We start from the raw sequence: 72,089 nt of genomic DNA, 5'->3' as shown, positions 1-72,089 counted from the left end.
GGGCGGCCCTGGGCGGAGGGCTTGGGCGGCCTGGGGATGGCCTTGGGCGGCCCTTGAGGGGAGGCTCTTGATGGGGCAGCCTTGGGTGGCCTTGGGTGGCCCTGCGTGGGCTGCCTGGGGTGGCCCTGAGCAGCCCTTGATGGGGTGGCTTCGGGCAGCCTTGGGCGGCCTTGTGTGGGCGGCTTGGGGCGGCCCTGGGCAGACCTTGATGGGGCGGCCTTGGGCAGCCTTGGGCGGCCCTGTGTGGGCGATCTGGGGTGGCCCTGGGCAGGCCTTGATGGGGCAGCCTTGGGCAGCCTTGGGCGGCCCTGTGTGGGCGGCCTGGGCGGACCTGGGCAGGCCTTGATGGGGCGACCTGAGGCGGCCTTGGGGAGCCCTGGAAGGGGCAGCCTGGGGCGTCCTTGGTGGCCCAAGGTGGGCGGTCTGGGTGGCGACCTAGGGTTGCCAAGGGTGAGGGATGAGAAGGGGGAGAGAAAGAGAGAGAAGAGGGAAAGGAGGGAAAGGGGGATGGAGAGGAGGAGAAAGACGACGACCGACGACGCGAGGCGGTGGCGGCGGCGGCGAAGGCGGCAGAGGCGGTGGAGGTAGGTTGAGGGAGGGATAGGGAGGCTTGGGCAGTCCTCCAAGAAGAGTTAAACAAAAACTCAATTCTTGAATTATGACTGCCTAACTGTTTCTTGAAACAATGGCCTATACATATAGGCCTTGGAGGAAAGAGAGAATACAACTTAAAGACGAGAAATTAAAGATGAGAAATTAAAGACGAGATGTGCTTCATGTCACGCCAAGGGGCAGTTGTTGATCTGCCGTTGGCGACATGTCATGATGTGCGAAGGAACGTGCGTGCATGGAGATGTGCGTAGCGGTGATGGTTGCGGCATGTCCGTAGTAGGAGTGATGACGTCGGTTGACTGTGGCGGCGTATCCGTGGCGGAGACGTTGACTTTGGTTGACCGTGGTGACGCATCCGATGGTGATGTGTTGGCATCCTCGCCATCAGGAAATGAGCGAGGCAACGGTCATGGCTCCAACCAGCCACCGGTCTTTGTGATGCACCCTGGAGAAATGCACTTTCGACAAAGGTGACAAATAAGACCAGCGGGAAGCAACAGGACATCCCACCCTCGGGATGGGAACTCCCATTCGTTGACATGACGGTTATCGGGCGTGTGCAGTCGAACGGTCTCAACCGGCACTGGGGAACCCTAACCGCGTGGGTAGTGGCTCCCTGCGCGGTTGTGAGCCGGCTGGACTGTACGTCGAGCTCTGGAACTGATGCCATTCACCTGGAAAAGGGGAGGCCCAAGAGGGGGGGAGGGGGGGTGGTCTCCTCTGTCAGGGTGCCGAATTAAGTCTCATCACAGGGAGGATGCATGTCGGTCCACGGGGAATCAAGCGGCAGGCCTTCGGTCAGCAATGTGATGGAGAGGCGCGATGATGCTCCACGGTCACCGACTGAGAATGGGTGGAGGCCACAGTCACCTGTATCCCACAAGATGGGGCGTGAATGGAGGCCAAACTGTGGTGAAGTAGGGGCGGGGCAAGGGAATGGCCGACAAGGTCAGAATTTCCCCTCCCGCCCCTTGTTAAGGCGATCAGCAATTCGCCCAATACCTCAGCATCAGCAGTCCACACCCTCCAATCGACCACCGTCGAGGACAATGCGCCTAAATTCATTGCAAATCGCTTCTAGCAGCGGTGAAAATAGTCGAATCGAGAAGTATTGGCCTATGTAGCGCGGCCAATTGCTCCTGATGCCGTACGCGGATGGCACCCTTTCAACTTCTCTAGCAAGAGGGTTCGACTTGGGAGATTTTCCCGTCCACAAAAGCGGGGTGGAGGGACTCTCACACAATCTTCAGTTCGTTGGCGTTGAGATCGATTAACGCTTGAACACGGTGGAGAATTCACCAATGGGATCCATGGGGCCATGCACGACGAACCAGAGAATGAGATCACTTGCCAGACAAAGGGATCCTCTTTCCCCTGTTTCCCCTCGCTCTCCTCTTCTCCCCTTCCACTCTGGGATCTTCTCAATGGAAGGGGGAGACAAGAAATTCAACATGAAACTGTTCTTCCTGGTCTAAGAGATTAGGGCACCCCCCCCGCTTCCCTTATAAAGGGGAAGAGGTAAATGGGTCCCCTTAAGTGGGTCAACAGGAAAAAGGGGTCCATTCGGGGGCCCTTATATAATGGGCCCCCTATTACAATTAGAGGGAAATTGGAATGTAAGAAGGAAGAAAAGAATAGCAAAACATGAAGCACAAGGGAGGGGTTTCCAAATTGGCTAAGGATCCCTCCCCATGATGACGAAGAAGGACGTAGGGACGTGTCGCGGATGCGATGAAAAACACAAAGACGAGATGAGAAAAACACAAAATGCAAAAAAGAACGACGAAAAAACAAAATGCGATATCCGAGCAATTTCACCCGATCTTCGACGACGGTGTCGGGCAGCGCGGATGACGTCATCGGTGATCCTTGATGGCATGCTCCATTAAAGTGTTTATTATAATAGTTTCAATTATTTTAAGCTTAATAACATACACAAATATATATATATATATATATGTATGTATGTATATATATTGATGTTATCAAAAACTTCATCCTATTGCGTGAGCATTGTCACATCATATTGATGAGGTCCTTAAAAAATCTCTGAATCATAGGAAAGCACATGGAGGAAATTCCATTTGGATGGTCATGTATGATAAATGGATGTGCGTGACACTATAAAAATGTATCATGAAGAGTACGAGACATTTATATGGAATAATGATGATGTACTAGCCGCAGAATTTCTGGATTCATTTCTCAAGGTGTTGATGTTTGACCAGCATTCATATGCAAAGGCAGTCACCTACATCTAGAATCTTCTATCAGTCAAACTTCCCAACATACAATAAACATTAATGAAAACATGGGCTCTCTCAACTAAATCCTTGAAGAACAAGATCAATTGTGCTTTTATTTAAATAATACACATCTATAGTGGCATAAAAAACCCATGAGTAAATTTTGAGACATTTTTATGTAGGACCCACACTTTGGAGAAGGATAAACCCCTCAAATGGTGGGGAAGCAAAGGAAATATTGTCTACCCTTCTTTGGAAAAAAATTCTACTGGATTTATTGTACTCAACCAATTCTCCTTTTGAGGTGTCCACTATCAAGGAGCACTTAGTCAATAAACTGGTGGTATCAACACAAGAATGCCAAGTGGTACGACAGCAGCCTCCATCCGGACATTGATGAAGTGCTAGAACTGACAAGTATACATTATTTTACTTAATTTTTTAGGTCCACCCATTTCATAAAGGAAACTGGAAGAGGAAGGAGCCATCCTCTTTGGCACAAGGAGACCTAAGCTGAAACTGCATTTTCCTTTCTTTGACACATAATGACAAGAGTTTGGGTTGGGGGTATTCTCAGAAAAATTATGTGCCAAAAACACTAGCTTTTCAGAAAAGTTTAATGCACACATAACACTAGCTTTGGATAATTTAATTTTTTTAATTTGAACCTTTGTTATCGGAAAACTGTTCCGATATCAATTGCATTATTTTATTGCTCTAGGCAGAATGATAACCAATATCAATATCTAGATTGATGTCCATTATTGATATCCAGGGTCCACTAACAAATTCATTCCTATTATTGCTTATCTAGACCTATATCAATGACACACAATATATTTTCACTCTAGACACTCTATGCACATCATCGACCTTGATCATGCCCATTCATGATGGCCAACTTTGCTTGCAAGAATCCAGCCTAAGTGGGCCGACCTCATAAAAAGAGAGGTGGTCCATTTGGGGAGATACATCACCCTTTCAAAGTATTTATAAGCCTAACAGTTGCTACCCCTGGTATGTGTCACCTTCCTAATCAAGCCACTTCTTTAATCAAAATATTTTCACGCACTCCCATGGAATGGAAGATGATGATGAATGTGTGAAAATTCCCTTAAATACTTTTTTGTCAAATTTTATAACTTATATGATTCAGATCTCCTGCTGCCTTTTGTCCCAGTATGAGACATAATCAGGATGCCATGGGAGGGCTGGTTGCCCAATGGAACCGTCAATGGAGGGGGCAGTTTCTGGATGGGATGGTTCTGGAAGGGCTGGTCCTAGGATGGGATACTTTTGGGTGACCCATAAAAAATGGGGCATGAGATGAGACAAAAACCATCGCTATCCATCCTGTGATTTTGTCCTAGATGATTGTGCGTCTAAATTATATAACTATCCCATGGTAGTCATTCTCTCTCCTTCTTTTGTTGATTATCAATGTTAACTTATATATCAATTATATTAAAATATATATCTCCCTTTACTCACAAAAAAATTACAGAAATGACCATATCTTCTATAAGTTCTTAAGGACATTAATAAAGGTTCAGTGATATAAAATATGAAATATCCCCAAATTGAGTCTCATTTTGAAAATTTTGTTGCAGTAGTAAGGAATATCAAATAAAATGGCATAAATAACTTTGTTATTCCATCTGCATTTTTTATTCTGAGATAAAAATGTTATTGTTCAAACATCTTCTCGTGTTTCCAGAGGCACTTCAATATTTTTCAATAATTTCAAAACAAAAATGAAAAAAAAACATCATAAGAGCAAGAAAGAGAGGAGAAAAATGAAGTGTTAAGTATTTTTCTTACTTTTTTTATTGAGACTTGACATAAGATGGGGGTGGTAAGTGAAACTAGTCACGACTCTAAGATAAAGATCAAGAGTGAAATTTGGTCAAATCTGATTATTGATTTGGAAATCTTTGCGAAGCTCTTATTGGTCTTAGATAGTAATGTTGACGATGATGATAGTAATGTTGTCGTTAATCTCCAACATGCCCCCGGGCAATATGATTCACTCCTCTGTTGGTGTCTCCACCATCACCACCCTGATACTTTTTGTGCCAACAAAATATCTTCCACTAAGCCCTCTCATTTGAGCCAAGCATGAACCAGTGAGTCCTCTTGATTCAAAACCCTGTAGTTTGGATCATCAGAATCAACAGCCCTAGTGAGGTGATCAAGTGCACCAGTCCATCAAGAATCATCTCGATGTACTGGCTCCAGTGAAGTAGGTTTAAGCCATCATACTTCACCGACTCAGGAACTTTGGGAAAATAAATATGTGGAGCTCTCTCACGGTCTTGAAGAGACACCACCCTTTCTGATGGAGCTTGGCCTACTCTAGACCTTGCCATCATCTCTGCATTAGCCATGACCAGGCTCTCCTTGCTCCAAGCAGAGCAAAATTAATACTGGTGAACACAGTAGAATACCCCGGATAAGGGCTCTAATACCATGTCAGAATCCCTCCTGGATCTTGTATGGGGGACAAACCAGCCTTAAAGACATATCTTCTATGTTTTTTCGCACGCACGGCGTGTATCTGTATTTTTCCCCTAATTTGGACCCTCCCTTTTAAACTTTTGGGCCTTCTTCCCTTTTTCTAAGGGGGAAGGCCCATATTTCCCCTATAAGAGGGGGGGTACCCATCGTGAGAAATGATACCAAAAAGTGAAGAAAAGAAAGAAACAATGTAACCCCTTTGTCTTTTCTGGTTTATTTTATGTTTTTTTAAGTTTAGTGTTTTTAGAGTTTGGTTTATTACTGAAATACCCCTGAGAGAGAGAGAGAGAGGTTAGGGCTTCATCGCAGCCCTCGCCGGAGCGCCATTGCCGTCTTCGCCGCCCGTGGGGTTGCCATGCCACTGCCAAACATGCCCGTTCAACTAGTCGTGGGCGCAGCCACCTCAGCCGAACCAGTCCGCAATTTCTGCCGCGCCACGAAGTCGCAGTCGCGAGCCACGATCGTCGCTGCGCTTTGCGGTCGCAACCACGAGCAATGGTTTCAGCCACCTGCAGCAAGTGCAGCCGGTCGTAGCGGCCATAATCGACACAACAGTTGAAGCCGAATGCAGCGGCCGCAGCCGCTCGCCGCGGCTGCACCCGCGGGAGCAGGCCGTAGGCCTCCGACATGGCCACAGCTGCCGTGTGTAGTGGCCACAGTCGGACATAGCAGCCATAGTCGTCACAGCAGCTAAAGCCGCACGTAGCGGCCGCAACTACCGGAGCAGGTTGCATCCCTCCGCCTTAGCCACAACAGCCGTCGTAGCCGCTCGTAGAGGCTGCAACTACCTGTAGTGGCCGTAGTGGCCGCAGTGGCCGTAGTGGCCGGAGCACCCGTAGCTGCCCGTAGCGGGCACAGCCGTTGTAGTGGCCTCAACCGTTGGAGCAGGCCACAACCTCCACAGCAGCCTCAACCGCCGGAGCGACTACAGCCGCCCGTAGCGGTTGTAGTCGTCAGCCATGACCACACAACTGCGCAGCCACAACAGGGTAACCGAGCAGTCGTGCAGCCGCGGGGACGCACGGTTTGAATTTTTAAATTATTCTGTGTGGATTCATTACTCTTTATTTTTTATATTAAGTCTTGGATTGAGCTGAATTTTGCAATTATTTTGTGAATTTTGATGAAATAGTGAAATTGAAAAAAAAAATTTCATCATTGCATAATTAATTTTTCTTGTTCATCAAAACTGATTATTTTTTATTGATGTGTTTAACATTGCATGTTCGGTAGGAGATCTTTAAAACCTCATCTCGTGAATCTTGAAACAGTTAGTAGAACTCCTAGTTTTGATTGTATTTTTGAAAGCTCCGAAGGTGAAAATCAGCATTTTGTGACTTAATGGAGAATAATCAAAATTTTGGGGTTGAACAGGGTGTTAGAAGAATGAGGTTGAGAGAATTTTCTGACCCTATAGAGAGTGAAACCTACACTAAAATATCTGCTCCTTTACCAGAAAATGTTAATTTTAGAATTGACCCGAATATGATTAATCAATTGCCTACATTTTATGGAAGATTTAATGAGGAGCCTTATGAGTTTTTGGAAGAGTATAACCAGATTTGTTCTGCTTATAGTTATGCAGGTGTTCCTCAGGAAATTATCAAACTAAGGTTATTTCAGTTTGCTTTGAAAGATAGGGCAAAAGATTGGTTTAAAGGGGTAGGTCAAGAATTTCAATCTTGGGGGGGAATGCAAGCTTGCTTTTAAAGAGATTCTTTTCTTATGGAAAGACATCTTCAATTAAGAAACATATAAGAGATTTTTGTCAAGGAACTGACACTCTAGGAGAAGCATGGGAGAGATTCATGTCACTCACTAGGAAGTGCCCACATCATGGCATACCATCTCATGAATTGGTTGAAATTTTTTATGGTGGATTGAATGATCAGGAAAGGCATCTAGTGGATATATCTAGTGGAGGAATGTTCCTTGATACCCATGCAGATGACTCCATGGAGGTGATGGAGAAATTAGTAGAAGATTGGACATACCGTCAAAGTTTTTCGTACACTAACCGAAGTGCAGGTCCCAAGCGTGGAGGAATCATTGACGTCAAGGCAGTTGAACCGGAGATCAGGATTGATAAGCTAGAAAGAGAAATGAGCAATATTGGTAAAACAGTTAAAGATACGAGCAATGATATTAAATCTTTTTTGCAGGAGTCTAAAGGAAAGGCGAATGCAAACGAGGGCAACAATTCCACTAACAACCCTTGTTGTTTTTGTTCTAGTGAAGAACATTCTGATGAGGCTTGTCCTATGGTTGAACAGGTTAATGTACTTGGGAGACAAGATGCAGGTCAAAACCAATGGAATGCATGACCTAATCAAAATTGGAGCAAAGGAGGAAACAACAATTTTGCCTCAAAGCAATTCGCCCCGCAACCATATCAGCAAAATTTTCAAAAATTTTCTAAGCCCTTTTACTCTCGTCCTAACAACAATGATGACAACACTAACTCTACTTTAATGGATTTTATCAGGGAAATGCAGGAAGAGAGAAAAAGCATGCATGAGGAAAGGAAGATGTTGATGCAAACTTTAGAAGAGCACAAGAAGGAAATTGAGATGCTCAAGCGAGGACAAGGGATTCAAGCACAACAACCTGCTCTCAGGATAAAAGGTAAATCAGAAGAAATCCTTCTAAGAGAAGGACATCCATGTCAACTCCCTACCCAACCTAATATAAATCCTAGAAATATCATGTTGTGTGTAGATAGAAATTTAGAATCATCATGTTGTGTGTCTTCCGAAATTTTAAATGAATCTTGCATTGGCGAAAATAATAATGTTGCATCATGTCATGATTTTACAACTAATATTTTACATGGCTTTGAAGAAGATATGATTAATGATGAACATGTGAGTGTGATTTCAAAATTACGAAGTGGGAAGGTTTTGTTAGATACTCATAAAAAAAATGTAGGATTGTCGGAGCATCAAGATAAAGAAAATGGAGAGATGGAAAATGATCAACAAGATAAGGGTGGCCAGGATGAGGAAAGGCATCCACGAATGGCAGACCCTAATCCAATTGATTATAGACCACCCATTCCATTTCCTAGTGCTTTAAATATATCCAAGCAAAAACCTGAAAATTCTCATTTGCTTGAAATATTTAAAAATGCAACCATCACTATTCCACTGACTGAGGCAATACAAAATATTCCTTCTTATGCAAAATATGTGAAGGAACTATGTACACCTTCTAGAAAGCAGAAAAGGGTACAACTTTCTGAAAATATCAGTTCAATTTTAATGAATGATATTCCTAGGAAAAGAAGAGATCTGGGTGCTCCTCTCATTAAATGTGAAATAGGAGGCATGGTTTTTAGTAAATCACTTCTTGATTCAGGAGCTAGTGTAAACATAATGCCTAAAGCTTTGTATGATAAATTTAAATTTGGTGAGCTTGAACCTATTTTTCTTGAATTACAATTAGCCGATGGTTCAATTAGGCAACCTTATGGAAAATTAGAAGATGTCATAGTAAAAGTGGAGAATTGTAAATTTCCTGTTGATTTCATAGTTGCAGATATGAAAATAACAGGAAATTTGAGCCATGCCCCTATCATTTTAGGTCGACCTTTCCTAGCTACGGCGAAAGCCACAACAGATTGGGATAAGGGTACAGTGGAACTTAAAGTAGGAGATGAAAAAATTAAACTATCTATCTCCAAATTAATGAAATACCCTAAAGACACAAGTGAAGATGTTTGCTTTCTAGGGTTGGTAGAAGAAGATGATATTGATTTTGATCCATGCTCTTATGATTTATTTTCTTGTGAATCTAATGAATGTTTGAATGAAAAATCTTCCATACCAACAAATATTTCTTTGCATTCTGAAATTGAACTTAAGCCTTTACCATCATCTCTGAAATATGCTTATTTAGGACCATGCAAGTCTTTTCCTGTAATCATATCATCATTGTTATCATCTGAACAAGAATTAGAGCTTTTGAATGTCTTATGTACTTATAAATCTGCTATAGGATGGACAATTGAAGACATTAAAGGCATCAGTCCAAATATTTGTGAGCACAGAATTTTTCTAGAAGAAAATTCTAGGGCAACAAGGCAACCCCAAAGGCGACTTAACCCGCACATGTTGGAGGTTGTTAAAAAGGAAATCATGAAATGGCTAAAAGCTGATTTTATTTATGCCATTTCAGATAGCCCATGGGTAAGTCCTATTCATGTAGTACCTAAGAAAACAGGAATAACAGTGACTAAAGATGAAAATGGTAATGAGGTACAAACTCGAGTAGCTTCTAGTTGGAGAGTATGCATTGATTATAGGAAGCTTAATTCTGTGACTAAGAAAGATCATTATCCATTACCATTTATTGATCAGATTCTTGAAAGACTTTCAGGTCAAAATTTTTATTGTTTTTTAGATGGATATTCAGGTTATAATCAAATTGAAATTAACAAAAGTGATCAAGAAAACAACATTTACATGTCCAGTAGGTACTTTTGCATTTAAAAGAATGCCTTTTGGGTTATGTAATGCTCCAGCTACTTTTCAAAGGTGTATGACTGCCATGTTTTCTGAATTAGTAGGGGATTGCTTGGAAATTTTTATGGATGATTTTTCAGTGTTTGGTTCCTCATTCGATATTTGTCTATCTAATTTAACTAAGGTTTTGCAGATATGTGTACAAAACAATCTGGTTCTAAGTTGGGAGAAATCCCACTTTATGGTGGAGGAGGGAATTGTCCTAGGCCACCATATCAGCAAGGATGGGCTAAGGGTGGACAGGGCCAAAGTCGAGGTTATCAAGAACCTCCCCCTGCCCACAACCCTAAAGCAACTTAGGGGATTTCTAGGGCATGCTGGCTTCTACAGAAGATTTATAAAAGATTTTGCTAAAATTTCTAAACCCTTAACTAATTTACTTTCTAAAGATACACTATTTGTTTTTGATGAAAATGCTAAAGCATCCTTTTTGCAGATTAAAGAAGCTCTAATTCAAGCACCTATTTTGCAAGCTCCAGATTGGGGTAAGCCTTTTGAAATTATGTGTGATGCTTCTGACAATGCAGTGGGAGCAATTTTAGGACAAAGAGTGGATAAGAAGCCAGTTGCCGTCTACTATGCAAGCAAGACTCTAGGAGGAGCACAAGTAAATTACTCAACTACTGAAAAAGAATTGCTTGCTATTATTTTTGCCCTAGAAAAATTTCGTTCTTATCTTTTAGGTAGTAAAATAATTGTGTTTTCAGATCATGCAGCTTTAAAGTTTTTACTGAATAAAAAAGAAACCAAACCTAGATTAATTCGGTGGATTTTACTTTTGCAAGAATTTGATAAACGAGGGATAGATAATACTGTTGTAGATCATCTTTCTAGATTATCTACAGAATTATCTATTCCTATTCATGATGGTTTTCCCGACGAATATATTTTAAAAATTCAAAGTAAAAGGCTTCCATGGTACGCTCATATTGTGAATTTTCTTGTCACAGGATTAATACCTAATGATTGGGATATGAATGATAGAAAGAAATTTTATAAAGATATTAATTACTATTATTATGATGAACCTGAGCTTTTTAAATTAGGTGTTGATCATGTGTTTAGAAGGTGTGTACCGGAGGAAGAACAATGGAGCATTTTAGATGCTTGCCATTCTTCTTTATGTGCTGGACATTATGCTCCTAAATTGACTGCATTTAAAGTTTTAAACTGTGGATTTTTCTGGCCAACTCTATTTTCTGATGCTTTTAAGTTTTGCTCTAGTTGTTTAAAATGTCAAGCAGCGCTGAATATCAAAAAGAATGATAGAATGCCACTACAGCCTATCATTGAAGTAGAAATATTTGACCTATGGGGGATTGATTTTATGGGACCATTTCCTAATTCAGATGGGCATGAGTACATCTTAATGGGAGTGGATTATCTTTCCAGATGGGTTGAGGCAATCCCCACTAGGTCAAATGATCATAAAGTAGTGCTTAAATTCATTCAACAACATATATTTTGCAGGTTTGGTTGTCCTAGAGCAATCATAAGTGATGGAGGAAGCCATTTTAATAATTCTCAATTCAGGACCATGCTTAAAAAATATGGGGTTCAACATAGAATCACTACCCCATATCATCCACAAGCAAATGGTCAAATTGAGAATTCAAATAGGGAGATTAAAAAGATTATAAAGAAGATCATTAGGCCTGATGGAAAAGATTGGTCTAGCAGATTATATGATGCTCTATGGGCTTATAGAACTGCTTACAAAACACCTTTAGGGATGTCTCCTTACAGGGTTGTTTTTGGTAAAGCATGTCATCTTCCGGTTGAAATAGAACATAGAGCTTATTGGGCTATTAAGAAACTTAATCTCTCTTTAGATGCAGCGGGAAAACAGCGTTTATTGCAGATGCATGAACTCCAGGAGCTAAGGAACGGTTACGAAAATTCAAGAATCTATAAAGCCAGGATGAAGCACTTCCACAACAAGAATATTAACCGTAAGCATTTTCAGAAACAACAAAAGGTTTGGCTTTATAATTCAAGGTTGAAAATTTTTCCAGGAAAATTAAAATCAAGATGGGATGGGCCATTTACAATTTCTGACATATATGATAATGGAGCTGTTTTGATTTTTGATCCTAAGAAAGGGAAGGAGTTCACAGTTAATGGTATGCGACTTAAGCCATATGTGGAAGCAGAAGATATATCGCAACCTACGGCAACAATAACGCTAAATCCGATCGAAACCACCATACAGGAAGCATAAATCTAGGATTTTGATTTCACTACTTTTCTCTTTTATTATTGAATTTTGATTTTGCAAATAAAGGGAATTAACCTAATTCCCTAGCTCGTAATTTTTCTTTGATTTTGTTTTCAGTTTATAGCTTTTCCAGAATAAAGAAGATGATCAAGTACAATTCAGAAACAACACGAGATGTCGACTCATCATTAGTAAGTCCTTCAAAGATCACGCCTAGCAGGTTTGCAATTCTGAACTTCTGAATTTCAATTTTGATCTTTTTCCCATGCATTGAGGACATTGCATAATTTAGTGGGGGGGAGAGAACACTTCATGTGTTTACATTGCATAATGCAAACCTTTACTTTTCTTTATGTCATATAAATTCCATGTATAAATGAAACCCACCTTTAGGAGATATTCTTCATCCATGAATTCGAATTACATGTGTAGGGAAGTTTGGCTTTATATAGCGGATCATGATCATGCAAAGATGGGACAAACTTTGATTTTGGATGATATGAGAGTTGATTTCAAATGGCTAGGTTATCTAGTGGGTGTGTAGGGATAGGAAAATCAAAGGATTGAAGCACTATGGTTCAATATGCTAGAGAGTTGAGTGAATTGAGGACCCCCATCGCGCCACCAATAAATGAGCCGATCCTACTTGATTGTTTTCATTCTTCCATTGAGTCAATCTTACTGTAGGCTGGAAGATAGGCATTTCTCCAAGTCCTTAAGCACAGAACTCCCTTTTCTTGATCTACCTTATGCCATTTGCCATACCATTCTACTTATCATGCTATCCACATGATCATCTATTTATTCAACCATGAGCCAATTTTTCCTATCCACTTGTTGAATTTTTTTTCTAACCTAACAGCCTTTCATGGATGGTAGCCATCTCCCAAGCCACTCTATCTCTCTTTCCATGGGATCACTTTTATCCCACCTCTATCTCCAATTCTGTCTAAATTTCACTCTTCATATTCTTATTAACTCTTCTTCTCTCAAATGATTTTTTCAAACAAAAAAAAAAATCATGCCCTTATTAGAGTCAATGATAAATATGTTTGTATTTGCTTCTTCAAAATATTTAGTAGTTTTTACCCTTTCAAAAAAAAAAAAAAAAAGTGGAAGTCCTCAAGCTCAAGAAAAAATATGAGGAAAATTAAAAAAAAAAAAAATTCATTCAAAGAAAACAAATGGGGTTTTTTGTGATAGGGATTATTGGTAGATTGATTTTTGCTTTGAATTATTGATTCTAGTAAGGGCATTTTTCACTATATCTTCTTTCTATTTCTTTCTCACTTCGTCTAAGTCTTAGGAGAAGGCAACTTGAAATGAGACATCTTTGATATACCCTCCATTCGCGACCCATCTCTTCACCTTTGAGCCTACGTTTTTCATTCATTCTTATGCTCTTACCCATGCCATCACACCACTTGATATTCTGTGCTAACTGGGAGGCGGAGAATGTTTAAATTTCATCTTATAGTGGGAGGAAACGTAGTGGAGAATTTGAACACAAGTAGCCGCTACCCGTGAGAGAGTGATCTTGTTATGAGAGGGAAAGGCCCACCACTTGATGAGTGCAGTGAGGAGCATTATGGATCATAGTGTAATATCTAGAGAGAAGTACATCTTTCTACTCATTTCATTAGCTCTATCCAAACCATGAGGACGGCACTCATATTCCTCACAAGGTGGAATCCGAATTGTCGAAGAGAGTTTCGTTTAAGCATGTTATTGATAATTCTAACACTTCATACAGATGAATGAGTATTGATGGATGAAGAAGTCATCTAAAGAAATAATGGTACATTGCTAAGGGACTAGCAATAATTTAAGTGGGGGGGTATGATAACTTGCAAATTAACATGATTAATTAATGAATTTTATATTATATTTATGTGTTTTAATGACTATATTTCCATGTTATCATATTAAAATAAAGATAGATCATTTAACCTTTCATTTTATTATTAATTCTGATTTTTTATCATTTTTTATGGAATTTAACTTCATTTCAGTGAAGAAATATTTTTTACAGGGTTTTAAATACTTGGCTAAAGGTTGGTAAGTGTTTCCATGATTTTTCTGGAATTTTCCATATTTTTATATAATTTTTTGACCATTATATAGCCAAGAAATGATTTTTTACATATTTAAATAATACATATATTATTTATTTGGCATTTATAATATATTTAAATATTTACTAAGGAGTATCCACGTCATTCGCCCGGGCGAATAAATGGATATATTTATTTAAATAAGAATAAAGAGAGAGAGAGAATGAGTGGTTATTATTATATAATAAATAGAGAGAAGAGAGAGAGAAGAATAGTCAACATAAGCCGCTATGATTTAAAATATATAAAAGAGAGAAGAGAGAGAGAAGAATAGTCAACATAAGTGGCTATGATTTAAAATATTTAAAGAGAGAAGAGAGAGAAGAATAGCGGCTTATGATTTAAAATAAAAGAGAGAAGAATGGTCAAAGATTACGGCTAAGAGAATAAAAAAATACATATATATTTTTAAAAAAGACCTTTTGTCCTTTTCTTTTGTTTTTATTATTTCAGGGTGACGTGGAGAATTCCTAGCCGTTCAAATGACGAAATCACTTGCCAATGATTGCGGGCGGACGACGCGCACAACAACGTGTCAGGGCGTGATCCGAGAAAGCGGAAAACGAGAAATAATCATGCTAGCCAATCAAAACGCGCCATTTCCAAGCTTATTGGAGGAGAGATAAATAAATCCAACGGCTCAGATTTTTTCTCACTAAAACCTTGATATCTTGAGATCTACATGTCCGATTGGGCTGAAATTTTGAGGGTAGGTTTGTCTTTTCCCCCTCTACAATCCAGACGGTTGGAGTTTAAATGGAGGTCTGGAAAAGGGCAAAAATCACTTTTTGGAGGCTCTCCCCAAGCAATTGGCCAGGAAGGACACAGGAGGCATTCTGGAAGTCGTCAGATCTGGATCTCTTTATCAAATTTGTAAATTTCTGAATTGTATTCGATCATCTTCTAGAACGATTCGAAAACGCCTTGGCATGGGCAAAATGTACATGCCCTAGATTCATGTTTTGAATGCATCAGCACTTCTTTTTGATTTGGATTCGAGATCTGACTTTTGATAATTAATTCTTAATCATTTTAGGACATTTCTGCTTCATTACATTTTTAATTTAGGGTCGAAATTGGGGCTTTCCCCAATTTCTTCACTTTCTCTCTCTAGGTTAATTTGATTTGTTTCTCTCTCTAGATTTCGGTTTTTATTGTTTAGGAATTTAATTTAATATATAAAAAACCCAAAAATAAAATTTGAACCGAAAATTCATCCATTTTGAACTCCAATTCAAAAATCACTTTCTTGATTATTAAATTCCCAATTTTAATTCTGAAAATTATTATAAATTTTATTAAATTGGGAAATTAATAATTTATATTTTTATGAGCTTAAAATAATAATAATATTCTTATCTGGAATTATCTGACCGAAATCAAAATTAAGTTTTACTTAATTTTGATTATTTTAAGAATATTATTTAATATTAATTGAATTAAATATTGCAAAATTCAAAATTACTTGACTTGATTCATAAAAATTTTTTGAAAATTCTGAATTGTTGCCTCCTTGCGGATCGACCCCTTGCTTGCTCTATATTCTTATTTAGTAATTAAGGGAATTATAAATTTATTGCATAAGTCTAAAAAGCGCAACGACCACGTAATTTTACGTGATTTTTCGGCTTATCAGCAGCCATGTCACCACGCAGCCACAGCCGCAATCACAGTCGCAACAGCGCACCTGTAGCTGAAACTGCAAGCGCAGCCGCAGCGCGTAGACGCAGCCGTGCAGTTGCACAACCACGCAGCCGTGCAGCTGCATAACCACGTAGCAGCCACAATCGTAGGTGCGCAGCCATGTAGCCGCAGCCGTGCAACCACGCAATCATAGCCGTGCATCCACGCAGCCACGTAGCCAAACCGCAACCGCGTTGCCAAGCCGCAGCCACAGCCGCGCAACTATGTGGCAGCCATAGTCGTAGCCGCGCAGCCATAGTCGTCTGCCTGGGCTGCATCTACCACCACGTAGTGTCGCTGTGCCGCCGCCGCGCCTACCTATGCCACTGGCGTCCTCGTCCTTGCCTCACCTCCGAGCCCATCACCGCACCTAGTTGCATCGCGGTCCTCATCACCACGCTTGCCTCTGAGCCATCGTGCACCTACATGCGTCATCACTGTCTGTGCCACCGTGCTCGCCTCCGAGCCCATCACCATGCCTAGCTGCGCCTTGGCTGTCCTTGTCATTGTGCTCACCTCGGAGCCTGCCATCTTGCCTCGTTTCGTCGTCACCATTCGTGCCACCACGCTCGCCTCTGAGCCCGTCATTACGCCTAGTTGCGCCACCATCCTCACCACCGCACTCACCTCCGAGCCCTTCATCGTGCCTAGTTGTGCCGCCATCCTCACCACCGCACTCACCTCCGAGCCCGTCATCACGCCTAGTTGTGCCGCCATCCTCACCACCGCACTCACCTCCGAGCCCGTCATCACGCCTAGTTGTGCAGCCATCCTCGCCACCGCGATCACCTTTGAGCCCGTCACAACGCCTAGCTATGCCTCAGCCATCCTCATCACTGCGCTCGCCTCCTAGCCCATCACCCCATCTAGTTGCACGACCTTCCTCGCTACCATGCTCGCCTCCGAGCCCGTCACCACGCCTAGCTATGCCGCCGCCGTCCTCGCCACCGCGCTCGCCTACAAGCCCGCTGCCATGTCTACACACGCCACACGCGGGCCTAGTTTTCTATAGAGTAGTTTTGAGGAGAGCAATCGCCAGACGACCCACCGCCGCCACGTCACCACTGCGAAGTACATGTCGCCGTAGGGTGAACCGCTGCCGTCGCTGCCGCTGATGTCTACCTCCATTTGTCGACAGTTAGCTTCGGTCAGTCAAAACCAACGACATCGTAGTGACACCTATCATCGTCGCCACTGAAGTCTGAAGTTCACTCGGTCACCGCTACCTACGCGGCCGCCTTGTGCTGCCGCTCTACCGATCAGCAATCCTCTCCTTGTGGTGTAACATGAGTCGTTCGATCCCGGCGCGTCGTGTTACATCATCATGTAATATCCCTCTCTCACTCTTGGCGGCTAGGGTTTGAAAGAAGAAGAAGACGAAAAGCAACTTCATTAACTTGGAGGATCTGTATAAATACAGGCCCAGTAACAATTACATTTGTAATGGACCAGGCCCAATAACTAACAAGTACAAAAGTAGAAATAGAAATAGTGAGAAATAGAAATAGAGAAATATAAATTGAGCAATATGGAAATAGGGCGTCAGATAAAAGCCCCTGCAAGTTGGGTATGCATATTGGTCATGCCCAGCTTGGTGGCTAGCATGTGTACTCCTGGGCCAGACAGTCCCTTAGTAAAAATATCTGCTACTTGATCCGTAGATCCAACATAGTCAGTAGTAAAAATACCAGCTTCAATCGTCTCCTTTATAAAATGCAGATCAATCTCAATATGTTTGGTATTCTCATGTTGGACAGGGTTGTTAACAATAGCAATTGCTGACTTATTATCGCAATACACTTTGATTGGGTATCCTTGCTCGATTTGTAGCTCTATCAAGATTCACTTAATCCAAAATCCTTCACATATGCCTTGGGCAAGTGCTCCGAGTTCTGACTTTGCGCTCGATCTCCCAAAAACTTGTTGTTTCTTACTTCTCCATGTTACCAGACTTATCCCAATAAAGGAACAGTAACCAGAAGTCGGCCTTTGATCTGATGGATATTATGTGTCCGTCAACCAATCACACTACCATGTTTATTTAAGTTCATTGAATACAATATTTGCATTCATTATTATTCCGTGTGATGGTTATAATGAAGTCCATTAATACATGCAATGACTTAGTGAATTATGATGAGATCATAATACAATAATCACTAGTCTTTAAACATGTATTCTAAATATTCCTATTGGATTGATAGTCGAGACATACATCAAATTATCTGGATAGAATAGCACTAGCTGATCCTACTTATATGATAAGTATAGTTGATCCTATAGTTATTAGTGTGGCGACACTAAGGACAGATATTGGGTGCTCTTTGGAGAAAGAGTTCACTGAATTGATCCGTACGAATCCCTGAATGGTATTATACCTAAACATCAATCAGGTTGATTCAAGTCACCGTTGTATAAGTGATCCATTGACCTGAGTCACAAAGGACATCACCTGAGTGGACAACAACGTTTTGACTATCACTTACGAGCCTCTAATCATGGGATTCAAATAAGTTATAGATCGGATGTAGTAAGAAGCTTACGGAGATGATTGAGTGGTCAAGACGAGATCATCCACCCTCTGTAGAAGATGAGATTGACTCAAGGAAGATAATGTAGAAAAATCCCTGGCTAGGGTAGTGAGGATATTGGAGAAGGCGTTCTCTAATGATCCCCTTTATGCATCAGTACTAATCGAATGACGGATTAGGGATTGACAATAAACCATACCCTAAGTCGTTCGATAATCTCGCGATAACCGATGACGGTAAAGGTTCAATGAAAGAGTTCGAGACTACTCAATATCTTTTAGAGCATGAGGTGTAGCTTGGCATCCCACGGGCTGGAAACTTAACCCATCGATTGGGTTAACTCTATCCTTATTTAATTAATCTATATGTTGATATAGTTAATTAATAAGGTTGGCCAATAAATGTTATTGGGCCACTAAAGTTATTAAGTACAATGATACATGGGCCTAGAGGGTCACACCCACAAGATCATAAGGGCATTGGTGGATATATTTTACTTTGTAGGATTTTTGAGTAAAATATAAAGAGGGAAAGGGGTCTCATTTTAAGCACCCATGCAAGCCTGATTTGAGATCCCCTCCCTTTCTCCACTCATCCAAGGAAGAGTGTCTTTATGGTGAGGAGATCTTCAAGATTTTTAAGAAGAGTTGAAGAAGAAGATGTGGAGATCCAAGCGCCGAGTGATTGCGTGGATACTTTTAGAGGTCAGATGTGTGAATGGATTTAGAACGATCTCGGAGCGGCAAAGTCAAGGGTGGAATGAGTTCCCAAAAAATTACTTTCAATGTTTTGTTTTAAAGATCTATTGTGAATCGATCGACACACTTCCGCATCCATGGGATGTGTTTTCCATGGCCGAACCAAGGCATTGAACCCAACACAAAAAACCATTGACCCTGCAAAATCTACATCCGTATAGATATTTACTGATGTATTACCAATTTGTCAAAATATAAGTCCTTGCCCCACCATCCTCTTCAATTATGCCAACACTCAATGAGCTGCCTGTAGATGAATCTCTTTTGCATCATTCATATGCTGACTCAATACTTCCACATCAAAGGCAATATTTGGTCGAGTGTGATTGAGACAAATTATTTTTTATGAAGTCTTTGATAAGCTTCTCAATTAACCCGTGCATTGTCCTCTCCTTTTCCTAGTTTCACATTGGGGTCAATGGGATTAGATGCTGGTTTGCAAGCAGTCTTGCATGTTTCCTTCAACAAGTAGAGTATGCACTTGTGTTGTGAAAGGCAGATACCTTCCTTGGAGTGAGGCACTTATATTCCCAGGAAATAGCGTAGGGTCCCAAGTGATTTAATTGCAAATTCCTGGGGTAGGCATCGACGCAGTCTTCCAATTTCTTCTACGTCACTTCCATCGACTATGATATTCTCAACATAGACTAGTAGAATAGTCAGTTTTCCCTCTATAGTATGCCTGAAAAACATAGTATGATCCACATTACTTTGAAGATATCCCAATTGCTTCATAGACCTTGTAAACTTTCCAAACGAGGCTCCAGGCGATTGTTTTAGTCGATATAGAGCCTTCTTCAGTTTACACACACTTGTACATCATTAGATAGATAATATCCAGGTGGCGGGGACATATACACCTCTTCATCAAGTTCACCATGCAGGAATGCATTCTTCACATCATACTGAAATATTCCCCAGCTTAAATGAGTCATTGCAATAAAATCCTGAATGTATTCAATTTTGCCACTGGTACAAATGTCTCAAAATAGTTTGTCCCATTTGACTGAGTAAAGCCTTTTGCCTCTAGCCGAGCCTTACCTCTCCAATGTTTCATCAGAGTTTTACTTTGGTGAATACACCCATTTACACCCCACAACTTTCTTTCCCGCAGGTTACTGTACTAGATCCCATGTGTGGTTGTCTCCCAAGGCCTGCATTTTGAGGTCCATTGCTGCTTCCATTCTGGAATAGACAAGGCCTCCTCTCCAGACTGTAGGATCACCATATCCACCTTGTTACTAAGGAAAGTCTGGTACTGAGGTGACAATCCGTTATAGGCCAAGTAATTGGACATTGGGTAAATAGTCTTCTTGGTACAACTTCTTACACCTTTTCGCAAGGCTATAGGCCAATAATACTGATCTGTTGGACTTGTTTGATCACCTGCTTTATCAAGCTCAGGTTGGGGATTATAGTTACCTTCTTCAGCTTCTAGGACCCCGTCGTCCACTGATGGAACCTCGACGGGTTCAATCTGGCCAGTATCAGCTTTGGTTTTTGATGAGCTCCTTTCCCTGGGAAGATCACTCTTCTCGGATGTAGTTGTGCCTGACTGGGGACCCTTTGCTTCAAAACTCAAGGGCATCCATTCTAACCATGTGCTCTCACTTCCTGCTGGCTTCGGGGTGCTCTTGTGGAAATATGACTGCATCTCATTGAAGGTTACATCTACTGAAATAAAGAATTTACCAGTTTTGAGATGAAAACATTTGTACCCCTTTTGAGAGAAATTGTAATCAACCATAGCACATTTAATGAACCTTGGGTCAAATTTTCCTCGCCCTTGATTGTGTACATGAACAAATGCCACAGACTCAAAGACTCTGGGCTTCAGACCTGTCTTTAGATCAATCTGCTTGAACATCCCTGAATGAAGTTCCAATAGAATTTGATAGAGAAGCACTTTTGAAGGGGTCCGGTTAATCAGGTGGACTGAGGTGAGAACGGCTTCTTCCTACAGACTCTTGGGGACATGATTATGAAGCAATAATGTTATTGCCATTCCCACAATATGGCCCATACTTCTCTCTGCTATACCATTTTTCTGGGGGTGTTAACGCAGGAGGATTCATGAATCATCCCATTCTGTTGGAAACAGTGGGACAAAAACATGTAAAAGTGATCATGTGCGTTATCAGATCTGAACTTTTCATAGTGACCCCAAATTGATTCTTTATCATTTCCATAAAACTTTAACAGTCTGACCGACCTCAATCTTGGACTTGAGAAAATACACCCTCGTAAATATTGTGGCATCGTCCACAAATATAAGAAACCACCAGTGACCAGATATACTTGTTGTTGGGCTCGGACCCCATACATCACTATGAATGTGATAAAGTGGGGTATCACTCCTTCTCCCAATATGATTAAATGAAGTTCTTTTATGTTTTTCCAGTTGACAAGCATCACAAGATAATTTTTCAACCTTAACATCCTTAAACAGAGAAGGAAACCAGGTCTTTAACAAGGCAAAAGAAGGATGGCCAAAACGGGAAAGATAGAGAAATGAAAAGTCAATTGACATTCGTCACCTTTCATTTGAGCAACTTCATGTGCTCTCTCCCTTCCGTCCCAAACAGACTGCAGAGTGGAGAAACATGTTGCTCCCTCTTCAAAAAACAGCAATCCATCCTTAGCCTTAACACATCCAGTCTTCTGGCCCACCATGTTATCATAGAAATAATATTCATCATTGTCAAGTATAAATCTGTAAGGAAGCTCTTTAACTAAACGCTGAGGTGAAAACAGGTGTGCTCTCAGCAGTAGAACATGTAACACATTCCTCAGCCTTCCTAGAGGATGAACCTCAAGATTACTGATACCTGCAACCTGCAATGCTTCTCCTCCTGCACACCCTCCTTTGGCCATCAATAGGCCTATAGTTAAGGAATTTAGAAATATCGGGGGCCATATGATCTGTTTTCACACAGTCAATGACCCACAGTGTTATTCTTGACTTAGAAAAAATATGTGCATCGCCAAGGTTGGCTTTTACCTCGTGCTAGGTCATGATTCCCTTCTTGTAGACAGTGATGTACATGCCCATGCTCTACTGGAGCTCCAGTTTAAGCCACTTCGTCTCAAAATCAGTCTCTCTACCAAGTATCCAATCGCGATTCCCCAAAAGAAATGTCAGTTTTTTCGTGGAGACTGAATGATTAACCATATGGATGTATTGAGAGGTCGAAAGGTGGGCGGATGATAAGAAATGAAAAGTCAATTGACATTCGTCACCTTTCACCATTTTCTTCCAAGGAACAACTAAGTTAGCTTGTAAACTAAAGAAACCTCAGATTCCTCATAAAAACTAAACACTTAAATAGATTGATTAAGAAACAGATAGAAAGCCGCATGTATGGATACAGAAATTAGAATAGCTGGATGACCCTGTAAACTAAATACAAAGGTACATAGATATAGAAAGACAGAGCAATGGATGGATGGATGGATGGATACACAGAAGAGGCTGATAAAGATTTATATACGTACAGATAGTCAAACTGACATATCCAATAAATGGATGGATATCTAGGATAAAGCTAAAGAGGCATATGTAACAGATAGATGGATCGTTAGACAAACAGATAGATACCTACAGAATGTATGTTGTATAATACCATATTTATGTTGCTTCAGTCTCTCTCTTAATATCATATCACATTTGTGATCGTCTTCCATTCTAGGCCTTCCATTCTCAGGTCAAAGAATCCGGACCGTTGTTGTAGAGCCGTTGCGCTCCATTTGATTTAGTTGAGAGTCTACGGCTGGTCTATCTTTTCCCACCGTGGAGGTAACAAAACGATCGTTTTTCCGTTCGACGACGATTCTGCATTAATTAACAGGCGGGTGACTTAAAAACAGTATAAAAAGCGAACTCTGCGTTCATCTTCTTCCAACTGTCGCCGTTCACTTCTCTGTGATTTGTAGAGAGAGAAGGGATCAATGTTCAACGATGGCGACGAGGAGCCGCTGGAATCGGTGGCCGTGGCGGTGTCGGGGAGTCAAAGCGCAATGGCGGTGCGATGGGCAGCGGATAATCTCTTCATCGATGCTCGTCGTGTGTTTCTCCTTCATGTTATCCCATTTGTCACGGCGATTCCTGATTCTGGTGCGTCAGAGACTGTCTTCGCATTCATCATCATAACCCATTTTTTCATGATTTTAGACTTCTTCGAATAAGAGAATGGTCGGCTCATCGTTTCAAGTTTGTGCAGCGGGGAGACTCTTTCCGATTGGAGAAGTGAGAAGGGAAGTGGCGGAGAGGTACGAGAAAGATAGGAAAATGCATGCCTTGGAAGCGATTCTTCCGTTCAAAAAGCTCTGCATGACGAATAAACAGGTCGATAATTTTCGCCATTTTGTGCGTTTCCCACTTTCTGGTCTTTCGCCAAATTGGCGTGGGGTGTTATCGTCGTAGAAGTTCAAGATCCAAGGAGAAGAGAACAAGTAGACACAGAGAAAGAGAGAGGGTGTGAAAAAAAATATTTTATTGGAAAATATTTCATTTTGTGACTTGTGACAAAATAGAGTGTCATATTTATTGTTTCCGATAAAAAACAAGCGTTTATTTTTTTTATTATTGTTCTGCGACTGTTATTATTCGGGTGCTTTGATGTTCGATTTTTAACTTATTAACGGGTTATAGCTATGAGTTTAATGATTGGTTGATTTATATTTGCTCATTTTAGTCTTTATGACTTATGACATGATTAGTATCACAGATTGTTGTTCGCGATAAAATGCGTTTTATTTTTCTGCATTGTTTCTGTGATTGGTATCATGTTCGATTATTCATTTATTTATGGGTTATAGCTATATTATGTAGTGATTGGTTGTTTTATATTTATTCATTTTAGTCGTTATTACTCATGACATAATAAAGCATCATATTTTATTTTTTGCGATACTAACGTGAGTTTTATCTTTCGGTTATTATTATTTTCTGAATAATCGTCTCTTGGATGGAGAAGCTAGAATTTTTTGTACTCATCACCAGTCTTGGTAGCCATCGCAGGTAGAAATCTTGGTGTTTGATGGAGACTGCACCGCAGATGTCCTCCTTAATTGGGTATCAGATTCTAGGATCGAGAATCTTGTGTTAGGCGGTTCTTCCTGGACCTGGTTTCAAAGGTATTTATGTTCAAGTATTTCCCATTAAAGTTTTGATTACGTATAATATAGGTTTTTCATAGAAACTTGTCCTCTAATTCTTGAATGGATTTTGTCTGACGATTCTAGCGAAGAAAAATTAAAAATCACCTCTTGGTCAATGCGAATTACCTACTTCAGGCAATTATGTTTTTCTGCCCTATTGTTTTTTTTTCTGCGATTCAGAGTTCTTGGCTTTTCGGAAACAAAACAACGGGTAAAATTTTTCGAAAACTTTGAAGTGAATTTTGGAGGATATGTGATAGACAAAGTGACTGTAATTGTGAAAAACGATATCTTGAATATTGAAGTTTGAGTTCCTCATTCACATGATCTGAATTTTTTTTTTTTCAAATTCAAAAACAGTATGCAAGGGGTTAACTCGCGTTATAGAAGATCCTGCTAGAACACTAGTCTAGTCTAGTGCTCATAAAAAGAATATTTCATAAATAGAAAAAACGAATGGAATTATCCAGATGAACAAAAGCGTAGTCTTTGAACATTTTACCCATCTCACAATTAAACATGGAAATTACGGTATGAATTCCAACATAGTGAAATTATTCTCATTTTACCTTCTTTCCTGATGAATTTTCCCAGGATAATGAAGGGACCAGACGTGCCGACTGCCGTCCTGAAGGCTGCTCCAAGCTTTTTGAACGTATTCGTTGTATCTCAACACAGTCCACTCGTCAAAAGGGCCCGTCATCCCCTCCACAACCGTGCGCCATTACACTTAATATTCTTAATTACAACCCAGATTTACGCCAATTAACTCCAATAATCTTCTGCAGGATGTCGAGTCATCCCCGGGCTGAGAACGATAATACGAAAAGGAGGATACGCGAAACTCGATAAGCCCAAGAACACCTCCGTTTGTTTCTCCGCAGAACTTCCTACTCGCGCGAGCAAAGGAAACGACGATATTTCGCCTCGCCAATATCAAAGGAAACGACGATACTTGAGCAACGTCTTCCTCGAGGGCAGGGCTCTGGAGAAGCAAGATTGTCTGGGTTCCTTCCGAGAGAAGACAATAATTCAAGCAAGATATCATCTTATCTCATAAACTCGAAGAGAATTATGCATTTAACTGGTTTTTTTGTGGCAGAAAGAGGAGCAGGACGATGCAGAGAAACTGAAGATTGAATTGAAGAACACCATCGCCATGTACAATCAGGTTCGAGAGGATCTCGCGCGTGCCCAGAAACAGGTGAGTTGCACTGATTCATTTGCGACCGCAGCGTTTGGCGTGAGAAAACTGGTTTTGGCAGGTGGAGATGCAGTTGCAGAGAGATGAAGACGAGGAGAGGAAAGTGTTGGAGAGCGTTACAGAGGGAGTATTTTTTGGCTTTGGGAGGACGCTGCGGCGTTATTCTCCCGAGGAAATAGAGGCCGCCACGGAGTCTTTCTCGGCGTCGAGGAAGATCGGCGAGGGCGGGTTTGGCCGCGTCTACAAGGCCGTCCTCGGCAATACTCCCGTGGCCATTAAAGCCCTTCGCGAGGACGCGCTCGGCCGTCGTGACGAGTTTCTCCTAGAGGTAACCCGTTTATCTCTCTCTCTCTATCCAGCTCTCTCTCTCTCTCTCTTCTCTCCCTCTCTCTCTCTTTCCAGCTCTCTCTCCCTCTCTTTTCCTCTCTCTCTGCCTCCCTCCTCTCGCTTTTTCTCTTTATTCTGCTCTCTCCCTCTCTTCCTCTCTCACTTCCTCTCTCTATCCAGCTCTCTTTCTCTCCTCTCTCGCTTACTCTCTCTATCCAGCTCTCTTTCTCTCTCTCTCGCTTACTCTCTCTCTCTCCATCAAGCTCTCTCTCCCTCTCTCTCGCAATCTCTACCCACAATGTCTCTTCTCCCTGTCTCGCTCTCTCTTTCTCTCTTTCTCGCTTTCTCTATCTATCTATCTATCTCTCTTTACCCACTGTGTCTCTTCTCCCTCTCTCGCTATTATATCTATCTATCTATCTATCTATCTATATCTCCCTCTCCCTACTATGTCTCTTCTCCCTCTCCTGCTACTATCTCTTCCTCCATCTAGTATGTCTCTCCTCTCTCGCTCGCTCTACCAACCATCTCCTCTCCCTCTCTCGTTCTCTCTCTCTCTCTCTCTCTCTCTCTCTCTCTCTCTCTCTCTCTCTCTCTCTCTCTCTCTCTCTCTCTCTCTCTCTCTCTCTCTCTCTCTATCTATCTATCTATCTATCTATCTATCTATCTATCTATCTATCTATCTATCTTTACCCACTGTGTCTATTCTCCCTCTCTCACTATTATATCTCCCTCTCCCTACTATGTCTCTTCTCCCTCTCTTGCTACTATCTCTTCCTCCATCTAGTTCTCTCTCTACCTACTATGTCTCTTTTCCTTCTCTCGCTACTATCACCCTCTCCATCGAGTTTTCTCTCTCTGTCGACCTACTATGTCTCTTCTCCCTCTCTCCTTTTGTTTCTCTCTCCCCATCGATCTCTCTCTCTCAACCTACTATGTCTCTTCTCCCTCTCTCCCTTTGTTTCTCTCTCTCTCACCCTACTTTTTCTCTTCTCCCGCTCTCGCTACTATCTCTCTCCATCGAATTCTCTCTCTCTTTCTACCGACTATGTCTCAACTCCCGCTCTCGCTCCTATCTCTCTTCTCCCCTCTCTTTTACCTCTCTCTCTTCACTTCTCTCGCTACCCACCGAGTATCTCGCTATCGCGGACGCAGGTGGAGCTGCTGAGCCAGCTGCGGCACCCGAACCTGCTCCTCCTGCTGGGCGCGTGCCCAGAGACGGGCTGCCTGGTCTACGACTTCATGCACAACGGCAGCCTCGAGGACAAGCTCTTCCGCCACGGCGGGACCGCGGCCCTCCCCTGGTTCGCCCGGGTGCGCGTCCTGCTCGAGGTGGCTCGAGCCCTGGCCTTCCTGCACGGCGCCAAGCCCGACCCGTTGGTGCACCGCGACCTCAAGCCATGCAACATCCTCCTGGACCGCAACCTGGTCGCCAAGATCGGCGACGTGGGTCTGGCCCGGCTCCTCTCCCGCGTCGTCCCCGACGGCGTAACGGAGTACAGGGACACCGTTCTGGCGGGGACGGTGCACTACATGGACCCCGAGTATCAGAAAACGGGGACGCTGCGACCGAGGTCGGACCTGTACGCGTTCGGGGTGGTGGCGTTGCAGGTGTTGACGGGGGCGCCGCCGGTGGGGCTGGCTACGGTCGTGGGCGCGGCGGTGGAACGGGGGCGGCTTTTGGAGGTGATGGATGGGTCCGTTCCGGACTGGCCGCTCGGTCAGGCCGAGGAGCTGGCTCGGCTTGGGCTCGGGTGCTGCCGGCTCAGGTGCCGGGACCGGCCTGACCTGGTGGACGAGGTCTTGCCCCGGCTCGCTCGCCTCGCTGAGTTGGCCGAGTCCTCTCCCCGGGTCTTGGACCCTGCTCCTTGCCACTTCTTCTGCCCCATTCTCCAGGTCGCTCTTTCTCCAAACCTCTTTTATTCTGTTTTTTGTGGGTTTTTTTGTTCTGTTTTATGAGTTCTTTTTTGTTTTTTCTCTTTTCTGTTTTTTGTTATTTTTTGCGTTTCTCCTTTTGTGTTTGCTTTTGTGTTTCTTTGTTCTTCTTTTCCTCGTTCTTAATTTGTGTTTTTTTGTTCTTCTTCATTTCCTCGTTTTTTAATGTGTTTTTCTGTTTTTTTTATTTTATTGTTTTAATTGTTTTTTTTGTTTTTTGTTTTCTTATTTTTTGTTTTTCTGTATTGTCTTGCTTATTTTTTGTTTTTTCCGCTTTTAAAAAAGAATTCTTGCTGTTTTCAGTTGCACCTTAAGAACAATAAAGAGTTAATACAATTTTCCAGAGTTTGATGCAGAAAATCAAACATATGGTTATAATAAGTTGTCCAAGAGTGATACCTCTGAGTCTTATTTTACACTAAAATGTTGGTCGTTTTGGAGTTTATCCCAACCAGCGAATGATTTTTTTCTTTTTGAATAACAAACCAGCGAATGATTTTAGTTCTTCCAATGCCACAATTTTTCAATTTTATACACAAAACGTGAATTTAATCGATTCTAAGTTGTACTAGTGTTTGACGCAGAGTATAAAAGATATGGATTTAATCAAGCCTATGAGTGATCCCTCTTGGTCTTATTTTACTATGATTTGCGTCGTTTTGCAGTTCAACCCACCCAGTGAACGATTTTTTCCCACTCAATACCACAATTTAAGATTGCTCCTTGATGATTTTTTTGTAGGTAAATTTAAATCGATTCTAAGTTTTACAATGTCTGGCTCTAATCAGTTATTAGTACCTAAGCCCTTCCATGTCCAGTCTCTGAGTAGTGTTTTGATTGAGATTTCAAAGTACCAATTTCACACTATTCTGCCCAAACTCCTACAAGTCCACCATGTCAAGCGAATAAACTGTTCATATCTTTTAATTTTCACACTGGTAGAGTAAACAAAAATACATGATCTGGCTTAGTGGTTAACATCTCCCTGTGCTCTAAATGGGGAGGGACTAGTAAGCTTTTCATAATTCAAAAATTTTAACAAACTTTATACCATGGATTAGTCAAGTTCCTCAAAGTTCAGTATCTTACATGCTCATCTTTTTTCTATATCTCTGTCTCATGAAGGCTTTGATGGAGAACCCCTACATAGCTGCCGATGGATTCTCCTACGAGCATAAGGCGATCAGAGACTGGATCGAGAAGCAGAGAACTTCCCCTGTCACCAAGTTGCCCCTGCCTCACACACGACTTGCCCCGAACCACGCCCTCCGACGTGCAATTCTTTACTGGAAGTCGGCGCTGACTGCCCACCACCATCAGCCATGACCACTGATAATCTATCAATTTTCTATAAAATAGTGAAAAAAAAACTCACAGCCTCATCAAACAGTCATCGCCTCAGGTTCTTGAACGCCATGTTTCTTGATGTCATGGGAGAGGGAGCCCACCAAAAGCCGGCCGACTCCGTCAAAGAGCGGTTTCTTCTCCAAGATTAAGGCAGCGCCGCCCGGGTAGCAGCGGCCGAAGCTAGTTGCGCAGTATAAGCAAACAACCTGAGAGCGATTTGGAGCATCAGAGGTTATTAATAAGACTGCATCGGAGAAGGGCTATACAGTCAGACCCACCTCGATGAACACCTGGCACAGAGAGAGGAAGAGGGAGGATTCGGTGTCTCGAAGAATCCGGGTTGAGTTGTAGTGAAGAAGGGCCGTGGAGACTGCTTGGAGCCCGCCCACCAGCTGCTGGGCCAAGAGATGCTTTAACCTTAGTGGGGCACACGGGCGCAGCTCGTTCATAGCTAGCGAGACGCCTGCGCAAGAAGTTTATGACAGTGTTTGAATTTGAGCGCTTACCACTGTGCTAAAAGCTATTGCTGAGCGCAGCAATATATTCTTAACAATTATATCCTTAACAACACCAATGTTTCTATGCCTGGTATTATTGCTCTGGGCTCGTTTTGTTTTTTTTCTTCAGGAATGTTTAGGTAAACTTATTATTGCTGTAAGAGAAATATAAGGATGAACAATACCATTAGTTAATGAAACCTATGCATTAATAAAGGTACTCAACTATTCTAGAATGTTTATAACAGCCAAGGCCTCAGAGTGGTTTTTTTCCTCTAATGTTTTATGCGGAGGGGAAGGAACTACGTTCAAGTAGCCTAAGCAATACATTGTGAAGAATCGAATACGATGATGTCTCAAACCGTTTGTTAATGAAGTACTAGCAACAAATTATGAAACTTATGATCGTGGGTATTACATTTCAGTTCCTTAAAAGTTTTAGTTTCTTTGTAAACTTTTTGACCCAGAGGATAAAGCAGTCGTCCATGCCGTCTACATTACAATTTACAGCAAGTGAAATGTGACGATGGAGAAAGCCACTAGATGAAATGCCAGATAAATAAGGAGAAATATAGTGACGTCAAAACCGTGTGAATTTACATACCATTGATAAATACAGCGAGCGGAATATGTTCCATCAGAATAGATGGTGGAGTAACATCATCTTGATTCTCCTCATTTGTGCTGCTCGTTGTGAAGCCAACGGCGGGCAAAGGAACCCAATGATGTGAATAAAGCGTTTCCTGACAGAAGAAGATTAATTCAACGATTAAAAGAGAAAAAAATATGAACGGGTTAGAAAAGAGAATGGAGTTGGGATCCGCTTGAAAATCTCAATCTAATCAATTGGATCGCTAGAAAATTGGTTCCCCATCTGGTGTGAACAATCGATCTAAATTTTGGACAGATGACGAACTAGCATTCTGGCCCAGTCGATAAACAAAATCAGGATGAACCAGTTGGTCTGATCATAATTGGTGACAATCAGAATAATAAAGAACTAATAATAATAATACGAGGAAGCAGAAGAGGAAGAAGAAGAAAACTATCTCGCATGCCCACCATCTACTGCTGTCTTTTTTTTTCATGGGAAAGGCTATTTTCCACTGGGGGGAGCGGGCAGTGGTGTAGCTTGCTCCCTCCATCAAAAAAAACCCGTGCCATACAGCGGCGGATGGCAAGCTTGAGAGAAAGATCAAGGGGCCAGTCATTTGGCAGCTTGTGACAGGACTGATCAGCCCATTACACTAACCGGTTGATCTGACGATCTACCACCGATCAGCCCTCTCAATCGGATATAGTTTATGGGTCAATTGTGATCAGGATGTTGTGATCAATTGGACCAATCAGATTACATTCTCTGCCCCCAATAAATCCTATCCCTAATATAATCATATGCGATGGGTGGCTTCTTCTTACCTGGAAATTCTTTACGGCAATCTCCATGTTTCTGGTGAATAGATTAAGTACTGCACTGAAATGACGAAATGTCAGTCACAAAAGTTCTAATAAATCATGAAATGCAGGTGAAATGCACTTTTTCACATGAAAATGAGAAATTTTATTTACTCTTCAAAGAGAGGTAGAAGGAGGCCCCTGAAATCCAGTCCAACAAGGCCGAGACCCATCGCGCAGTACTGAAAAAATGCCACAAATTTTTAAAATGAAGAAAATCACAAGGTAAAGATCATCAGAAGACCAATTGGTCATGATTTAGTAGAAGATGATGAGCACAGATAATGCAGGGGAAAGATTATAATGTCCTATGTACCCCAGAAAGGTATTCGCATCATTTTACCCCTCCACGGGTATTTTAGTATTTTCCTTGCAATAGTTTTCCACTTGAATCTATGGAGCCCTCCCTTGAGAAGTCAGCAAAGAAGTAAAAACAGAATTGGCCATAAGGCTAGGGAATGAAAGACAGAATAGGACGGACAAAACAGGACGGAACGTAATTTTGGTTCCTCATCCATCACCGAGGCTGCAGTTTTACTCAATTTCCATCAGAGGGATTGAACATAATGGATGACCGAATGGATAGAGGACTGTTTAAATCTCGAGTAAGTCACCAGCACCCCAAGACAGAATGGGACGACGCAGAACTAGGCACGAAATATTTCGTTCTGTTTCTGTTCTGAGGTCAAAACGGATGACTGATGATGTCAAGGGACATTTGATTGGCCGTTTGATTCACAAAGTACTTCGCCAAAGATGAGAAAAAATAAAATAAAATAGGACAGGCAGTCAGCAATGCATTTACCATACACTGGTCAAGGATGTTTGACAACGCCCCACCATCACTTATCTTGGGAAGCATGGCTCCCAGTGTGCTTAGATGAGTGTTAATTTGATGCACGGCCCAACTGAAAAGAAGCCCGCCATCATAGTTCTCCTCGTTGCCAGATTTGTCATTGTTGAATATCGCACGATACTGATTAACAATGTCAAAGAGTTGAGTCCGGTGGCAATTCACCATTCCCTTGAGGTATTCATAGGCATTTCTCTGATCCAAGTCTTCAAGAATCGCTGAAAGCCAGGCTTCTCTACACCGCAAAAACTGAAAAGACATTCTACAAGTTAACGTCATCTGGAAAGAAGAAAATCACTAAAACCAGAATTCATTAAAAAATTGTCGCAGGTAAGAGTAGAATCTCTTAATAAGGTGATCGATGGCCCAGATATTCCTCAAATTTCACTTAGGAAATAAACATAAAGCGAAAGAAATACCAGTTATTTGATGTGTTGTCACCTAAGATAGCATACAGTCTGAAACATTTGCTATATCCCCTTTCACAGACAGAGTCACCAAGAAACCTTGCCACAGAAGAGATCATCCACATGAACCATGCGAATATTTATAAACAATTATTTATCCGATTTATTATTCATCCCCAGAACTGATACGAACTCAGCAGAGGCCTCGCAAAGGACACTTAGGTCTTCCCCGTTCTCTCTAGCTATTCCCTTTATAAAGATGTAGCCCTCCCTATAAACAGTAGCAAAGAAGATGTTATCAGACTACCTCTCTAGACGATATCCAGCCAATCATAACACCTTACTGGCAAGACCCACTCAATCGAATCCTCTCTTCATGACATCTATCCTATTAATCCTCTCCCTATCTTTTTTTCTCTATACAAACCCACTGATTTGCATCAGAAACATGCTGATGATGAAACCTGTATCACTAGCTGCATCAGATAGTTGTACTTAACTGCACTCGATAAAGGATGTTCCAAAAAGGTTTGATGCGTAGAGTCACTTGTTCCTAAGGTTTGATGTGTACAGTGAACACGTGTTCCGTTAAAGGTTTGTCTTATTTTAAAGTCAATGAATTGTCCCTAAGGTCGCCAATGTGCAAAAGATGTTCAAGTCATCGTTTATTTCCTAAGGTCATAGAGAATAAAAAAGGAACAATGATTAGACGTGTATAAGTACTTAAATGTACTCGATAGAAGGTAAAATCATACAGCCAGCTAAAATCATACAATCAAAAATACTCCAACTTCACTTCACAAATTTGATGTAGATAAACAAACAAAAGATAACTTTGGAATGTAATCAGTAATACTGAACCTGTAGGCGCATCTCGGATTCACTGTAAATCCCCACACGCCGCAGATGTGCGACAACGCGAAGACATTCAGGTAACTGGGAAAAAAAACCAGGTTAAAATCATAAAAAAACGATTATCCATCAAGGAGGAGCGTTTATCCAGAATACCTGAATATTAGATCGAAGTTTCTGCAGAAGGTGAGAAATCATAGCTTGAGTAGTACGCTTAACTTCTACCGCCAATGCTTGGATGACAGGTAGTCTTCATTCAAAAAAGGGGGAAAAATTTAATAAGTCAGTAAAAAGGAATGGGATAAGACAAGGGCATCAGTAATAGCGTAAGGAAGAAAAACTTACTCAGAGTGCACTTTTGCAAGCCTCAAAACAAAAGCTTCCAAATCAAGAGTTTCATCATAATTCCCGTTGCGTATGCACCTGCCATATACGTGACATTCAAACTATTATAGCTATATTCTTTTAAAAGAAGAAAATTTAATATAAGAATAACTGGTAGCATAAAAAAAAACAGATGACTTAAAAGAAATGAAGGTCGCCAGTCATTCATTTAGACCTCGTTCTGATTAGCGGGAAATATATGATTTATTTTTCTGTTTCAAATTCAGCTCTCAAAACAAATCAGATTATGGTCAGTTGACAAAATGAGATGTCGTCAAATTGAAACATAATCTGTCATAATGACATCAAATGGATCACACCGACAGTAGAATACTATCTCCAAGCTAAGGAAATAAAAGGGCTGTATTTGTAGTGGACACTTCTTGGTTTCCTGGTGTTTATGAAAATCTAAATATTCAAATACGGTTGTCATTAGCCTTTTTTTAAACTAAAGGCTTGACTAAATCAGATATGATTACTTAAAAAGGTTCGGAGTACACTTGGATTTAAGGAGTAGATATAAATGTCAACAAATTGCCGTTGGCAATGGAATCACTCGAGTATCCTAATTCTATTCTTTAGCTTTCAGTCACAGCTCGACATTATGGATAGCTAACAAACGGCACAGATCGCTGAACACCTTTCCAATTAAAGTATGGCCATTGCACGAAAATAACCAAGAGAGATAAAAGGATAAGCAAGTGTTCCATAATTTAGATCACTCTAAAACATAAAACTTCAATAGCACATGTCGAAAGACCCACGGAATGAGGACATAAATTAAATCAACTCATAATGAAAGAGACAGTACATACGTGTCCATTAACTGTGGAATTTCAAGCAAGTCAATCAAGGTACTGTGATTCGCTAGGAGTGACTGATTAATTTTCCTCTCCTCCAAAATCTTCTGTGAAGATTCAAGGAACTCGGTGCAACCCGCTGCAAGTTTAGGAATTTCGTTTATCTGAAATATAGAGAGAATAGTTAAAATATATTTTCGAAAAAATTACATTAAAAGAATTACAAAAAGATACTTCATATGAGCCAAAAACGAACTTTCATCTCAGATTGATAGAAAGTAAAAACAGTAAACCCAGTAAGAAAAAAAGTGAAGTCTCCAAATGGTTCAACATTTTAACTATTCTGCACTGCAAACATCTTATGTTTAATTATTGTGCGCAGTCGAGGTAGGCGAAGCTTCGACATTTAAAACATATAAAATACTTAAAAAATCCCGGAAGAACAAATGCATTAAAATAGACAATGGCGGGCGAGAACGATGAAAATCGAGAAGTATGAGAATTCAGTACCATAGAGTCGAGGTGTCGGCTCACGGCAGACAATTGATCTCGGCAGGCAGAAAGGGCATGATCCGCAGCAACAAAGGAACGGTAATTCCCCACTGCCACTTCCTGCATCTGCCTTCGAACCCGCTCTGCATCCACTCTCAGGAGCTCCGGTTCCTACGAAAGATCGAAAATTTCCAACAACAACAAAAACAAAAAATCGCGCGTAAGTTAGATTGAAAAGCGGTGAAGGAGCCACACCTTGTGAAGACGATCGAGGGTGAAAGAGAGAAGCTCTGAAACGTATTGCTGTTGGGAATAATCTGCGAAGGGGAGCACTGCAGAGGCCGCCATGGCCTCTTCCTCTGCTTCCTCCTCCCCAGCTTGGATCTTCTCCAATCCCATTCTGATCTCCAGATCTGAGACTGTTCTGATGTTCTCTTCCCTTCCTCTTAAATCCTTGGTATTCTTCTTGGTTAGTTAGAGCCAATTTTCACATGTTAATGGGCCAAGTGTTAGAATTTAATGGGTTGAAATGGGCCAAGCCCAAACTCTGGGAATAAGTTTGTGTTAGAGATTTTACTTCTAGACTAGGCTTCAGTGATTCGGACAGATTGTTCGAATGTTCGATCTGATCGGGCATTTGAACGATCGAATCCGAACACCGATCTGCCCCGTTCAAATCCGATCCGAACCCGATCTGAGCATCTGTTCGGATCGGATTGTTCGAACAAGGTGGCTGTTTGGATCGAATGTTCGAATAAGATCCGATTCGAACACGTTGTTCAAATCGGATCAAATCGAATGTTCGAATCCAGCGGCGCCAGCGGCCGCCAGCGTCCGCCCAGTGCCAGCTAGCGACCATCCATCCGCCGCCAGCACCAGCCAGTGACCATCCAGCCGCCGCCAGCGCGGGCCAGCGGCCGCTAGCACCGGCCAGAAGCCGCCCGCAGGCAAGCGGCCACCAGCGCCGGCAAGCGGCCGCCAGCGCCGGCAAGCGGTCGCCAGCGCTGGCCAGCGGCCACCAGCGCCGCCAGAGAGTGTCGCTGGCGCCGATGGCCATTTGTTCGAAATTGTTCGAACAAGGTCGAACAAATGGCAATCGAACACGAACAACCCAATTTGTTCGTTCGAAACTTTTGATCGAACACGAACAAAGGGTTTGTTCGATCGAAAGATTCGAACAAATCGTTCGAATCGGCTTGTGTTTGTTCGAATCTGTTAATCAAGATTTGAACGATCCGATCCGATCCCCGATGCCTATTCTAGACCTGTATACCAGTTTAAGAGGGCTGGGGCAAGGATAGTGAATCAGCTTAATGGGCCGAGTATCAGAATTTAAAGGGACAAATGGGCCATGCCCAAACATCGTTAATGAAAGCTTCAGAGGGACATATGTCCAGCCACATCAAATGCCCCTCGTGACGAGCAGTTCAAAATTTGTACAGATATTTGAAACGTGACGAGTAGGGCATGGGCCAGCAGGTGTCTCATCATTAAGTGGTGTAATAGTATTTTAATAATAATTAACTGAGGTAATTCTTATTCATTAATTTGATTAATGAGAATTTGATAAATAGGAATATCGGGTTTATGAAAATCAAGGTATATGTATTATGAATATATTCACTCAAGAATACCTGAGTAAAATTGTATATGTTTCATCATTGAAGAATTAATAGTTGATAATAGCTAACTTTGGTTTTTTCTTGGGGACCAATTAAAGGAGAAAAATAGGAATCTTGGGCAGACTAAAGACGAACTGTAATCTTATGAATTATACCAATATTTCTTTCAAACAAGTTGGGATGCAAAATAATCTACATTTTATAGTTGAAGAATTAATAATTAGATAATATTTTTTTCTCCTTTGTTGGGTAGTTCTACACAAAAAATCTGAGGCAGATAAAGACAAACATTATATATTATGAATTGTAAAATTTTCAGAATTTTAAAATTAACTTCGCATTAAATCTAAGGTAATGTTACTGTAAAACTCAGGAAAATTACACAAAATTAGCAAACGCATCAAATAATTGAAATTTAATATTCTCCTACTTGCAAACAATAATTTACTAATAAAATATTAAGTGAGAAAATCGGTAAAATATCATAAAATTTGGAAATTCATAAAATAACTATAAATGCTTTTTTAATCAATTTAAACCATGATAAAATTATAGACATTTTGATGCTGATACTTATGTTATATGTATTATTTTAAGGTAAATTTCCATGATATCATTTAACAATCATATTCATACCTCGTTATATGTACTTCATCATCGTCTTGTTCATTCTTAATATCTTGATCATATCACTGTATCCTATCCACCATAATTTATATTGATCATATTAATCTTATTGATAACGATAACCTTCTCGCCTCACATTTTCATCGCCTCGATGACCGTAATTTTATATCTCCCCCTTTTGTCAATAATCACTATTTAAATAATATTAGATCCTTAATTACCATTCATCACTAGGTAAATTTATTTTCACTGTAGGTTTTTGTTTGTATTGATTAGAATAAAAAACACTAAAGATGAACTAAAACCCTAATTTTTGAGTTGAACATATTTGTAGACTGGACTCAAGAGAAAATATTATCCACACCATAACCTACGAATGGAATGTTAGGGATACAGGCTAAAAGATACATAATCACTTTATTGTGATCCATCACAATTTACTTATCATTGCACATATCCTTCGATTTCTTTCAATGTGTCACATGTGCATAGAAATGAATATGGTTTATATTAGTGAATGTTGAAAAAGATATCAAATGTAGGATATATCATTATATTGTTAAAGTTAATCACTCGTCATAATATGATATCACCATTATTCACTTAACATTGCAAATATCATTTGACTCCAAGCCTTAGAGGGGTATAATATATATATTAATGAAGGCTGAATGAGATATATAATATGTCATTAACTCTCAGATCATATATAATTCCATTAGTGGACCTCCTCACTCCGTTGCCTTGATCAACCAGTCATTTTTTCCACTGCGCTCATTGTTCTTGATATTATCACATGCCATGCTTCACATTTAAACCATAAATGAATAAAAATAAGAAAAAATACGGATGCATATGAGAACAAGAAGTAAAAATTATCCACATCATTAGCTATATAGAACTGAGGAAAAGCCAAGAAGTTTATTGTCAATTCATCATACATTACATCCATTTGAAAATACAAGGATCTGCATGTTTCAACTATAATACAAACCTAAATTAGGGTTTAAATTGGCTTTTTTATGCTGATAAGGGAATGAGATGAGATATGTACAAATTAAAAATATGATGAGATGAGGGTGATGTCGGAATAGAATAATGTATGGAATAGTGGAGATAGGATGATGGATTGATAGAGATGGATCCGCAACAAAGTTAGGTGGATATGGATTGATGGATGAGTGTCAAGCATATGATGTTGAAGTAAGTGGAGGAATACTCACCATAAACTCTTATATTCTTCTAGGATCAATATGATTTGAAACAGTGGCAGAGGCCCTCCAGTTCTCATTTGTCTTATATCTTAGAGCAATGATAGGCACCAAGAAAACTTGATTGCTCTCAAAATCACTAGTTTCATTCAGCCTACTAAACTGAGAGTAATTATAAAATGCCTTTTACATGGATCAAGGGTCTGACCAGAGGGTATAGATGGATGGACAAGATGGAGGCAAACCTACCACCAAAATTTTATTCTCAAACGCCTCCTAGATAGTTAGATATTGCAAATTTAAGTTGAATCATTATCCACCATCAAGTTTTCTCTCTCTTCCTTGATCGTGTGGCAGATTGCCGCATCTAAAGTTTGGGAAATCAGAAAAATTGTAAAAAACTCCTCGAATAATTTGAGAAAAAAATATTTAATTGCTTATTTTTTTTAAAAAAAATAATCTTTCTAGGAGAATATTTCTTTACAAATTTAAGTCAGAGAAATATAAAATTTATATTCTGACCTAGACAATTATATCTGTTGTAAATTTTTAACATAAGAAATTCTAAAATTCAGATTATGATTTATAAAAATGAATAAAAAGCACTAAAAAATCAGTGTATCGTTATAAAAATTAATTTGATCCTTTTGAGCTTTATAAGACACATATATAATCATTTTAATTCATAAATACTAGAAATTCATGATATTTTTTTTACAATTAGCACGTTATTACCTATTGTATTAATGTATCAAACAAAAAAGTGAGGTACCAAGCTAGATAAGGATGTCAATGGTCCATTAAAATCAACTCAAATAGATCTGTCTATTGGATTGCAAGTGTGGGAGTTAAACAATGCAATGTATCGGGAAGATGGTTCCGCAAGCCCGAGGGTTATGCAGACTTTGGGAGTCATAAGGGTTACATATCCCATATTCAAGTCACAATTGCTACATGGTCGAGATGATTGATGTTCTGTGGTCTACATGTCAGTCACACTACAATGTTTCATTTATGTTCGTTGAATTAAATATTATTCATTACTATTATCATGTAATGTTAATAATGAAGTCCTTAAGTGTGACGATCATTGGTCTTCAGACATGTGTTATTAATATTTCTATTTAAAAAGATACTTAATATGCACATCAAAATATCTAGTTAAAATTACATTTTTTGATGCCACTCATATGACGTGTATGATTGACCTTGTGGTCATTAGTGTGGATATACTAATGATGGATAGTATCTGCTCTTTAACAGAAAGAGTTCATGAAATTGATATGTAAAAATCCCTAAATGGTATTATACAAAAAAATCAATCAGGTTGATTCATGTCACAATTTTATACCTAGTTGTAAGCCCCCAAAGTAGGTGGCATTCCTGCACATAGGCTTGCTTGCTAACTATTGAGGACATGTCCGTATACTTTGGACTCAGAATTGGAGATCGAATCTGTAAGCATGTACACCGCACGCACCACGTGTGGTGACACTTGACCTTGATATCTAAAGCCAAGGCCTGTTTGGTACTTGTGCTTGACCGCATGCAAGCGCGGGGGATTAGGGGAAGTCACGCGCATAGGCCGTGGGCGCTACATTCGTAGACCGCCAATGATGTTCGTGCAAGGGCGATATGTGCTGCGAGTGCACAGGGGCGCATGGCGAGAGACATCCCATCAGGAGACTAAGGCATTGGTGCATAGAGAGCGCCAAGGCAGCTGCGGGGGGTTGGCCGTCCTTGCGGGTAGTGCTGCGGTACGTGATGCCAAAGCTTGGGGCACTAAGCATGGCAGCGCCAATACGAACTGAGTGTGGAGGTGTCAACGGGAGTGCTGGTGGTGCATGGAGCATCAAGGCTCGGACTGAGCACTACGGGTGCGACAGATGGGCCAAGGACCATGACCCACAGCCGTGTGGCTCTTGGCATCCGGCTTCAGGGCACGCTTGTAGCAGCGATGCCAGTAGGTCGGGGCTGCGTGCCTCAATGCGTAGGAGCGCCGCTACCTAGGCGCATGTTACACCATGTCTCGTTACTTCAATATCATCCCTATTGTTCTCCTATGTAATGGCTACGGCCTCTGATGTATCCTTGTTCCTTATAATATAATGTCCTATTTGATGCTAAGAGCCTAGCCCTACCTTCTCTCCTAATCTCCAGGAAATCTAAAGCTGTCCCAAGATACTTCTGCTGCACAAGCAAAGGACGCGCAACATTTCTGCCCAAGCGTAGAGGCCGACACACGTTCAATTAGAGCATTTTTCTTAGCTTTGGATTTGATCGCGTGACATGAGACACCAAAGATGTCTTATGGATGGACGGTTGTACTTTGACAATGAACTATGAGTTCCTTATCATGGAATTCAAGAAGATGATTGAGTGTTAAAGATGGGATTATCCGCCCTCAGTATAAGAGTAAACAGCTCAAGGAAGATGATGCAATGAAGTCCTTGTCCAAAGCAATATAATATCAGAGAAGTAGTTCTCAAATGATTTCTCAAACACATCAGTACTATAAGAGACGAATGATTAGATTTTAACAATTGAATATTCCTGAAGTCATCTTAGAAGAGTCAAGTAGATGAGTTATCATATTCCATATCTTTTAGTGCACAAGGTGTAGTCTAGAACATACGGGTCAACAATTGTAACCAATCCATTGGGTTAAATGGAACCTTGATTAATTAATATATATGCAATGTAATTAATTAATAATTAATTATAGAGCTATTGAATTTATTAACTGGAATGATAAATTGTTTTAGAGTGTTACACTCTCAAGTTATTAATGAACACAAATCACATACCATAAGGTGACGACATCACAGAATTTTTTTTGTTGACGAAAACAAGAGCCTCAAGCGGATCTGGTTGTGTTGAGAGGAACGAGACTCGATTGAATACAATTCTTTGGGCCCAGAGGGGGGTTTCAAAGATACAGGTGGTCACCAAGTAGGGCAGCTTTGATGGAAAGAGAGGGAAGTTTCAAGGGTCTCAGACTTGGAATATTTATATTTTGAATTGAAATTTTACAACAAATAATTTTCCTTAAAAATAATTAGCCTGACCTTATAGTTTGCCCAATCTTTGCATGATGGATGAATTGGATGCTTAGAGAGCTGGGCAGAGGGCAATTTGAACCAACGAATCAAACCACCTTAGACCACCTGACTATTCACTAAGCCTGTTAAAGAACAACCTTATTCTAAGTCCATCAAATTGATTCTAGAGAGCATGTCCACTCATAGTGTTGCAACTTAATGGTCCAAGTGTCAGAATTTGATGGGTTAAGATGGGGAAAGCCCACACTCTGAGAACGACCATTTTGGAGTAAAATTTATTGGATGGGAAACCGCTCGAAGAGATCAAACTTGGAAACCATGAAGTTGAGGTTGATCATTATTTACCAAACTTTGGTAAAACAGAACCAAACTGATACAGTCGGTTCATGATTCATGGGATTATTGAAAGTTATGGTAAGGACCTGAGAACAAAGTTCCAAAGGGAGAAAAAATCCAAACTTATGTAGAAAGGGGGTAAGTATACATTGCATGAAGGGGTTTCTCACACCCATTGGGTCAAGGGCCTTGGATGTCCCAATAACACAAAAAACCCTTCCACCAGCAAAACCACGGCATGTTTTTGAAATATCAACTATACATAAAGTTGTGCTTCAATAGGAGGAATTTTTTTCTAAATACAGATTCCGCACCCCCCTCATTGCTCGTCATCACCGCTGCCATAGTGTTGCAAATGAATGCCTAATATATTTAAGGGCTCTAGAACATATTTTTTACTATAAAAGGTTACTTCTCATGAAAGTTTGATATATACATATCATGCCAAAATTTTCTTTGATTCTGTATTGAATCACTGACAAAAGAGATATCTTTACCTACTAGATTGTCCAACTCTTTGTCAATCTCTTGACTGAAATGTTGACCGTAATTTTTCAACTTTGATTTCAATTTCTTAAGATACCAATGACCAGACCTATAGTTTATACAGAACCATTACGGCTCTTTGACAGAACCGAGACCGTACCGAGTTTAGGTATAGGTTTAGGTTTTTCCCAAAAAGTGATACCTAGGTCATGCCCTAAATGCAGCATCTAACTTTGGATAATTGTCAGAACTTTAATGGGCTAAATGGACAAAGCCCAATAGTTCGTATTGATATATTTCAAGGCCCATCTTCCTCTTGAAAAGGGCAGACCGCTAAAGACGGAATTAGCACACCACTACTTCCCTCTCTTCGTCCGAGTTCGCCATTTCCGGCGCCTCGATCGGGATACGAAGAACTGCCCTTACGAAGATCCAACCTGATTCCTGGTTTGTCTCCTTGAATGAGACGTATTTTTTTTAGTTTTCTCTTTTTTTAATCCATTCTATCGATCGTAGGTTATCATTTTCTTTGTTTTTCTCTCTTCAGAAGCGGCGGATGAAAGAGGGATTTCCGTGGAAGGTTTGAAGGATGATGGAAATTTCCGCAGAATTGATGCCGGACAGGTACAAGAAGCGAAATCTATTTGTCAAGCGTCGGTTCCCCAAGGGCTGTGGCCGGAATGCAGCGCCAATCGAGAGACGGATTACGGGAAACGGGTCTGGAGGCGCATCATCTGAGGAGATTCCGCAGAGATTGATTTCAGAGGTGGGCAGGAATCTGGCGGGTGAAACCCTAGTTCAAGAGATCTTTGAGACAACGAGAAGGCCTTCATCAATACATGAACAGAAGGAGAGTGGATCGAAATCAGAATCTGAGGAGTTGCCAGAGTATCCTACTGGAAAGATACATGACATACCCATGTCTGAGGATCGTATCAAGGCAGTTGAATTACCAAGTAATGGTGATTCTAATCCCTTCCCTATGGAAGATGGCATTCATATGAATGAGAATGACATTGGAATCCCGGATGGCAATTCCAATTTGTCACAATGGCATGCTCGGCTGAAGGATGTGGGAATTGATGATGGCGTTTCTAAACTATATGGTCCTGCTAAAAGAAGAAAGATTTCTGCCAGACGTGTTTTTCCCTCCGGCTGTGGAAGAGATGCTTCTTTTGGGACAAGGGATGAATGGTTAAAGAAAGATGCTAAGGATGTTGAAATTAAAGGGTCTTGCTTGAAGTCAAGTCTTCAAGGGACAATTGATGGGGATACTTCTGCAGTTCTATCTTGTTCACAATCGGCCGTAGAAGGCTTGTTTTCTCCACATCTTGAGATCCAGAAAGATGAGCAAGATCTTCTGAAGAATGAACAGAATGATGTTACTTCAAATAACGTCTTTCAAGGGCCCATCTCTAATTCAACGCTCACTGAAGGCTGTAATGACAGAGGTCCTGATCTTTGCCGGTCTCCACAACAAGAGATTGTTGAGGAGAATATTGGAAACATTGTTTGTTCTCCACCTATTAAAACGTTGGCTCAGGTTTCTCAAGATGAAGATGGGGCACAACGCGCTTTATGTGTTGCTGAGGACGTCACATTTACCAAAGATAGAGGTTTCTCCTGCCACGACCTTGAACTTGTGAAGCTTGCAGATGTTGACAATGGGATTTCTGGATTTCAGGAGGACCCGTTGGCCCTTGGTTCAGCAGAAGGCTTTAAGCCGATGAAGCCACTCATGGCTCGGCCGATTTCCCATTTGGAGCCGAGACGAGAAGGTGGCATGATGAGTAAGAATTCACAAGATTCTAGTTCTAAATTGAAGAAGGAAATCAGAATAGAGAAGAGAAAATTCTTATCCGGAGGATCCATATTTATGAGAAAAAAGAAAGCCAAAAAACAGGTGGGTCTCTCGAAACTCTCATCACATCAAGTTATCAAACAGAGGAAGAAGGCTTTATCTCAAGATGAAGAAGCTGATGCAGCAATTCCTATGCAGCCACCGATGGAGGATCATTGTATCGAATTGCTGCCCTTTGGCCCCTCTTTGTCAACCTTAACCAGAAGTGATGAGGATGATTTGCCAGAACGCACAAAAGTCAGGAAGGCTTTGCGTCTATTCCAAACTATTTGCAGAAAGCTTTTGCACAGTGAGGAGTCGGCACTCAAGAAACATGGACAAAAACTTAGAATTGATATTGCAGCGGCCAACATTCTCAAGGCAAAGAATCAACTTGTTAATGCAGATGGTCCCATGATAGGTTCTGTTCCTGGCGTTGAAGTGGGCGACCAGTTTCACTACAGGGCTGAGCTTCGTGTTGTGGGCCTTCACCGTTCATACCAAGGTGGAATAGATTTCGCAAGGATAAACAAGTCTTTAAGGGCATTGAGTGTTGTTGCATCCATTGGTGGAGGGGATGATGTGGATAGTGGTGACTTCTTGATATACTCAGGTTCAGGCGGCCGTCCTTCTGAAGGGGATAAGCCGCCCGAGGATCAGAAGCTTGAACGTGGGAATTTGGCTCTCAAGAACTGTATAGAGGCCAAGACGCCGGTCCGGGTTATCCGCCGGTGCAAAGAAATAAGTCACAGTGATTCCCCTGATGGGAGGCCAAAGCTACTCTCAACATTTACTTACGACGGTTTATACCTTGTGGAGGACTACTGGGTCGAGAAGGGTCCCCAGGGATTTTCGATGTATAAGTTCAAGCTAATGAGAATTCCTGGGCAGCCAGAGACTTCAATAACACGTGTCCAAACGACGAATTGTGCAACAAGGGGGGTATGTATCGAAGACATCTCGGGAGGTCTGGAGAGAATACCAATTTCTGTGGTAAACGCAATTGATGATGATGTACCGGCACCTTTCACTTATATAACCAAGATGATATACCCTTATTGGTATGTACCAAAGTTGCTCAGCGGATGTAGCTGCACCACGAGATGCTCCGATGCCAAGAGTTGCTCATGCGCTGCTAAAAATGGCAGAGAGATTCCTTTCAACTTCAATGGCGCCATTGTTGAGGCAAAAACCCTTGTTTATGAGTGTGGGCCTTCATGCAAGTGCCCTGCCTCATGTTATAACAGGGTCAGCCAGCATGGACTTAAATTTCCGTTGGAGATCTTCAAAACAAAGTCCATGGGCTGGGGAGTCAGGAGTTTAATTTCTATTCCGTCTGGGAGTTTCATCTGTGAGTACATGGGAGAACTAATCAAAGATGTTGAGGCTGAACAGAGGAGCAATGATGAGTATCTTTTTGACATTGGGAAGGACATTGTGGATGGTCCCCCAACTCCTAACCCGGAATCAATGGTTGTCTCTCCTCGCAAACATCAGGAGAATGGAGAGTTCACTATTGATGCTGCGGGCTATGGGAATGTAGGAAGATTCATCAATCATAGCTGCTCACCTAACCTTTATGCCCAAAATGTTATCTATGATCATGCTGACAAGAGCATGCCCCATATTATGTTTTTTGCTGCCGAAAATATTCCTCCTCTGCGGGAGCTTACTTACCACTATAATTACACAGTGGGTGAGATTCTTGATGCTGATGGGAATGAAAAAGTGAAGGAGTGTTGCTGTGGTGCCCTTGAATGCACTGGACGGTTGTACTGACAAGTCACGGATGTTTTATATAGTAAGTCATTTTTTGGTATCTCTCCATATCATATAGCGCAAGGAAAAAATGATTTATAAAAATTCCACTTTTCACAAAAATCACTGGTTCTCACTGTTTCCTTTATTGATTTGTGGTGCCTTGCTGAGGGCTGCCTTTTGAGAGTGACGTTTGTTCTTATTTGTCTTGTAATTGTTGTCAAAGTGATGTGATGCCTTCTCACATCTAAAACGAATCCGACTGAGACAGTCCCAACAGGTCCAACTGGCCTACTTACTCCTTGCCAACCATATGATGATTCTCACGGAAAAGGGAAATACCAGAAATCATTCTACGTGAGTCAACTTCAGCTCTCTACTCTTCAACCGTCTTCCCTCTACTCGTCTGCTCTGACCCCTCAACCTAATCAGCTGTGCAGGTCCCTCTCTCCTCCAATACTTCTGTGGCATTGACTCCCTGGGAGATGACTTTACAGCGAACCATCTTTGAGGAAGAAGATACAATAGATATGACATTGATACATCGAGTCTCTGAGGTTGTGTCAATCTGGTATGATCGGTAGTAGGATCTATAAGCACTGCACGGCCAGAGGCAATGCCAAGTTCACTAATGAGGCGCCATGACCCACTTGTGAGGCCTCTTTAGCTTCTATTTCAGAATTTTAGAGAGAGTCTGTATTCAGGCATGAGTAATCACACCTCTGCCTTTCTCTGTTCTTGTAGTAGGTCGTTGATTCTATTTCTCTTGTTGATTCTAACTGTCGTCATACTCTTACCATTTCCGTTCTTTCTCTCGAACACCGTGAACATCTACCCATCTCTTCTCTCTTGAATATCTCCCATTTCTCTGGGTTGTTTAATGGTTATTTGCAGTTTGAGGTTTTTTGGTAGTTGTGTGAGAACTACATCTGATGACACAATCCGTTTGGGTTGTCTCATTAGGTATGAAAGCCAGAAACGCCACACATGTCTGCATGCCAATTGGATACAATAGGAGCATTCCCTTAAGTCAGGTGCCAACCACCATCTCCTCATGATGTCCTCTGTGGACGTGTTGGAGTGACTCTCTGAGGAACATCTCGATGATCACCTGTATGCACTATCATGATCATAACCTAACCCCACACAACCTTCCGGCGAAAGTGCTTCCCAGTAGTGTCACATAGTCATCCAGCCACTCCCATAGTCAATGCCTTCTTGATGCACACTCTGACATTGTACCTGACTTCAAAATGGGAACCGTTTGTTTCCACCTCTACCACAGCCTCGCAGTCACCCAACTGCTCTAAAATATAATCTTGCAAAGCCAACAAGCCAAATCCCGAATGCGCATGCTTGCAGGCCTGCCATACCATGGAAGGGAAGCAAGTCAACTCTCCTTTGATAGTCATATCCAAAATAGCATGCCCAACTGTCCACAATCATAATCTCTGGATGTGATGCATGACATTGATGGCAACTGTCACAACTGTATACAACTTTCATCATTACATTGTTGCTTACTTATCATCCAGCATGTTATCATCAACTGTCAAAATGTTCATGATGAGTTGGAAGCCATGAGAGATGATGAGTGCCATGCCCTGCCCATAGTGGCCCCAAAAGTACTTTGTCACACCCAAAATACACATGGCACCAGAACTATTTCTTGGCACTTGTGGGCTGGGATGTGGTCCATTCTTTCTATCCAGCTATATGACTCTTGTGCCTATTGTTCGACCCATGAGAACACAAGATCAGGTGTCTTGTATCTCACCCAAATGACTGGTCCCAATGCTGCCATATCATTACCACACATCAGAGATTCGGTGGAGCATGAAGATGACGACGCTAACAATTTGGAACACACACCTAGCATATCATAGGAGTTAAAGCTACAAAGCAGGGCCACACCCCATTAACTCATCCAGTTTGGAAATAGACAAGGCTTAGGTGATCAGACACCTAGATTCCTGATGTCATACTACAAATACAAGGCCATGCCATCATGATGTATATTAATATGATTGTGGGACTCACATGACTTAGCATGATTGAATGGACCGCCGCTCAAGGAACGTCCCCATATTAAAATTCTAGGTGGATGGCATGTGTCACACACAAGAAGGAAACCTGGTTACAAAATTAGAGATTACTTGCCTTTTGGAGCGTATTGACTTGGTGATCATGCATATGCTTTACATCTTCCCTGTTGGTGGGTCATTAGTCACCTCCACCAAATTCAAGGTAATACAATTCAAGCTCTGACAAGAGTTTCCACTGGTCTTTGATCACTTAGGTGTCTTTTCACCCTACTAATACACTCAAAACTAGGGTTTTACTTCGCCGTTGGTGCTTTCGAGTTTAATTAATAAAAATATAAATATGTACTGACAGAAATAAATTTATCTGGTGATGTGTATGAAATGTCTACCTATGGAATGATAATTACAGATTTAATATTCTTCAGGTAGTGATTATTAATAAGATAAAGACGGTCATAATAGGTATGAGATAGTGATAAGCTCTAGATTATAAGATTGGGTGAGACATGGAAGGGGTTGATGATAGCATGATAAGAAGGTAAGTAGATACGTAGATATGTGATGAAAGAATGATTTTTTGGATGATGGTAATATGATAACAACTTGGTGATGTGAAAGACACAAGACATGAAAGGAATGTGTAAATACTTATGCAATGGTAATATGAGACGATGAGATGGATATAACCTAACGATGATGATGAAAATAACTAGAGTAAGGCACTGTCAATTATCATAGATCTTGCCATTTTGCCAAGATCAAGGTTCTTTCAATTAGGGTTTGACGGAAGTGGTCCAGTCCGGTTTTTTGGCATGGACTTAAACCTTGCCTAAAGTTCGGTCTGGTTCCGGTCTGGTCTTGCTCGGTCCTGGTCCGGTCCCGATCCTGTCAACTTGACTAATCAAAGTCAAAGATGAAAATTTGGCAAGAATTTTTCCTTAAAGAATATTGCATTACAAGTCAATTTACAATATCTATATTGGAAAGTGAAAAACATGCTTCCTAGCTCTCTTCAATTCGATCGATGCACAACCTCCTAAGTAACATTCCTTTAACACCACCTTGCTGCTACAACCTAAGAGAAGCATAGACATACGTCATAATTAAACAACACACAATTGGAAAAGACAATCTAAAATTTGAATAATAGTAATTCCATAAAATGATCATAAAACTTTTAGTCTTCATCGTCATCCTCTGAAATTTCTTCCACTTCACCATCTTCCTCTTTGTTCTTCTCATCGGCTTTACAAGCCCAACATTTTAAAGTCATCAATATGGATATAGATTCTGCAGATAGACGTCCTCTTTTGAAAGCGACAATGCCTCTTCCTGTGGAAAAGAGATGCTTTGATGGTGCACTCGAAGCACATATAGATAGGAACTCCTTTGCGACAACCGCAAGTCGTGGATATTTTGCAGACCCAACTTCAGACCACCATTTGAGTGGGTCATCACGAGGGCCAATGCAAGGCTCATTCAAGTATTTATCTAATTCATCTCTAGTGGATCTTTGACTTGGACTTATAGTTTCTTTGTCATGCTCCATCAACACAACCATTAATTTTGAGCGTTTTACAAGTATAGGTGGTTGTTCTTCAATAGTTTGTTGGGTAGTTGAAGTTAAAGAGATGGACACTTTATTGAGCAATTGTACAGTAGTGTGGATGAAGAAAAAAATTTCATCATCGGGAATAAACTCAAGCTTCTTTTGCGGGTCTAACATTGTCGCAACGGGGAACATAGGCTTTAACTTCAAGTGATGTTGATAATTTATCAATTTCTCCTTCATTGCACCATATGCAATTTTAAGCAACCTTGTTTGTTCCTTGCTTGGTGACCTTGAGAGTTCAGGATGCATATCATCCAGCACATGAATAGCAGAGTCTAATTGATCTAACAGAAGTTGATGCACCCTCAAAACAGTAGATAATGTAATGGTTTGCGACTATGAAAGGATGTTAGTAGCATCATGAAAGCCTTCTAGTTCATCAGAGAACTTTTTCAAGAGATCCCAAACTCCAGCCATTATTGAATAGCTAACTTTGTTTGTGTTTAGATAATCACTTGCCATCTTATCTAACACAATTCTCTTCTCGTAAGCTGCTACAATCATTTCATATTTAGAGTTCCACCTGGCGGGCACATCTTCAATGAGCAAGTTTTGATTTTCCATGCCCAAATCCTGGCATAGAGTACGATAGTGGTGAACTCTTTGTGGTGACGCTCCAACTGCAAGGACAAGTCTTCGAATAGAATTTCCTTAAATGAAAGCTGAGTATTATTAAGGAGGATATTTTGATCGTCAATATCTTCCCAAAGTGAGTATGTTGCCCCAGTAATGTGAGTCAAATTATGTGCCAAATGTTTTCAAAAGAAGAATTTTCGTTAGAAAAAGTTAAGAACATTAAATACCTAGCTCCTTCAAGTCTCTTTGAACCGCCAAATTTAGAATATGCACCATGCATGGTGCGTGATATTGATCGGTGAAGTCTGAACCAGAACCTTTCATGAACCTTTCTAAAGTTTCAACCATGATTTTATTATTACTGGCATTCTCAGTTGTGATGGCGAGCACCTAGGAAAAAAAGAAAACAATTTAAATATGTAATTGCTACATAATAAAATTTAATGATGACATACCTTGTTGGTAAGATTATAGTCCTTCAACACATTGTGCACTACCTCTGCCAAGTAAGCACCTTGATGAGAACCAATTAATTTGCAAACACTTAGAACTCGTTCACGAAGCACCCATGTTGTATCAATCCAATGAACAGTGATCCCAAGTATAGCTACATGGTTTGAGGTTGTCCAAGTGTCCATCGTGAGTGACACTTTTTCTATTGGTTTGAGTTCTTCTTTCAGCTTCGACTTTTCCTGCTTAAAATTTTCAGCTGCTGTGCGTCGTACAGTCTTGGAACTTGGAATATATGCATCATCACTTTGTGCATAGAAGGTTAAAACATTCTTAAATTTTGGATGGTCAATAAGTGAGAATGGTAGATCTGCACTCACAACAAGGTTCAACAAAAGTGCTTTTGCTTCTTCCGGAGATCTGCCTGAATACTTTGAAGTCTTTGTCAAATAACCTGATATAGGTTTTACAGCTCTAGAAGGCTTTAAGCCATTGTATTCCTTGATATTCCATACTTTTAGGTGCTTCCATAACTTTTATGTGCTCCCCGTCTTATCCCTTGTCACTATTCTATTTGTTCTTTTGCAAAGCTTGCATTTGTAGTTACCGTCACTATTTTTAATATAGTACTGCAAGAAATGCGATGGCTTTTGATAATGGGAAGCCAGGGAGTCATCCATTATCTCAAATTCAGTTCTTGCAGTGTCCAGTACATGGTCTTCACCCAAATCCATGAATCCAAAGCTGATTGGACTTGAAACTTAGAGAGAAACTAACAGAAAACTAATCAAGATGAGATAGTGCAAGAGTATTAACCAACATAATAAAAAATAAGAGTACCAAAACAAAACCAACTAGAACATGAAAAACAAATATTCTTCTAGTATAAAATAATAAGGAAAAGAAGAACAAAAGGAGAAGAAGAGGACAATAAAAATAAAGCAAAATGAAAAACGAAGAATAAAATAAGAAGAGAACAATAAAAGGAAAGAAGATGAAAAAAAGAAGAATAAAATAAAAGCAAAAGAGGAAGAGAACAATAAAAGGAAGGAAGATGAAGAAAAGAAGAATAAAAGGAGTATAAAAGAAGAATATAACAAAAATAAGAAGATAACAAAGATGAAAAAAATGAAGAAGAGAAAAGAGGAAAAGAAGAATAAAAGAAAAACAAGATAAGATAAGAGATAAGCGAAAAAAAGATGAAGATAAGAAGAGGAGAAGAATAAAGAAGATCAGAAGTGAAGATTAAAATAAAGGAATATGATAATTAGAAGAAAAAGAAGAATAAAGGAAGAAAAGAAGTAATGAAGATCAGAAGAGAAGAAGGGGGACGGCGGCGTGAGCGGGGATGTGGATCGTGCATGGGGGGTGAGAGGCAAGGCTCTCGGGGTTGACCAAAGAATTTTTTTTTTTTTTATATATACCAGTACCGGTCCAGTCTGATCTTCAGACCAGATCCGGACCGATCGGTCGGTCCCCCTGGAAATGGTGGACCGTCGGTCCCGGTTCGGTCGGTCTGACTGGCCCCCGGTCCAAAATGTCAAACCCTACTTTCAATCATCATATAAATATAGGATACATGTTAAAGGATGATTTTTACAAAAATCCACATCAGGTTATGGATTAGAGGACATGGATTGAAATATTGGATAAAGATGAAGTCACTGCTTTAATTCTAGCTTAATTGACCCTGGATCCCAAGATATCAAGCTATATAGTTAGAGAAATCCTAATTGTCCATTTGATCAACTTTACTCTCTCTTCATCAGGGGTGCTGTACGTCCAATAGTGCCATATGTCCTACACAAAAAAAGAAAGAAAGAAGGTATGTTTTAAGTAGGGAAAGACATGGTCTGGCCAAAACTTGATCTAGCCGAAACTCGGGCATACCTGACGAAAGCAGACCATCAGTCAGTGCTTTTAGGACTGATCAAACTTTCGAACCTGGTTGCGGTTTGCACGTCAAACTGGACCGAAGACTGCACCCTCTCCCTTGCTCTTGTTCTCTCTCCCTCTTCCCTCTCATTCTTTCTCACTCTCTCCCTCTCTCCCTCGCCCTTTATTCTGCTCTTCCTCTCTCCCTCTCGTTCTCCTTCCCTCTCTCACTCTTGCTTTTCTCCTCTCACTCTTGCTTTTCTCCTCTCTCACTCTCGTTCTAAACCCTAAACCCTATCCTGCTCTCACTCTTACCCTCTCTCCATCTCGTTCTCTCCCTCTCTCTCACCTTCTCTCCATCTCATTCTCACCCTCTCTCTCACCTTCTCTCCATCTCATTCTCTATTTCTCCCTCTCCCACTCTCCATCTGGTTCTCTCTCTCTCCCTCCCTCTCTCTCAACCTCTCTCCATCTCCTTTACCCTCTATCTCTCACCGTCTCTCCCTCCCTCTCTCCCACTCTCTCTCGCTCTCCCTCTCTCTCTCTTGCCCTCTCCCTCTCTCCCTCTCCCTTTCACCCTCTCTCACCCTCTCACTATCCTCTTCCTGTTTTTCCCTCCCCTCTCTCTCTCCTCTCTCCCTCTCCCATTCACCCTCTCACTCTCCTCTTCCTGTTTTTCCCTTCCCCTCTCACTCTCCTCTCTCCCTCTCCCTCTCTCCCTCTCCCTTTCACCCTCACTCACCCTCTCACTCTCCTCTTCCTGTTTTTCCCTTCCCCTCTCACTCTCCTCTCTACCTCTCCCTCTCTCCCTCTCCCTTTCACCCTCTCTCCCCCTCTCACTCTCCTCTTCCTGTTTTTCCCTCCCCCTCTAACTCTCCTTTCTCCCTCTCTCCCTCTCTCCCTCTCCCTTTCACCCTCTCTCTACTCTTCTCTCTCCCTCTCGTCCTTTCACTCTCCTCTCTCCCTCTCTCTCTGCTCTCACTCTTCTCTCTCACTCTCCTCTCTCCCTCTCAATCTCTCCCTTTCTCTCTCATGCTAACCCTGTCTTCCTCCTGCGCTCTCTCCATCTCCCCCATTCTCCCTCTCTCCCTCCTTCCTCTCTCTCACACTCTCGCTCTCTCTCGTTCTCACTCTCTCCCTCCCTCTCTCTCTCTCTCTCTCTCGCCTTCTCTCACATTCTCACTCTCTCGCTCTCGAACTCCTCTTACCTGATCCCTCTCCTTCTTTCACTCTCTACCGCTCCCCTTTCTCTCTCTCTTCCTCTCCCCCTCATTCCCTCTATCCTGCTCCCTCTCCCTCTCTCCCTCTTGTAGTCCCTTCCTTTATCACTTCTCCCTCTCAGTTCCCCCCTCCCTCTCTCCTTCTCTCCCTCTTTCACTCACACACACTCTCTCTTAGTCTTGCCCTCTCACTCACTGATAACACCCTAATTTCTGTCTTTATTTCATGTTATTAACACAATTTTATGCATTTAAAGAGCTTAAAATGGGGTTGTTATCATATATTTACATGAAAATAGTGTTTTCAAGTGATTTCTGATTTTTCCCTAATTTTTTGTTGATTCTATGAATTTTAAAGGATTTATCGAAGCTCGAAATAATTATTTTTGAATGAAAATGGCATATTTAATATTTTATTTCGACATTTATCAGCATGGGAATGAATCAGTGAATTTTCTAGAAATTTTTAGAAATTTGTACGAATTTTTAGGATTTTTCTGAGATTTATTTGAAGAGGAAATGTATTTATTTCATGGAAAAAAGGTATATTTATAATAGAAAAAAATATTTTTATTATTTTCGAACTTTCAAGGGTCTTTTTGCGAACTTTCGTTGCAAAAAGACCCTGAAAACAGCTCTCGGTCGCCACTGCTGGCGTAAAGATCCAATTTAAAATTTTACAGGGTTTTATTGCAATTTGTAATATATATTTTTAATATTTTTAGGAGAAATCAGAGGAGAGAGAGTGCGTTAGGGGCATATACGTAATTACTTTTGGGCGGCGTCCGAAAGCAATTCCAGGCTTTTTAAGGACTTTTCTGCAAAAAGGAGGATTCAAAATGTGCCAGCTAATGAGAGAGCGACACGTCATTGCGTGTTTAAAAATGAAATTAATAAATAAATCAATTTTAAATCCAATGGATTAAATTGGTTTAAAATTGATTTATTAATAACTTTTGATCCTGAAGTCTGATTGAGATGATTTTTTTATGGATTTGTTCGTCTTGATTCCCTCTTTCTATCGGTACGGTTGGATCATTCAGATCCAGCTTATATTGATAGATAAATGTTAAGTACTAAACGGGGGTAAAATGGTGATTTTTACCATATAACCTAAGTATAAAAGCTAAATTGTGAGAGGGGAGCTTATTCTTGATGGTTCTCTATCACAGCTGCAAGACAGTGAGGAGTCCCACCCTGGATCAAGTTATCTCGTACTTTTTCCTTGATTGTATTTGGATTTGTGCATTTTGAATGAGATTAGTTCAATTTCTTGTTTCTTCTTCTTGGTTTTGATCTGAAATTCTAAATCGCTTGGCTTGAACGGCATGTACAAGCCCTGATTAGGATTGGGAGGAGAATTTGAGGGATTCAACTAAGCATTCAACTGCATTCCAAAGAAAAACTCTAAAAAAAATTAGTTTTAATTCTTAGGAGATTAAATTACCCCCATTTCAGTTCTGAATTATCAAAGTTGCAAAAACAAACCAAACTCAAATAAAAAATTACCTTTTAACCTCTCTAATTGACCTCTTGGATCCTTTTATTAGGATCAAAGAAGCTAATTTAGAGCTCCATATTTCTTCTATTCATCTCAACTCTTCTAAATTCTCATCTAATTAGGGTGACTTGATCCTCATTGAAGATCAAATTCAGTTTAATCAGAGTGAAACAACCAATACAATCACCAAATCGAATTCCTTACTAGCTTCCCTTGGATGACACTCGTACTTATCACTATACGTCTTAAGTGGAGTTCTCATAAAAATTTTATTGCATAAGCCAAAATCCACAACGACAAGGGCTAAAAATTGCATAGTTTTTACCCCTATTTTCGGCTTATCACTCACCCTCTCCCTCCCTCCCTCTCATATTCTCTTTGTCTTACACTATCTCAGTCTTACCCTGTCATCGTCTCTATCTCTTTCTCCTATTCTCTCCTTTTCTCACTCATATTTTCTCCTTATTTCACTCGATCACTCTCTCATTATCTACCTGTCACTGTTACTCTTTCTTTCTCCCTGTCTTACTCTTTCATTGTCGAACACTACTTTGGCACACGAGGTGACGTTCAGATGACATCTAGTTAGATGCAGTGAGTAGACCAAGTCAACCTGATATTGACTTTCACATTGAATGGTCAACATGACAAGCGAGACCCAATTGGACTGATAATTGACCGAGATCAAGACTGGACCAAACATCCGGTCCTGGTTTTTGGTAAAACCGGACCGAGACCGGACCATGTCCTTCAATAGTTTTAATTAGCTAATCATCACATGACATGGTCATGGGCTGCTGCATCCCACATCAACACTTTTTTCCTTTCATTTAAATGACATGCCGGCACTTAAAATCCTCATTAGATGAGACAAATTATTCACAATGACTATGTGACATGGAAATTCAAACTCAGATGCCACATCAACATACTTTTCCCTCTGCCAAGCACATGACCCCATGTCATAACGTCATTTTTTTGACTTTCAATTTAAAAGAATGAATAAAAATAATGATTTCTTTTCTCTAACTCCATATGTATTCATTGTGATTTTAATTGCAACTTATTTTCTATTGGTTGAGGTCAATTTGTGAAATATAAGTAGTATCAGGTTATCATTGGCCGTTATGTCTTCACAATTTTACATGTCAAAAGGGCACCTTTGCAATGATTAGCTATGTTAATCATCCCTAAAAACATGATTTGCCAAACACTAGATGTTTGATAGTCCTATAGGATTTCCAATCCTAATGGTCAATGAACTTCTAGAGAAACTCCACAGGATGTCCATTTCAATGTTATATCAAACCTTCATATCAGAGAATGACATTGAGAGGATAGCCTTTGCTTATATTTGGGGTAGCGTAAAAATGTTAGCTTGTTCTTTGAACTTTAGAACACTCTTATAGCCAATGATGAATTTCATTTTAGTACCATTTTTACAGAAGCTCGTGGTGGTGTTTTTTGTCAATATTTTGGTTGTTGTTAGACTTTGGATAAACATGTGAAGCACTTGAAGATCTTTCAGCTCTTGGAGGAGCACCATGTCTCAACACTAAGAAGTATTTTTCTTGCAACCCAACAGGTAAATTGGTTCTCCACTTCAGGAGTTTTAACAAATGCAAAGAAGGTGAAGTTCATACAAGAAGTGGTGTTTTTTGTCAATATTTTGGTTGTTAGAATTTGATTAAACATGTGAAGCACTTGAAGATCTTTCAGCTCTTGGAGGAACACCATGTCTCAACACTAAGAAGTATTTTTCTTGCAACCCAACAGGTAAATTGGTTCTCCACTTCAGGAGTTTTAACAAATGCAAAGAAGGTAAAGGTCATACAACAAGTGATCACTATCCTTCATCGTTCACCTAAATCTGGAGATTCCTTGGTGTGACAAGATAATCTTTATGGTTTGTGACGAGGTGTGCATCCTAACTTAGCCACTTACCCAATAGAGAGGACATCAACAAAATTACTTAAGTAGTTGTTAGTTACTCAATATTCCCATCTCAATCTTCTTAGACATGGGGAAGAATAATGATGAGCAGAGTTTGGGGGAGGGAGATACACACCCTCCAAGTGATTCATTTGAACTACATATTTGTCTACCCCTGAAATCTGACATACAGATGGAAGTTGTGAACATGAGTCTCAAAGACTATTTCTATTGCTTTGTATGCAACCATCCACTATGCCGGAGGGTTTAAAACATTGGGACGAGCTCATTTATGTCAACATCAAAATGTTGGATTTTAAACTATTGACAGCAAGGAACCCCCCAACATTCTGCATTATGGCTCATCCCTGAGGTTGCAAGTTGAAATCAACATGTTTTGGGATCACGGTCACCACTCAAAATGGTGACGACCACGACTGCACATTGGAACCGAACATGCCTCCACCTCCACACGAGATGTCTTGTGTCATGACATGACGTCAACGCCTACTCCAAAACTGCCCTTTGGCGTGACATGTCGACACATCGACTATTTTTGTCTATTTTCTCTTATTTTTCTCTTACATAAGCAAAAGTTGCTTGAAATACTTGGTGAATTTCTTTTGGAATTGAATTTTTTTCTTCTAAAAGGAAGCTTTCCCTAGCTGTCTTCCCAGCCGAACTGCCGCCGCTGCCTCTTGCCACCGTTGTCGCCGTCGAGAAGACAACTTGCCCTCCTGTGCCCAAGGCGCACAGGGCTGCGTCCGCACCCGCCGTGCACAGGGCCGTCACCTGCGTGCATCGCATGCTCGGCAGGCCGCACCAGCCGCGCACTCGGCAGCCCACGCCAGCCGCGCGCTCAGTTGCCTGTGCCAGCCACGTGCTTAGCCGTTTGTGCCCGTCGCGCCCCTGACCGCCCTCGCCAGCCACACCCCCGACCGCCCACACCAGCCGCGGCCCTGCCCGCGCACGCCACACCCTCGGCTGTCTACATGTGCCGCGTACTCGGCAGCTCGCGCCAGCCACGGCCTCGGCCGCCCGCGCTCGCTGCAACGTCAGCCACCCGCGCCCGCTGCGCGCTTGGCGGCTCACCTGCCCTCTCTGCTACTAGTTGCCACTGCCAATACCTTTTCCTGCCATTTGGTCTTCGCGTCCAGCCACCTACTCCAAATCACCCTCGCATCCACTTGTCGCCGTGCATACCGTTTAGGTTTCGGGGCGCTGCCCAAACCCTGCGAGGGATCGACTCCCCCCCTTGACCTCCCGCCAGTTGACCACGCAGTTGGATCGGCGACACGCACGTCAATCACCCATGCCAATTGTGCGTCGAGAATCTCTCGCATCACCACGACTCACAACTCTAATGCCGAGGTACTCTATGCACTCTTTGGTGATCGTGTTCTTCATCTAGTATTCTTCGAGTTTTTATCCACCGTTGTTGGATTAGTTTTGGATTTTGAATCTTCAAGCGATTAGACTGAATAGGCCTTTGAATCTTCTAGCAATGGTCCGTTTGAATTTATTAACCTTGGTACTTTGTTTCACCGCAGTGGGTGTGAGATAGTACTCCCCCCCTCGACGAGGAAAGGGGCTGCACTATCATTATTTTTCACCCGATTTAAATCCTCGAACTCGATCGTGTGATTCGTGGTCTGTTTTATCCTACCCCAACATTAGATTTTCCTCATACCCAGTTTCCCTTTTTCATCCTACATCCATCTCCCCTAGTCCTCCTACATCATAGTCATCCTGCATCATAGAACTTCAAAGATGCTACTTTGAAAGAGATGCAGATATAATGAATTCCACTGCATATAAGCATCATCATCAAATGGAGTTTGAAATTGGGAGATGCTATCCATCTAAAGCAATGATTGTATCACATGTGGTACCCAATTATCTCAGCATATTAAAAGCTCACTCCCTAGTTCTTTGGTGGTATCCAATTACCAAAAAAATTGGGCTGATAGCATACCACCTCAAGCTGCTCGAAGACTCTCATATGCACCATGTGATCTATGTACTGGAACTATGATATGCCCTAGGATCCCCAGTTCAACTACAAACACTTTCCCTGATGCTCTTAGAAGATAAAGAAAGGCAAGTCACCTCAAATAATATTACTACACTTTATAGATCAACATCAAGTTTTAGGTCCTCATGTGACTCAGCCTTAATACACAGTGTAAGAATATGACTCGAATCCACGAGCTTTGAAGCAGCTACGTCTTGAATCCACATAACTAGCTTCTCTAGCCCTTGATTCCTCATGGGGCTGTGCTTGAGTCCACAAGACCTGACGCACTCTCTAGAAAAAATAACACTTAGAGGGGAGAAACAATAGTTTCAATGAAATAAAACACTTCATAATAATCCTTCAATAGTACATGGGGGACTTATATAGGCCACAAGTGTAGGGTCATCAATATGATATTACCCATAAAAAGACAACTCAAACATTGAGAAAAACAACTATGACAAGCTGAAATAGAGGATCCACAGCCTGATAGGCTTGAGCAGAGATATTCTACAAATTCTGAGAAGAATCTGTTAGAGAAGAATGTATAAGAGAAAATTTTGTTAGAGAAGGATCTGTTAGAGAAAAATTATTCAGAAAAAAATCTGTCGGAGGATCCTATCAGAAAAACTTGTTAGAGGATTTTTGTGGGGCTCTGGGTGATTTTTTGCAGATCCTATCAGCTTCTAGATTTATCTCCTTCTTGGGACACTCGATGCTAAAGGGCCGTACAAAATGATCTTCTAGGCTACATCTTCAAGCATTGCAAATGCCTTCATTATTGTTTCCTGAATTCCAGCTTGATGATAAACTAGTAGCCTTGGGAGGGAGTATTGGTATGATCCTCAATAGGATCTATGAACACTGCAAGACCAGAATTAATATCCTGTCCAACAATGGGCCCAAACTCCCAACAAGTCTCCATTGCCCACAAATGAGCCCCATTAATCATCAATACAAGATCCTCGGAAAGACAACTAGCATTCACATGTGAGTTACCACATTTATAAGGTTCTTTATTCTCATAAATGATCATGATTCCCTCTCTCTCTAACACACACTATGTAGATAGTGACACTAACTAGAGTTTAGCAATCTTTTTGTGTCCTCTTATCATCCTTGGTCCTTCTCCATAACCCGAGAGCATCCACCCATTTCTCCTATCTTTCAACACTTCCCTTTCTAATTCAGAATTTTTCTTTTTGGAAGTTGTGTGAGAAGGAAATTGAATAAGACACCATATTAGGGTTCTATCACTGTCTGGTATTGGAGTTGACACAATCCTTCCTCCCCCTCTAGCATCTCTGCTGTTAGCTTGTTTTTATCCTCTGATCATTGATAAGTTGCTTGTATCATAACATAACCATATCATACTTCCCCTCAAGGTGTGTCTTGGGCTGGAACAGGAACAAGAAATTTGAAAAATTAATAAGGGAGGGGTCTTGATAAAAAAATAGAATGCTACGCTCAAGAGAGGGCCAGCTCACAAGAGCAAGAGTCTCTTCTTCAAAGGCCCGAATTGGCGTCAGCTCACATGTGGAATGAGTGTGTGATGTGGTCCATCCACGAGGCCCATTATATAGGTGTTGGCAGTTAAAGAGACTTTTGGAAGTCATGACCTGCATGTAGGAGCATATCTTTCAATCCTCCCACCTATGCTGCTGTGTAGAACCTAGGGGGCCACCCTCAACTAGCCAGAGTTCAACAAGGATGAGCCGTGAGATAACTTTCTCTATGGCCTCTACCAATGAGAGTTGCAACATCCTCGGGGAAACCCAGTCAGATTATTCAGGACACCATTAGGAACACGTCAGTCTTATGTTCTTCTAGGACATTCATTCAGGGCATAACCTGTCAAGGATCTGTAGTGGTTTCATGTAGTGTCCACCTACTCGGAGGGCGAAGCTTCTTCTTATAAACGGTTTTCCTTTCATATTCTTGGCCATAAAAATTTACTATTGATATCAGTTGATGAATATTAGATGCATTTTGTACTTTTGGATGATCAATGGGAGACATTCCTCCCATTCTTATGTACATGCCCCCTTTAGTTTTAAAATGTTACATCTCTTGATATATGGTACGATTTCCTAACATCGTAGCACCTATACCATTTTTGAGTCAAAGAGTATCATAAAATAGATAAAATTTTAAATCTAGTATCTAATTGCCTAACATTATACATATTACGCAAGTAATGCATGCAAACCTCGTAGGCTGAAATTTTCATCTCAAACTGATATCTAGTATTTTTCCATTTCCTCTTGTGGTTTTTTTGATTCTAACAGGTGGAACTCATCTATTAATTATCTACATCCCAATCAACAATGCATATTTGAAAAAGGTAATTTGGAAGAGATCAATTGTGCGATGTCTTTTCATTTTCCACTTTTCAATTCCCAATAAACAAGACGATCTTGAAATATTATTTGTTCAATTCGGGGAGTTGATAAATCAAAAATCACTTTGTGGACGTTATGAATAACTATGTATTATTCCTCCCCAGATTTAATAGAAATATTGAAACTCATCTAGTCTCAAATTTTAATTTGTTTCACAAAAAATTTTTCAGCTCACTATCTACATGATCCTTTGCAATCTGTGATCAGAGGCACACTATTTTAGATCCAAATATGATTATATAAGTTTAAAGAACATTATTCAACTTTTTTTAGTCTAGTTTAGGGTAATTAAGTATACCCAAGCCATCCTGATGGAATCATCTATTAATATTGTTCACCTCAGTTTTCTTTTAAATGGGTTAGTGTAGGAAGAGTTGTTATATATTAGTGTAATTCACTTAAAAAATATATAATTTTTTGCTCAAAATTAAATAGCAAGAAAGCTAGCATGTGTGTTAACTAGTCAATAAGTTCTAAGCCCCAAGTCTACATAGAAGTGTGTCTGAATCAGATATAGAGTAAAATCATCCTATTTATCACCATCATCACATTTGAGCTCATGATATTTGTACTTTTCTGGCCACTTCATCTCATTCCACAAGCTAAAACATTAGCACTCATCAAAAACTTTTCTCTTCAAGAATACAAAAATTCTGATACTTTGGTAAATAAAGCACCATTGAATGAATAACTTGAGATATACCAATTTAGCTAAAGGTAAGGTACATGTGGTTCTATTTTAAGCATCATAATTTTGAAATATCAACTGTATCAAATCCAGCTATTGCAATATCTCTCACCTCATTTTTATTTATTTATTGTTTTGAAATGTTTTTCAACTCCATTAATGTTGCATAGGGTACCCCTTCGATTTCACCTTCAATATTAAAGAGTTACCTTTCGACATCAACATCAAAATCAACATCAACATAAACATCAACATCAACATAAACATCAACATAAACATCAACATAAACATCAACATCAAAATTAAAATCAACATCAAGATCAAGATCAACATCAAGATCAACATCAACATCAACATTGACATCAACATTGACATCAACATGGACATCAACATCAACATCAACACAAACACCAACACCAACACCAACATCATCATCAACATCGACATTGTATACCCATATGTGAGGATAAAAATTAACAAAAAGGTCAGCATACCCATATGCATTGTCTAAAGAAGGGGATCATGAGAAACAAGAAGAGAGAGATGTTCTAGGTGTAAGTATATCATTGATTGGCTTAAATTGACCTAACTAAAATAGGGTCAGTATCATGCCTACAATTACTTTTACTGAAGGTGAATCTATTTTTGTCGCAATGCTTTACAAAGAAAGTGATATACCAAGCACATAACAAGGCGATGTATTTGATGTCATAAAGCTGTGATTAAAGATTTATATTCTTGACACTAATTAGCAACAAGAATCTGAATAAGATGATTCATACTTAAAAATAAAATATGCAAGATGAAAATACTTATCTAGACAATGGTCTAATAATCAGGAGCATACTCCATTTCTTATTGGTTTTACCTTTTATTCCTAATAATTTAGCCTCTGACATGTAAACGCAATGTCATGATATTTATATGGGATGCTCAGATTAAAATTAAAATATTAGTTTAAATTAAGATGCAATGCCATGTCACAATTTTTTCCCAACCCTAATTTTAGTATAATCAAGGTCAAAATCTGTTAACCTTAATACATACAGCAGGGTGCAATATTTGGATCAAAATGCAGTAACTTATGAATCAGTGTATTTATAAATATAAAAAAAATGTGCTTCAGAAATCAAGGTCAAGTCATCATTTAATGGATTATTTAATTAAAAATTAAAATATCTAAAAGTCCTTTTTGAAGCATAAATATAAATTTGAACCCATTGAAGTAATCAAAGTCTTGCTTAGTGATAATTTTAATATTTTGCAATACAAAAAAGTTTAATTTAAATTTTATTCGGAAAAATCACATAATGACATCCAATTCACAGAAATTACTTCTCGTTGTAGTACATTTTAAAAACTAGTTTAACACACGTCGAATTTAATATGTTAACCTAGTTAATTTTTAAATAATGCATTTAGTGGACCCGTCACAGCCAACACAGGTCATTGGGAGCGTCCACGCTGGCGGATCTGCCAGCGTGGGCGCACCCAACTGCCACCCAACTATTAAAAAACAAAAAAAAACAAAAAGTCAAAAAACTCAAAAAAAGGAATATCGGCAGCATTTAATGCTGCCGAGCCAACGGTCCATGGAGCCATCGGGACCGTTGCGACAGCCACGTGTCGCGATCGCGACGGTCCACACGATGGACCCTAGGTTGACCGTGCAATGGTCCAAAAAATTGAGCCGTTGGCAATAAATGCCGACGACTCAATTAATGCACCTTTACAGCTCGAGAAGGACCCCGCCGCCACGTCAGATCTGACGGTGGATATTGGATCTGGCCTTCAGATCTGTTCAACCTCAACCGTCAGATTGGCCACGTCATCATACGATAAAGCGACTCTTACAGCCACTTACAACACATTAAATGGGTTGTCGGTAAGTTCACCTCCTCTGACGGCCGCAACTGTTGACTCTTCCACGCGATCTACGCCATCCTATGCCCCTCTGATCTATTTATTGGAACGCCCAGATCTATCCACGCAGATGACAACTCATCTCTCAGCTGACATGGCTGAGACCGACAGAGTTGACCCTGCTGAGTCATCACGCGTCGGCTCGGTTGAACATAGCCGAGTCGACATGATCGACTCGGCTGTATCAGACCGAGTCGATCTGGTCGAGAGCGACCGAGTCAATCGGCTCGACTCGGCTGACTCAGACCGAATCGGCCCGGTCGACTCGATCATCCATGACCGAGTCGATCCGGTCGAATTAGTCTATCAAGCCCGATCCGAACCATTCGAGTCGGTCGAGCCTGACAGAGTCGAACTGCTCGACTCGGTCAACCATGACCGAGTCAAACCGGTCGACTCGGTCAAGCATGACCAAGTTGCACCGGTCGATTTGGTCAACTTGGACCGAGTCAAATTGGCTAACTCAGTCAAGCCCGATCGAGACGAATCGGCTGACTCGGTCACTCTTGACCGAATCATGATGATTGACTCAGTCAATGATGACGGAGGCATACCGATCGTCTTGGTCAACCCTGACCGAATTGGACAGGTTGACTTGGTCAACATAGCCGGAGTTCAACCGGCCGACTTGGTCAACCAGGACTGCGAGGAAACAGTTGACCCAGTCAACCTTCATCGAGTTGAACTGGTCAACTTGGTCAAACCAGTCAATGCCAGCGGAGTCACAAGAGTCGACTTGGTCAACCGTTAGCGACAATAACCTATTGACTTGGTCATCGATGATAGAGTCACACCCGTTGACTCGGTCACCACCGACCTAGACGTATCGGTTAACTTGGTCATCCCCGACTGAGTCGAGTCGGGCAATTCGATCAATTCTGACCGAGTGGAACAGGTCGACTCGGTTAATCCTGACCAAGTCAAACAGATAGACTCCACCATCATCGGTGGAGGAGTAGAACGCGTCGCAAAAACAAGGACATGCGCTTGAGAGGCAGCACATTGAACGCGCACCACCGACAACTTGGGCGGCGAGAGTGGCAAGACCTACGCACACGACAACAACTAAACCACTCCTCAAGCCTACACCCCCTTTACGATGACACGACCCCAAAGCGGGGTTTTACGGATTCGGAGGGGGTGAGAATGATTGCCTTCTCCAAAGAGGAGGTCTCGCGAATGGCTGCACCATTCGCATACACATTGATCGGGCAATTCGCTACGAAGCGTCCACTTATCGATGATATCATGCGGGTATATTTAGCGTAAGGGCACTTCACCGAACAGGTGGTTATTGGAGCACGTAACCATCAGAGTGTCATCATTCGCTTCCAATTGGAAGCTGACTTTAGGAAGGCATGGAGCCATACCACGTGGACAATTGGAAGTTCTGTACACATTGTACCCTTTTGGGTCACACATTTCATACATGTCGCCAAAGGGCATCGCAGACTATCTTGACCCCCTCAGAGGAGTACCTCCCACCTTTGCCTTATAACGACTACATCATAGAAGCAAAGTCTACTTCTCAAGGGCGCCGCCCCACCCAGAGATCGGCTCTGAGTTCACGCCCCACACCACAAGGGGCATCTACCACCACCCTTCTCCCCCCTAGGGACTCTATGTCGGCTAGGCTTGTCTTGGCCAAGCCTACATCTTCAGCTTCACAATGGGTGAAGAAGGGGGCTGATAAGCACCCACAAACCCTACCCCGTCCTTTGGACGTATCGGGTAAGGGTAAGGATGTGCGGGCACCCACAAGTATCTCCAATACTTTTGCCCTCTTGGATGTCCTAGACAGCCCTGATGGAGACTGCATGGAGGTTGGGCAGAGTTGCTCGAGTATCCCTAGCACTTTCGGCGATACACCCACCCGTCCCTCACTAGTCCCCCATTCCGTATCGCCTCCTCGTTCTACACCCTCTCACCCCTCATCCGTACACCGACCTCCATCTTCATCATCCCCACCACCTTGCTCCCCTCCACTTTGCTCATCTCCACCTGCATCCCACCCTTCCCCTACGCCCCGCTCCCCTCCACCAGCCTCACCTCCCTCTCCTCTTCCATCCCTTCCTCCTTGCTCACCCTCCTCCCCTCACTCACCACCCATCCCCATCCCTAGCTTATTGCCCCACCCTCGCCAGACCCCTCCCCCGCCCGATATACTCACCTCCCTGCCCAATCTCCACCCATCACATATCCCCTTTGAGCGGGAGGATTGCTTGACTCACCGTCAAGCCCCATTCCCTAGTTCAGAGGATACATGTGGAGATACTAGTGGTCACGCTCCTAAAGACGAGGAGGATGATGACGCCTCCATCTCCGAGGAGTCAGACTTGGACACCCCCCCTCCAGGTCATCCCTCCGATACTCCGCATACACGTTGCATCTACAACACCCGATCGAGGGTGCGCCACGCGAGTCGATAGTTTTATGATCCCAAGTCTTGTTTGGAATTGTAGAGGGATTGACAACCCTCTAACCCAATCACATCACATCTCCCTAATCAATAAGCACAGCTTAGGAATAGTTGGACTTATTGAACCTATGATTGCATCGGATTGCTCCCATTCCATTGCGAGGAAACTCAGAATGGATCATGTTTATTGTCATCCCTCGAATAAGCTCTGGCTTTTTTGGAAGCGGGATTATTCGTTGGTACTACGGGCCGAAGGGACGCAGCACTCCACTTTTGACGTACCGTACTCCTTGAAGCCCTACATCCTTACCGTAGTTTATGCCTCACATAGACAGCTAGTGCGGGAGGCACTCTTGGAGGAACTCACCTTACATATCCATTTCCACTCACGGCTTGTTGATCTCCCCTGGTTTATAGCTGGGGACTTTAACTGCGTACGGGTAGTCAGAGAACGCCAAGGAGGTCGCCCACCTAGGGCACGCTCCATGCAAGCATTCAACGACTTTATTGACTAGACATCACTTGTGGAGCCTCCTACCATCTGTGAGAAGTGGACTTGGTGTAATGGGCGTCAGGCAGATGCGCGTATGTACGAGTGGATCGATCGCTGTTTCACTTATAGCACTACAATGATGCATTGCACGATCACGATTGAGATCCTACCGAGATATTACTCGGATCACTCACCGATCCTCCTACTCCCGGACTCGGGTAATTGAGTCCGACGTCCTCCATTCCGCTTCCAAGCCATGTGGTTAGAACATAATGACTTCCATCATTTTGTACGCAGCCATTGGCACAGAACGATCTCGACATCACCTACGAAGAACTTAAGTTATCGATTGAGGAATCTCAAGTTCCACCGGAAATGGTGGAATCGACATGTCTTCGGTGACGTACACGCACCGGTGGAAGCAATCAAGACAGAACTAGCTGATGTCGAGTGGTAATTGCAAGATGTTTGGACAGACGACATGGGAGAGTGTCAGCTTTGACTTAGAGAGCAGCTTGAGGACGCTATGCGACGTCAGGAGATTTTCTATATCCAGAAATTGCATGTCCAATGGCTGATGGAAGGTGATAGAAACACACGTTTCTTTTACGCCTCGATCTGTCACCGCGCCCGTCCTAATTATACGACCCTACTAGAGACATATGGTCAGGACCCCGCCCAACTAGCAGGAGTAGGAGTGGCGTTTTATCGTTCACTCCTCTCCTCACAACCAACTGTAGTGAGCGAGGATCTTCTCGCCTCTATCCCTCACTTGGTGACCGACCAAGAAAGCGCCCTCCTCACAACCCTTCCTTCTCGAGCAGAGATCAAGGAGGTCGTCTTCTCTTTGGCTAGGAACAAGGCCCCGGGACCGCATGGATTCTTTGCGGAATTCTATACCGCATGTTGGGATATCGTAGGCACATATTTGGTGCTTGCTATCAAGGAGGTGTTCACACACAAGTCTTCCCTCGAAGTTGGAAATCCACTTTTTTGGCGCTCATCCCAAAAGTGGACACTCCAACTACGTTTAAAGACTTTCGCCCCATTAGTCTTTGTAATGTATGCTACAAAGTTGCATCCAAAATCATTACAAATAGACTAGGGAACTTCCTTGATCGACTTATCTTGCTTGAACAGTGTGGTTTTGTCAAGGGTCTACAGATCCATGACAATATCATGCTCGTTCAAGAGCTAGCCCAGTCCTTAGACACTCATATTTGGGGCTCGAATGTCATCATCAAACTAGATATGGAGAAGGTTTTTGATCGAGTCGAGTGGAATTTCCTTATCCAAGTGCTGTGTCGCTTTGGGTTCACCACTGTGTTCATCGACCTCATCGATGCTTGCATTAGAGAGAATCATTTCTCTCTCCTGATGGATGGAAACTCCACTGGCTTCTTCACGACCACGAGAGGTCTACAGCAAGGTGATCCTATCTCACCCACCCTTTTTATATTGATGGAGGAGGTCTTCAGCCGATCGCTCACACGTGCGATCGACCATGGTCTTATCCAACCGTATTTCACGAAAAGGTGTTGTCCGACCCTCTCACATTCGCTATTTGCAGATGATGCCATCTTCTTTCTCAATGGATCTAAAAATACATTAAGGAATTTATGAGTGTCCTCATAGCATACGAGCAAGCTTCGGTCCAGCTCGTCAACGTCTCAAAGAGTAGCTTTATAGTTGGTCCTTCCACCACTACAAAGCGCTCTCAGATACTTCAGCACTACACCCGCTACTCATGAGGAAGTCTTCCGTTCGACTATCTTGGATGCCCTATCTTTCTAGGACCCACTAGGCATCATTACTTTGATGCTTTTTTGGGCAAACTTAGAAAGAAACTAGAGGGATGGAAGCTTCGTTTCCTATCCCCTGGTGGACGTATCCAACTTATTTGACATGTCCTCATGAGTATCCCGCTACACACCCTTGCGGTCCACTCACTATCTCTCAGTGCCCTCTGCTCAGTGGAACGACTATGCACACGTTTCTTATGGTCTGGTCACCCTGAGGGAGAGCGTCGCCACCGTTGGGTTTCTTGGGAGAAAGCATGTCGGTCGATGGCCGAGGGGGGTCTAGGGATCAGATGCCTCACAGACGTCCAAGACATGCTTCAAAAGAAGCTAGTATGGCGTATGCGCACCACACACTCTCCGTTGGGTAGCTTTATTTCTGCCAAGTATGGCGAGTGGGCCTGGCGAGAGAACGATATCCGGGGTCATCAGAGATGGCGGACGTGGCAGCGCCACTGGCTTGAGATCGCCCAGATCACACGCTGGCATATTGGCCGAGGAGAGATTAGCGCCTAGTTTGATACCTGGCAGACTGACGAGCCGTTCGCTCGCCACCCACAATTTGTACCACACCGAGTGCAACTTACAGTGGCCTAGCTGCTTCAAGGCAACACGCAACACCTATTGGAGGAGCATGGCCTCCCCTCATCTACGTTATCTGAGGTCCAGTATCCCAATCGAGTCTAGTCCTGATTGTGCCATTTGGACGCTCACACTCGACGGCGCCTACTTGTGCAAATCTTCTTGGGATCATTTCTATGAGAAATCCCCCATCCAGCACTAGGGTCGCCGCATCTGGCATCCGGCGATCTTTCCACGAGTCTCCTTTTTCTTCTGGAGGCTCTTACATCGTGGCCTTCTGACCGATGATCGAGTTACCTGTATAGGTCACTCTCTCACTTCTCATTGTCACTGCTGTCCCACATCCCCGCATACTGAGACCATGGAACATCTTTTTTTCCATAGTGAGACAGCCCTCGACTGTTGGCGCCAAATCACAACCATTGGCGTCCACTCCTTCACACTACACTGACCCCGCTCGAGTATTCTGGTAAGGTATTTCTCTCGCCAAAATGCTCTAAATGAAGCCCCATCCTACACATCACCATAGCTTATTTACTATGGGAGATATGGAAAAGGCGAAATTCTTTCCGTTTTGCAGGTTCGCCCATGCGCGCCGTGGATATCATGCGTCGAGTCAAGCTATGGACATGACGCATCTGACATCTCATCCCCCTTCGAGCCTACAGCTCAGCCCTCGTGTGTGATTTCCTTTGCTCCTAGGGCATTACGGTGACCCTTGCCCCCACTCGCGTTCAGCTCCATGTCGTCCATTGGCACCCACCACCAATCGGCATCCTCAAATTGAATGTGGATGGTGCGGCGATAGGGAACTCGGGACCAGTCGGGGGAGGTGGATTCCTCCGAGACCATAAGGGGAACATTCTCTTCGCTTTTTCTTCTTACTATGGAATATAGACTAATACAGTAGCCAAAGCTATGGTGATACGTGAGGGTTTACTCCTTTACGAGGAGCGAAACCTTCATAATATCGTTGTAGAATCGGACTCACAGGTGTTAGTGATGGCGCACGCCATCAAGAGTCGTCATCGGCATCATCCGCGCCGCACGCACCCTTGACGTCAACGACCGGGTGAAAGACGCTCGATCATCATTTTGTTCTTATCGCTCTCTCTCTCTCTCTCGCATGTTTTTGTTTTTCCTGTTCTCGTTTGTATCGTTTTCATCATGTTTCATCGTGTTTGCGACGTTCGTCCGTCCGTGGTTTTGCCGTCAAAGGGATGGGCCTCACTCTAATTTTTTCCCTTGCCTCTTCTTCATTTCTCCCCTTATTTCCCTTTTATTCTCATCTTTGTTTGTAAGGGGGAGCCCATTTATAAGGGCTCCCCAAAAGGACCCCGTTTGGCCCATTAGGGGCCCATCTTTCCCCCCCTTATAAGGGAAAGGGTTGGCGCCCTAATCCTTTAGACCTGTTTTTTTTTCAGTGAAGCATTTTGTCGAACACCTTACAGGCCTCCTTCCTCGTTTGAGAAGAACAGAAGGAGAAGGAAGAAGAGGAGAAGAAGAAGAAGGGAATAGGAAGAAGGAGAGGAAAAGGGGAAGGAGGAGAAAGAAGGACCGCCGCCGCCGTAGCCGCTCGTTGTTGTGAACGCCGCCATCGCCGTCGCATGCCATTGCGAGCGCCGCCGCTGCTCGCCGTCACAAACGCCGCCGCTGCCGCATTGCCTGTCGACTGCAAGCGCCGCCGCCGACGTAACGCCGGCAGCCCTCAGTGCCGCGACGTCCGCGCTCACGCCGCCCGCACGTGCACCACCGTGCCGCTGCCTCCTTGCGCCTGCCACCGTGCCGCCACGCCGCCAAGTCTGCACCGCCTACCACCGCGCCGCCATGCTGCCACGCCGCCACGCCGCCGTGTTTGCACCGCCTGCCGTCGCACCCTCCACTGCGCCTTTTGTGCTGCGCCATGCTCGCGCAACCGCCGCCACGCCGCCGCCGACAGTGGCAACCACCCTGTCGTGCCCGCGTTGTCCGCGCCATGCGCCTTCGCTGCGCCGCCCGCACCTTTGGTGTTTGTCCGTGCTGCACCGCGTGCATCTCTAGCGCCTTGCCGCGCGCACAACCCGCATCGTCCACTGTCTTCCGCATCGCGCCGCCGCTTCTTTCCTGCGCCAGCCGCCCGAGGTGGTCTCTACCTGCACAACTGCTCCACCCATTCCCGTAACATCACCGCATATACCCAGGACGTCCGAGACGCCTACCGTCGCCCGCGGTCGTCGTTCCAAGACGCTCTCACCGCGCCCCGCGTGCAATATTGCCGGGCCGCTCGAGACGCCACCCACGCTCAACTCCTCAGCATCCAACCTTTACGAGACGCTCCGGCACCATCCATGCACATCGAGCAATCGTGATCTCTCCGGTGCCCATCATCAAACCCGCTCCGATCGTCGACCGTCAACGAATCACCGCACTACGAGCCACGCTGTCGAGGTACGTCGTACTCTCTGCCACTCATTTATTTACTCCTTGCAGTGTATTTTCGTTTCGACTCCATTGCGCTCAGGCTAGGTAGGTGAGCGAGGTTGAACGAGAGAAAACTATGTATTCGAGAGTCTTACCAGTAGGGACGAGTATGTCCGTTACGTGCGAGCCCTATGGATTGAATCCGTTCGGCCGTAGATGCGATCGTTGCTCCGACAAGTTTCTAGAGGCCACCGTCACCGTCACACGACGACCCGTCCAAGCTAGGAGCTCGGCACCT

The 72,089-nt window shown here is 42.1% G+C and overlaps 3 protein-coding genes and 1 pseudogene across 8 annotated transcripts; 2 read left to right on the top strand and 2 right to left on the bottom strand.

The window, feature by feature from the left end:
* Window positions 1-7,121: 7,121 nt before the first annotated feature.
* Window positions 7,122-7,218, bottom strand: LOC144703976 (small nucleolar RNA R71; annotated as a pseudogene).
* An 18,412-nt stretch (window positions 7,219-25,630) lies between these two features.
* LOC144703749 (U-box domain-containing protein 34-like) lies at window positions 25,631-29,209 on the top strand. The gene is made up of 3 exons (XM_078575997.1): window positions 25,631-25,894; window positions 27,049-27,789; window positions 28,954-29,209. Exons 1-3 carry the CDS (start codon window positions 25,634-25,636, stop codon window positions 29,152-29,154), a joined length of 1,203 nt encoding a protein of 400 aa, XP_078432123.1. The 5' UTR covers window positions 25,631-25,633; the 3' UTR covers window positions 29,155-29,209.
* On the bottom strand, window positions 28,845-35,366 carry LOC144703747 (conserved oligomeric Golgi complex component-related / COG complex component-like protein). 2 transcript variants are annotated; one of them, XM_078575994.1, is made up of 13 exons: window positions 35,171-35,366; window positions 34,934-35,086; window positions 34,439-34,587; window positions 33,585-33,662; window positions 33,396-33,489; window positions 33,249-33,323; window positions 31,933-32,229; window positions 31,242-31,309; window positions 31,092-31,146; window positions 30,277-30,415; window positions 29,454-29,638; window positions 29,204-29,381; window positions 28,845-29,131 (listed from the first exon to the last, which is right to left on the bottom strand). In XM_078575994.1, the coding sequence occupies exons 1-12, from the start codon at window positions 35,312-35,314 to the stop codon at window positions 29,211-29,213; spliced, it is 1,608 nt and encodes a 535-aa protein (XP_078432120.1). In that variant the 5' UTR covers window positions 35,315-35,366; the 3' UTR covers window positions 28,845-29,131; window positions 29,204-29,210. The 2 variants fall into 2 exon arrangements, with proteins under 2 accessions (XP_078432120.1, XP_078432121.1); XM_078575995.1 differs by having other exon boundaries at window positions 28,845-29,127.
* Window positions 35,367-42,587: 7,221 nt separating this feature from the next.
* On the top strand, window positions 42,588-46,695 carry LOC144703746 (histone-lysine N-methyltransferase, H3 lysine-9 specific SUVH6-like). Of its 5 annotated transcripts, none has more exons than XR_013581618.1 (4): window positions 42,588-42,706; window positions 42,807-45,900; window positions 46,138-46,214; window positions 46,298-46,695. XR_013581618.1 is itself a non-coding variant. In XM_078575993.1 (3 exons), the coding sequence occupies exons 2-3, from the start codon at window positions 42,849-42,851 to the stop codon at window positions 45,876-45,878; spliced, it is 2,934 nt and encodes a 977-aa protein (XP_078432119.1). In that variant the 5' UTR covers window positions 42,588-42,706; window positions 42,807-42,848; the 3' UTR covers window positions 45,879-45,918. The 5 variants fall into 5 exon arrangements, 1 of the variants encoding a protein (XP_078432119.1); XR_013581616.1 differs by having other exon boundaries at window positions 46,290-46,695; XR_013581617.1 differs by having other exon boundaries at window positions 46,129-46,214; window positions 46,290-46,695.
* Window positions 46,696-72,089: the final 25,394 nt, after the last annotated feature.

Source organism: Wolffia australiana, chromosome 5 (genome assembly GCF_029677425.1).
Source record: "Wolffia australiana isolate 7733 chromosome 5, ASM2967742v1".
NCBI lineage: Eukaryota > Viridiplantae > Streptophyta > Magnoliopsida > Alismatales > Araceae > Wolffia > Wolffia australiana.
This window is presented reverse-complemented; position numbering and strand designations above follow the sequence as displayed.

Excerpts from the sequence above, each read along its gene's own strand:
- LOC144703749 (XM_078575997.1), top strand. The coding sequence starts at position 25,634 with ATGCAGTTGCAGAGAGATGAAGACGAGGAGAGGAAAGTGTTGGAGAGC. Across the intron at positions 25,895-27,048 it reads GTGACGAGTTTCTCCTAGAG|GTGGAGCTGCTGAGCCAGCT; the intron begins GTAACCCGTTTA and ends TCGCGGACGCAG. Across the intron at positions 27,790-28,953 it reads TCTTCTGCCCCATTCTCCAG|GCTTTGATGGAGAACCCCTA; the intron begins GTCGCTCTTTCT and ends TGTCTCATGAAG.
- LOC144703747 (XM_078575994.1), bottom strand. The coding sequence starts at position 35,314 with ATGGGATTGGAGAAGATCCAAGCTGGGGAGGAGGAAGCAGAGGAAGAG. Across the intron at positions 35,087-35,170 it reads CCCTCGATCGTCTTCACAAG|GAACCGGAGCTCCTGAGAGT; the intron begins GTGTGGCTCCTT and ends GATCTTTCGTAG. Across the intron at positions 29,639-30,276 it reads GCTCGCTGTATTTATCAATG|GCGTCTCGCTAGCTATGAAC; the intron begins GTATGTAAATTC and ends CTTCTTGCGCAG.
- LOC144703746 (XM_078575993.1), top strand. The coding sequence starts at position 42,849 with ATGATGGAAATTTCCGCAGAATTGATGCCGGACAGGTACAAGAAGCGA. Across the intron at positions 44,163-44,258 it reads AAAAGAAAGCCAAAAAACAG|CCACCGATGGAGGATCATTG; the intron begins GTGGGTCTCTCG and ends ATTCCTATGCAG.